We start from the raw sequence: 72,089 nt of genomic DNA, 5'->3' as shown, positions 1-72,089 counted from the left end.
GACAAACCTCTTTTATGTTCTTATGAAGCAGTTCAGGAAACAGAGTAAGAAGTGACTGTATGTACAACATCTCTACTTAGAATAAAAATGTACAGAAAGCATGCCCACAACATGAATAGAAAAATAAAATAAAAAGAAAACACTTTTCCAGCTTTACTAATAGTATATAAACATCTACTTCCATCCCTCTCATGTGATATTCTTAGCCAATCCACCCTAAAAACCTACTTTAAAGTAGTTATTGATATCATTGATTGATGCCTCTTGCATGTATTAAATGACACAACAAAATTAGAATCTATTGCTATAGATACATAGGAAAGAGATACAGAAATATTGACTATATTATTAGGTACCTTCAATAGTTTTCTAAGCTCCTTGATTGATAGATCTCCCCATTGCTTTGGTCCTAGAAATCACAAGAAACGTTAATGCAAACACAGCATTTCTTATAAAACTATTTATCTGTATTGAGTGGTAGTAACAAGAGAATCAAATCTGAACAATCTTCAGCACAATGGCTGAAACAAAATTTAATAGGAAAACAAAACAAGAGAACAATGTAATTTCAAGTTAAAATTGCGAAGTCAGTTTAAAAAAAAAAAACAAAAAACAACAAAAATCCCCGCCCCACTAGTCTAACAACAGTGAGCTAAAACCAAAGAGCATTAACAAACCATCCACTATGAAGCATGTAATGAAAAAGCACATTAGTTTGTTTCAGTAAATAAGTTTTATTTAGTTCATGCAGACTGCATGGAACTTGAGGATGTTTAGAGCCATACTAAAAAGTCTTTATGTACTGAAATCCATAATGACAGACCATGTGCCTAGAAGCTACTGAATTAAAACTGTAACCAAATCAAAGACTGAATACTACAGTGCTGTATGTATACGCAGTCTTCACTCTGCCCCCAGCTTTGGTGAGCACTCTGCATCCATTACAGTGAGCTTGAAGCTGTGGTAGCACTTCATGCCTACACTGTTCTCTACAAGAACTAACCTGTCTATTACATGTTATAATCCACAATTCAGTACGGACAAAACCTGCAGCGTTTCACCTCTCAGTAACCATGCTACTAAATTACAGGTTTTTCCCTCTCCTAAGTATTAGCCACTCTATAACAGATTAACAGTTATAACGAAACACTGCAACATATGACATGGCATAACATGATATAGATTTATGCTAAGTACATGAACATTCAGTGAAAAAGACACTACTTATCTGTTCTACCCTGACAACTGACACACTAGAAATGTTTAACTCAGAGCAGCCTTAAGAATACTAAGCAGAGCCGAAATTACAGAACCCAATCATGCCTATCAGCTTCCTGCTACTGCCTCTACTACTTTGTTCTAGCCTTCAGCATTTTGGTTCCGGCATTACAAGTCACTCAAATATTAACTGCTGTTTTCCTGTTGTCTAAAATAGAGCATGCAAGGACCTGAAAAAGTGCATGTAAAGCCATTCCTCCTGGTACTACTACACTCATAGCAAAGTTCACAGACAAAATGCAGTTCCTGAATGGACAAGAGCCAGAATTTGTTTGTAACTGCCAACAGCTACAGCAAACTTCATTATGTGTAAATGCACAGCATGTAAATATAATATTGAAGCTGAAAGAAGTTCTTACCATCAGGTGTGTCATAAGTGAGGGTTTCCATGGAAACAACGAAGTCATCCTCAAAAGGATAATTATACTAAATAAAAACATAATTAAATATTAGCATAAGACACTGAATCATAAAGTGAATTGAGTTGGAAGGGACATCAAAGATCATCTAGCTCCAATCCCACTGCCACAGGCAGGGACAATTAGATCAATCACCAGAGCAGGCTGCACAGGGCCCCATCCAAGTTGGCCTCAAACACCTAAAGGGATAGGGCATCCTCAACCTCTTTGAGCAATTTCATTCAGCACCTCACCACTCAAAGTTGGACATTTCCCCCTAATATCTAACCTAAATCTCCCTTCCTTTAGGTTAAAACCATTTCCCTTTGTCCTATCATTACCTACTCATGTAAAAAACTTGACTTCCCTCCTGTTTATAATCTCCCTTTAAATACTGGAAGGCCTCAATGAGATTTCCCCAGAGCCTTCTCTTCTCTAAGCTAAACAACTCCAGTTGTCTCAGCATTTCTTCATAGGAGAGATGCTTCAGCCCTCTGATCAGAGGCTGATCTGATCAGAGACCTTAGTGCTCTGGATTGTCTCCATCACCTCCAAATCTTTTTTGTGCTGGGGGTCCCAGGCCTGGACACAGTATTCCAGATGGGGCCTCACAAGGGCAAAGCAGGGGGTGAACAATCCCCTCCCTCTCCTTGCTGGCCACTGCTCTGCTGATGCAGCCCAGGATACTGTTGGCCTTTGGACTACAAGAGCACACTGCTGGCTCATATCCAGCTTTTCACCAATCGGGACCCCCAAGTCTTTCTCTGCAGGGCTGCTCTCAATGATTTCTTCTCCCCTAAATATAGGTAAATAATTAAAAACAATTTTAGATGGAATTTTAAACGTAGTTTACATAATTTTACATAATTTACATAATTTTGCTTCGACTGAAACTCTTGGTGTGTTGTTTTATTGGTGGAAGTTAGAAGCCAGCATCTGGAAACACTATTCCAAGAAAAAAAAAAAACACATTTTAACATGAGCCATTTAATTTCAAAATATAAGCCAGAAACGGGGAAAGCGGGGATTCAAAGAGTTCTTAAAGCGGAAAACGTTACAAGGAGTCGCCTGGAATTAGCTACCAAGCACAGATGTGCAGCTCACGACCTATGACAACATCCAGCCTAAGGCCAGGTGAAGACAGCGGGGCAGAAGCCGCCTCGACTTTAAGGCCAGCACCCAGCACCATCCCCAGAACGTGAACCAGAGCAGCTGCGTGACCGCTGACTGCTCGGCATAAACACACGCATGCCTGCACCCCGCATCTTTATCACAAAATGGCTGTGAGGTGAAGCCTCCTGAGGGAAGCTGTCAGAGTTCGCGAGAGCGCAGCGACGCCCACGAGGAACCCGCCGCCCCCCGCCGCCAGCAGCGCGACCCGTGGGGCCTCACCCACCGCCACCGCAACGCGGCCTGGCAGGCAGGCCGGCCGCCAGCCGGGACGCACACACCGCTCAGCTCGGTTCTCACCCGTTCCAAGATGCCGAGGATAGACGTCTGGAAGCGGGTTTTGCTCCGTCGCAACCACTCGTCCAGATCCAATGCCATGACGCGAAGCAGCGCAGCCCCTCACGCCCCGCTGCCGCCACCGACGGCCTCCGCCCCTCCCACACCGATTCAAACTGCGCGCGTCCCTCCCCGCTTCCTACCTTCTATTGGGTGCCGCTCACGTCAGTCCAGACACAGCAGCCATTCACAGTGCGCTGTGCACGACTCTTTTTCTCTCTGATTGGTTACTCGGGCAGTCAGTCCGTCCCAAAACCCTCCCATTAGACACGGGGCTCGCGCCGGGCCGGAAGCTGAGCGCTGCGAGAAAACGGCGTTCTACATAGAGGCAGTCCCGTAGCGCGAGCTGCCATTGGCCACGGCCAATTCCTTAGGCAGCTGTTTCCGCGTTGTTCCGAGCGCCGCTTGTTTATGGACGGATGGAATTCACTATCTTCTTGTGCCCGTAGTCAAATCTTGTACCCCTAACTGTAGAGATGCAATTATGGTGTTCAGGTGAGCAGGAGTGACCTCCATAAGCTTGTTGATAGTATTTCTATCACAGAATCTCACAGAATCACGGAATGGCCCGAGTTGGAAGGGACCTCAAGGATCATGAATCTCCAAGCCCCCTGCTATAGGTAGGACCACCAACCTCCACACTTAATACTAGACCAGGCTGCCCAGGCCCCCTTCTAACCTGGCCTCAAACCTAAAGGGATGGGGCATCCACAACCTCTCTGGGAAGCCTGTTCCAGCACCTCACCATTCATAGTAAAGAACTTCCCCCTGCACCTGCTCACACTAGCAAGTGTAGCTGGTAACTTCTAAGCTAGGCCAAACTATCACTTCACAGTGTGATGTGGTGAAGAGACAATTTTTAGAGTCATAGAACATCCTGAGTTGTTAAGGATTCACAGGGATCACAGAATTCATGGTTGGAACCATCAAGTTCTGACTTTGTGCCCTGGGCAGGACTGCCACCCAGCAGCTCAGGCTGCCCAGGGCTCATCCAACCTGGCCCTGAATGCCTGCAGGGATGGAGCATCCACGGCTGGTTCTGTACACTGGTTCCAACCAGTTCTGTACACTGCCCTGAGGAAGGTGCAGCACCCTGCATGCTTGGATCTACTGAACCTCATAAGGTTCAAATGGGCCACATTTGTAGCTTGTCCAGTTCCTTTTGGATGACATTCCCCTTCCTTTAACAACCACTTAGTTTGGTGAATGCCTGTACCCACTGCCCTGGGAGCCTGTTCCAGGGCCGGACCATCCTCTGGTGCAGAACCTGTTCCTAACCCCCAGCTGCCCCTCCCCTGACACAGCTCCAAGCCGTTCCCTTGGGCCCTGTTGCTGTCACACTGAGCAGAGCTCAGCGCTGCCCCTTCACTCCCCTCATGAGGGGCTGCAAGCCACCATGAGATGACCCCTCAGCTACTCTGCTCTGGTCTGAACTAACCCAGGGACCTCAGATGTTCCTCATATTTAAACATGTTAAGTGCCATTTCTTGTAAAAGAAGATTTTTTTGTTCAGCTGGCTTTTTTCAGGGCTTCCCAGGGCAGCAGTGCCTCGTTGTAAGGGAACAGTGCGGGTACGGGTTGTAGAGAAAGCCACACAGAATATTCACCTTTCTGCTTGATTCGGCAGCAACAGCCAGAGAACTGAATTCTGGAGAACTGGTTGCTAAATACCCACTGCAAATCCTGCCATTGCCAGCCTTTCTCCAGCCAGTCCATAGGGTCATGGCCCTTAGGTCACAGAGGAGGGCTTGTCATTGGCATCACTGAAAGTGTAAACTTCCCACCATTATGGAGTTGTTGGATGCCATCCCATTCCCGTTCAGTACTCTTCAAGCAGCCATTTATTTTCTATAAATAAAGATTAAAAATAAAAATGTGCTCTCAGCACATCAAGTGCCCTGGAACTGTCCTTTAAAAAAATGTTTGCCATTTTGCCAATGCAAAGACATAGATGCATTTTTCATAATGGCTTATAATCTACAGTTGATTTATATTTATCTACTTACTATTTGTGAGCTCCGTTGCAATAAGTTTCTTTTTGAAATGCCAGAACTACAGAAACATCAATTTTCTGCATTATTACTGTTTCATGGTGGAGAAGTTTCCACAGCTCACAAGTTCTGCAGTAGGGCTTTGCCCTTTTTCTGGAATCAGCAAGATGCAGTTTTTGTGTCATTGCTGCATGAAATTCTGTGCTCAGTGGTTAAACCATCTGTGTGGTGAGTAATCCAGTCACACTGATTGGGGGCAGCATGAAGAGAAAGGACAAGTATGGTGATTTGAAGCTAACAAGCAAGATTGTACCCCAACACTTACTACTATCACTCAGAATCATTCTGGAGATCACCTAACTATATTCTTTATTTGCCAGATATCCCCCTAGGGGTGGATTTGTTACTGTTCCCTTTGACTGAAGCTACGATTGGACTGTGTAAAAGTTTATATAAACTTTGTCAGATTTTTTTTAAAAAGCACCTACTAGGAATAAACTCAAATCTATGCATCTCAAATTAAGTTGCCAAAACCACAGTCCCAAGTCCTTCTAATCTTTCCTTCCCCCTGGGTAAAAGAGGAGTATTATTACTTTTACTGTCCTGGATACTGGAAAAGTAAATTCTACAATATTTCCAGCATAGTCATATATTTGGATAAGTCAGAATATTACTAGAAGTTTAAAAATAGACAGATAAGTCTCTCTCTCTCTCTCCATATATATGTATACTCAGGACAAACTTCATATGACACGTAGTAAATAAGAGCTCAAGTCTCCCTTAGCCTTTTGACCACTCTTGTGGCTCAAGTTCAGCCAACAATGCCAGGTCCCTTTCCCTTGTAAAGTTTTCCCAGGCACACTGCCCCCAGACATGGTCACATTGTGACCAAAGTGCAGGACTTGGCACTTGTTCTTAGTGAACTTCATTCCATTTGCCTCAGTCCAGTGATCCAGCCTGTCCAAATTCCACTGTAGGGCCTTCCTACTCTCAGACAGATTGATAGTTCCTCCCAGTTTCATTCAGTTCATTATTATCCATGTGGAAAAATAAAGCATATCTTAAAGTCATTGATTCTTCATTTTAGAGTCTAGGGTTGTGATGTCATTCATTGTGAGGTTTTGTGCTGCCATTGCCATGCGTTGATAATTAAAGGTTGAAATACAGTACATACAAAAGATGAGATTAATTAGTTTCTTCTGAAATTTTCTTGGGAGCCACTCATTTTAGAGTTCTTATGTCTTGTAATTTATTAATATGCAATTTTATATGAAAAATAGTAAAAATAGCCCCAATTTATTGAGGTAATTGCTAACCTAAGAAAATAGAGGAAGTTCTTTTTATTTCAGTTGCTGATAGAAGATCAATCAGCCAGTGTATCCAGATTCTTCCAGATAATTTCTTTGAATCCGTGTGACACAACATGAATGACAAAAACACTCAATGGCAAAGAACTTTTCTTTTTTTACCATTCAGGTCAGAAAATGTGAGTGGGCATTCAGCAGTTGAGTGCAAAAAGTTGTAACTAGTTTATTTGATAAGATGGTAGCAAAAAATGACCTTGAGAATCACAGCTGACAAATGTTAGGTAATGCTTTTGCCCAAAGGAGGTGTTTATACAGACTGCAAAGTAAGATAGTGTATTAAACTGCAAACAAGCAAAAGAAGGGACCAAACGAAAAGCAATAATGCTAAAACTTTGTGTGTTAAAACTTCTCTAAGAGATAGAGCAGCTGTCCAGGAAATGGAAAATGTTTTCTTAGTGCTCCTCTGTATTTTCTTATGTCTTCTGCTTGTTATGCCTTGCTTAATTACTGAGACTATAAATTAATAGGGACTACCCATTTGTCTTTCATTTACACAGCACTTGGCATAACACCATCCTTGTCTTAAGTTCTATTCCAGTAAGGATGCTAAACATATCGTTGCAAAATCATGAATATTGGGAAGTGGCTTGCAGTATACATTTGAGTGGGGGAGACTGGACTGTAAAGTTTTAATTGTGCTGTGCACCATGAGGAGGCATGGATCTGGAACAGTACTGGCAGAGACGTGAAAAGGTCCTGTCCTGCAGTCACAGTATGCACCCAGACTTCTGAGGCTTTGCTGTTATAAATAGGTTCTCACTCTTTCTCTGCTACAGGTAAAAGGCATGCTGATATCAGCAGGAAATTTCCTACAGTGTGAAGACTGCCAGCATCCATTTAATCTTATGATTAAATAAACATTGCTGTCCTTTTTATTTTTCTTGCTATAAAAGAGAATATTGCTGTTTAATATGTTGCAGAAAGCCAAGCATTTCATGAAAAAATATCTTTGGCCTCTGTGTAGTGCTAGAAGCTCATCCTGTTTTGTGTCCAAACTCAACCTCTTCTGCAATTCTATTGAGTAGGTCTGCACAGAAATGGTTGACAGATGATTTAACCTCAACTCCCCTTTAATTTGTTTGAATTATAGAAGAATAATTTGTAGGACTGTTTCAAATGTGCCATTGCTTACCCTGTGGTGCGCTGCCATATGTAATTGTTTTATTCATGGTGTTTACATCAGTGATATATATTTCTGAAGGACTGTATTCTCACTAGCTCATCAGTTAGCTCAGCTTCAAGCTGTATTTTATCCTTTTAATCTTTCTCTTTTATTTTAATAAATCAAAACATTTGTGCTAAGTGATCATTTTTACTATTCCGCTCTGAACTCTCTCCAGTCAGTCAGTATCTTTTGCTATTTAGGCATCTGGAGTAGTAAATCATTTTCTGAAAGCAACCTCTGAAGAACTACAGTAAAAGCGATTTACACATCTATTCTCTGTAAGCATTGATCTTTAGATACAGCCAGAGCAGCACACTGACTATTTAAAGGGTAAACTCTTCTCCCTCTAGTATATTTCTTTAGGATAACGTGCTGCTCTCTTTGTACAGGGAAGTATGAAGACATAAAATAACTGTTCTTTTCCAAAAAGCCTTGCAGAGCTCAGCTTGTGTGAAGTCAGTGAATGTAGTCAGGCATTCAGAGGCTGTGGAAAACCACAGAGTGGTGGAGCCAGGAATAGCTGTAGGCTTGGAAAAGAGCTGTCTGCCAGCATGAGAGGCAGTGTAAGCATCCTAGGAAATCACAGCGTACCTCTGTCTGCAGAAGGCAGGTGCAGTGCCCTGTGAGGAGCCATGTCTTACCTCCGAGAGAGCAGGGAAGGCAAACACAGTATTTTACGCCCCCTTACTCACAACTCTATCCAAAATAAACTCATGGCAATTGACTGTCAGAAAGCCATCAAAAAATCTTGCCCATTGAAACAAAAACCACTTTGCTGTGTTCCCACAGTACTGGGTGGAGGCTCCTCCAAAATGCATGCATGCCTGCTGGATGGGAAATGAAGATCTATGCCTGCCCTTGCTGTTTTGATCATTCTCTGAAGGCTGTATGCTGTCTTCTGTTGTTTGAGAATATGTTTATTTTTGTGGGGGAGTAATTTATTTGGCTTCAGCCTAATCACTCTGGGGCTTCTGGCTTTAGCAGCTTCTGACTATTTTCATCTCTTTCCTGATCTGCTGGGTCTGTCTGGGATGGAGTTCACTTTCCACATAGAAGCCTCTACGGTGCTGGATTCTGAGTTTGTGACTAAAACAGTGTTAGCAAGACATTAATAGTTTGGCTATGGTTAACAGTACTTGCACTGTGTCAAAGCTTTCTCTTTTTTTCCCCACTCTGCCCCTCTTACAAATGAGAGTAGGCTGGGGCAGGCAAGAAGCTGGGAGGAAATACAGAGGGACAGGTGGCCCAAATTGTCTGAAGGGATATTCTATGTTATATAACATGATATTCAGCAGTAAAAACTGAGGTAGAGGAAGAAGGTGAGGGCTTTTCCAGAGTAGCCATTGTTTTGAGACTAGTGGGGTATCTCTTTGCTTGTGGGAGGAAGAGAATTATTATTCTTGCTTAATAGTCAAAAAGCCTGAGTCAAAGAGCTAAGTGATTTGCCCATGGTTATGCATGTGACATTGGCAGATCAGTCAGTAGGCTGCAGGCACACCCTATTCTAGTCTAGCCAGTACAAGATACTGCTCGACAGTACTGACATCTAAATACTTGTAGGTAGTTCCTTTGAGTTCTTTCACACTCATCAGCATAGAAGTCTTTGGGTTTGTCTCCACTATGCCAGCCCTCCTGAAGAATGCACGACTATCTATCACATCCCTTTGAATCCTCCTTTGAAGGAAAGGAAATGACAGTTTTGCATGACCCAATTGGAACTGGCTTGCAGAGATGAATGATCACACTCAGATGCATTGAAGGTGATATCAGAACATTCTCATCTGTGGTAGAGGTCAGTAAAATACAACCAGCACGGCTACCTACCTTCTGCCCTGCATGAGCAGATTGAATTGTTTGAAAATGTTTGAACACAATACTCATTGTCATCAATGTCACTGTGTTGATCACATCAGCAGGAATGAAAAATAAAGACACATTTGCTGAAAACCAAATACTGGCAGTGTTTCAGAAACAGGCCAAGGGCCTATTGAAAAGAATATTGATTGAGCCAAGAAAACACCAAGCAGTTATAAAAGTTTAATCATATTCTCATTCAAGCCTGTCTTCAGTGCCAGGAATTAAAATTCTCACATCTCTCAAGGACGGAAGATGTATTTCCATAATGTTCTGTAAGTTTCATTGCTCTGCATCTGTACCAAACAGTAGAATTATTCACTGCAAATGATTTAGCTGAGACACATAGCCCTTTCGACTGTGAGCATACAAATTATGCATAAACAAGCTGTGATTTTTTTTTTTTTAATTTGTTTCTCATTTGCAATCATTCAACAAAGAACTGGGCAACCCAGTGTGAGCCAGCAAGGTATTTTTGGGCTGGTCAAAAATAAATATTTGGTCTGCATGATTCAACAACATATGCCTAATCACTTACCAGATGAAATTATTGCTGTTCCTCAGCTAGAAAAGATTAGTTTCACTAGAAAGAAGTGTCTGCATCCTTCTTAAAAAATTGCTCATAAACATTTATAGCTACCTGAGAGAATTACAGTGTACAGAGAGTGTAAGGTTGTTTTCAAAATGGCAAGTGCCATTGCAGTGCCTGGATACAGAGGCATTATGTGGTTTAAGAGCACAATGGGAGATATGAGCACAGCAGAGGCAGCAGCAGCTTAGCAGCTTCCCAACAGCTGAAGTTGTAACACTAGCAAGGAAGGTAGTGATGGACAGGGCATTGAAACTCCCTGTACAGATCTTGGAGCCCCTGAGCATACTGCTGTGTTGTAAAGGGTTTTGATGCAGTAGCTAAGCTAGGTACCTTCTGTCACCTGGCTGGCAGTGCTGAGTCTGATGCACCACCATGTTTGTTGGCCCCTTTGGCTGCCAGGGCACACTGCTGACTCAACTCAACTTGCTACCAGCTGGAACCCCCAGATCCCTTTCCATGGGGCTGCTCCCTTCCCAGTTTAATTATATCCATAAACTTACTTAATACACCTTTAAGTCCTGCATCCAAGCCATTGATGCAAACATTAAAGAGAATTGGCCCTAAAATGGAGCCCCAGGGGACCCCATTAGTCACAGGCTACCATCTTGAGGGCTACTATCTTTTTGTCTGACCTGTCAGCCAGCCCCTAACAGAGAGGGTCAGTCTGACCCTCTCTATTTACAAGTAACAAATCTAGGAAGGTATCTTTACTGGTTGGCCCCCTTACTACCTGCACCAGGAAGTTATTATCAAGGTCTTTTAGAAATTTCCTGGATCCACTTCTATTAGTTGTGTGGTGTTCCCAGTTAACATCTGACAAGTTGAAGTAACCTATAAGGACAAAAGTAGCTGATCTAGAGGTATCTCTTAGTTCCTTAAAGGATCATTAATCTGTGTTGACTCACAAAACAACAAGCAAGATCTGTACAGCCCAGCCCCTTCCTCACACACAGCCAAGAATGAACCAGGCACACAGCATCAAGGCACTTACTAAGCTGACATCTGCCTACAGGACACCACAAGTCATCAAGAGCAAACAAGGGGCTCATTTTACAAATGCGATGGTGTATTGGACCCCTGTATTAGGGAAGGCTCACTCTCCATCTAGCTTGATCTATGGTTCACACCATGAAGGAGTGGAGTGTATGGGAACTATTAAGCCACAGCCTGAACCACTGACTTATCATCTGGGGAAAGGACGGTCAGCCCTGGGAGCACAGGTGAAGGCAATTCAGCTGTGTGACTGGAAGGGGTGGAGACTGGCTGTGCCTCTCTTAGACCCCATATAATGGCTGACTGACACTGGAGAAGGCTCTCTGGTTGGAGATTCCTCCCTTGTGGAGTTTTTCCCCACAAGCCTAGATCCTCAGAGATGGGTGTGCATTCCTTTCCTGTTTGTCCTTTTGCCATTCCATTCCTGTATTGCCTTTCCACTGCACTAATCTTTCTGACTGTAACAGGGTTCTTTAAGAAACGTTCATGTTCACTCAGTCTCCTCTAACTTTGTGCTCTTTTCAGTATCACAGAAACATGTGGAGATAAATCTGTAGCCAAATACTAATCTCATAAACTCTGCAAATACTGACTAACACCATCTGTGGCAATTTTTACTGCAGATTATTCCAATATGTGAGGCACTGCTTTCAATCGGATAAGCAGAGCCCTGCCACAGAAATACTGTCACAAGGCTTCCTTGCATTGCGGCTCGTGCTTTCAGACGTGTCTGTTTCAGATATGTATGAAAAGATGCTTTATTATCTCTCGGTAGTAAACAGGAAAGTTCATTTTCTTAGGGTGCCTTGAACATCGATGCAAAACAGAAATCAAAATAAGTAGCAGGAGTAGCAGATCTATGAGGAAATAGTTTCTTCTAGCACAGTGCTAATCCCGAGATGCTGGAAAGTCATTTTTATCTGTTCCCTTCCTCCTGTCTCTTTGGGTCTGGCACTTTTTGGGACAAGAGGCAGAGCAGATGAATGGACACAAACCTGTTTTCTAGAACAGTGAAAAACCACCAGAAAATATCAAGTTAAGGTTTGTAATTGTGTTCTCCAGAGGCATTTACTAACACTGGCAGATTAGTAAATAGCTCTTTTTTTTTTTTTTTTTTTTTTCTTTTTTTTTTGGTGGAGCATTACACCCTTATTTTGTCCATTTATTCCTATCAACCTCATTTGACAGTAATTCTGATGCACCTCTAGAAGTGCTTCCTCTTTCCACTGGATGTCTTGGGAAAGTCAGTTCAAAACTTGGGACTCTCACCAGATTAAATACTTTGAAAAAAAAAGTGACTGATGATTGAAAACCTTGTTTTTTTTATGGGATTTGTTTTCCCTGTTCACTTTGTAGTCCTAGAGAAAAGCCTGAACTTCCTTGGTAAACAAGAAAAACTTTGTTTAGAATAGTAGGTAGGTGGTTCTGGCTGTAAACTATGATTTGTGTTTTGTGAGCTTTGATGTGTACTGTCAGAAGTTATTTCATTAATTAGAAGATCACTGAATTATTATGATTGTCAGCAGAAGCTAATTACTGTATAGCATTGCCATATAGGCTGAGCTGGTGAACAGGACAGAGGGAACATGGGCCTAATTAAAAGCTAGGTCAAGACCCTCTTTTGGTATAAGCACCTTTATTATGGTAAAGAAGCAAAGCAAGAACAAATAATAATTAAAAAAAACCTACTTATTTAATTACAAATGTTTGATTTCTTTTCCACTAAACATTAGCAGCTCTTTAAAGTGAATGTGCTATAAATTTGAGGGGTTTTGAAATCCTGCAGAATAGAAACAGACTGTCAGGAATTTGTAATTTAAATAAAGAGGAAATTCACCAATCCTTCCCATATCGTCTGCAACCATTACAGCTGTGTGCCAGAGGTACGCTGCCAATACACACGCACACAAAGAAGCCCCCAGACATAATTTTTATTGATTTGACTTGGAGACAGAGATGGAAGGAACAAGTGGACAAATGCTAAGACCAAAAAGTCATGCCTGAAGCTGAATAGCAGTTTAGTTTGTTTTGATACGCTCAAAACTATGTCAGTCCTTTCCATGAATATTTCATTGTTTTTATTTTAAACAGGAAGATGATCATGGTGCTAATATGTTCCTTCTTTCAAATTCTTCTCAGAGTATTTATTTCCTTGCAGGAAATACTGTGTTGCATAAAAGACCAATAAGATTCTGAATATATCAAGAGTTTAATATATTCTTTAGATGTTAGTGTGAAGAAATTCTGTTCAGATTTGCAGTCAATGGGATTGTCAACTTGCATGGGACTGCAAAGGGTCCATAAGTTCACATTCATTTATCATTCAAGTGTGCTTAGTGTTTTCCAAGAAAGGTAAAGTTTAAGAGATCTGTAATCACTACACATATTCAAAAAGCCAGAAAACTAGATCACATGGGATAGGTGAATGGAATACCAAATATTTTCTCCTTGGATCTGTTGCTCAGTCTCAGCTGTGAAAAGTAATGTTTATGTATCCTTGCCATCCAGAGGGTGTTCAGTGACCTGAGAGAAGGAATTAATGTTTCCTAAATAAACGGTTTCTCACAAAATGGAGAATTCTGTTCTGTGCTAAACAAATACACCTGTTGGCACACTGATAACTTGGACAACTAATTAACATGATTTGGAGAGGAGTGAAAAAAGATAAGCAGAAGACATCTTGAGTGGTTAATTGCCCTGGTATTTGAGAAATTAAGTGTAATTAGTACTTAATTAGAGCTTGGGTAGAAAAAACTGCAAATCATCACTGTTTCAGTTCCATATTTGTGATGTTACCATTCTGATTCTTTCTGAATCTCAGAAGGCAATTTTGGTTTGCACTTTTAGCAGGAGATTGGTATGTATGGGGCAGAATGCATGGCCTATTTTAGGTTCTTCTTTGAATGGTGCATTGATGGAAAAATTCTATTAGAGCAGCAAGGAATGCCGAATCTGAGATGAAATGCTATGTACCTTCTGTTTAAGGTTGCACTGAGCATAGTTTTACAGCCTTTTTCTCTTATCCTTTTTCTTACTTTGGTATTTGGCTTTTTCTCTATAGCATGGGTGTCCAACCTTTTGCCTTGCCTGGGCCATATGAATGAAGAGGAATTGTCTTGGCTTGCATATAAAATACATAAAGTAGTTTATATATGTAAGTAACAAAACTTCTTTGTAAAAATATATTTCTTATTAAAACATAAAAAAAGGGGACAACAAAAACATAAAACTGGTGGGATATTTGGCCTTGTTTTGTGAAGGCAGTGCACAGATAAGTTGAAACAGCACAGACAGCACAGACAAGCTGATTTTTCACCTTGAAGATGCCTGTTTAACTCATTTAAATGAATGATCAAATCCATCAAAAGTGCTAAATCTGTGAGCTATTTTTCATCTTCAAGTTCTGGCATAAGTTTTCCTTTTGATTCGAAAAATGAAATGTTACCATTGGCAATCACTGCATTTGAAATGTGTCTCATTCATGGATTACAATGAGATTGAATATGACAGGCCTGAGAGTTAGTATTTTGCTATCTTCTCCACAGTGTTCTGTTCCCTCTGTAGTTTGCACTAGGACTGTGTACAACTGACTTGTGAAAAATATTACTAAAAATCACATAATGGTAAAAGTTTATGAACTAACGATGCTGCATCATTAGTTGTCCCAAGCTGCATGTTGTCCATGGGCCACAGATTGGACATGCCTGCTCTAGAGTATGTTCTGTATGGGGCAGAGGTTATAACAGCTGACATCTCTTTCATGTCCTCCACCTTCTCTCCCTCTTCAGCTTTCCTCCTCTGCTTGTTTTTCACCCTGGTCTTTTTGGATGTTCTGTGCCTTCCTCTCTTCTGCTCTCCCTGCCTCTCCACTGGTCTGTGTGGGATGCAGTGGTGGCTCCATGTAGAGTTTTTGTGAGCAGTACTGCTTTAAATTAGAAAAGGAGTTCTGGCCTTATGAAAAGCAGTAGAACTTCATGATTTAACAACTCAAAAGCTAGTATTTCATTACAGTGCAACAATTCTGTACATAGCAGTCTTAAATTATTCTTTGTTTTCCTGCCTGTGGCAGGGGGGGTGAACTAGACGATCTTTGAGGTCCTTTTCAACCCAGGCCATTCTATGGCTGTCCCAGTCAGACCGTAGGAGTACAGGGGCTCTTGCTTGCTGCATGTATCAGCTTAATAGCATCTCTTTTCCTAATCCTTAAGACAGAAATTGTCAGCACTGGAGAACAAAGCAAGTGTTTACCAAAGCCTCATTATTAGTGTAGAAATGCCAGTGATGGAAACAGCATGGGCAGGGATTGGAGAAAAGTCTGTCTTCCAGCCAAACTCAAGTCAGCTACATTTTACCATGTTTAAAACCATGCACTTGAAGTGTTTTCTCCCACAGCTTTCTTACAAAGGCATGTAAAAAAGTATAACGCTACATTTTTTTTTTTTAATGTTTCACTGTTTTAGCTGAAGCTTTAAAAATCACATTTAAAAATTTCTCCTTAATTTCTTCAGCGGTTTCTGTTACACTGTGAGACTTTTAGAAATCGTTCCATAGATTCATAGATTCATAGATTCATAGAATCACCAAGGTTGGAAAAGACCTACAAGCCATGCTGTAGATCTTGAGCCAGTTTCATCAAGTAAGTGGATGTATGTCCTAGCACAAAGGGAACCTGAGGTTTGATCATTTTGCTGAATATTTAGCTGTTATGCTCTGTATGTTATGGCTAATCTTACATAAGGTCAAAAAAGTAAATGCAGCTATGACATCTTTCCCACAGCACAGCAAGCTTTCCTGCCACTTTGTCAGGGATGCTCAGCTATGGCCTAAGGTTTTGTCATGCCTGTTAATGCTTAAGCAATTTCGTAACTACAAGGCAATTTTCTCGTGGCTTTGAATTCCCAGATTCTCAGAAGAAAAAGTGCTTATTTTCTTTCCTAGCATATTGAGCTACCAGAAGAGAAAAGGAGATAATGTTAAGACAATTATGAGTTGTTTGAAGAAGGGGACTGTCACACTAATTGCCTTTCACTGTTTGGATGCAACTAAAAGAGCATAAAGTCAAAAGGATTTCTTAACAGTAAAAGAGATTATAATAGAAGAGAAACTACCAATTACCCTGTTGATTGGCTAAACTTGCCCAGCTGCACAGAGTGAATTTGAAACCTGTAATTCTTTTGAATGTGAGTATGGTCACAAAAAGTCATTCTCAGTGCACATCTATCCTAACTAACACCTAACCCCCTGTGATGATGATAGAGGCACCAGCTTCTCCAGACTCTCACAGCTGGCATCTGCATCAGTCTTGTTGATAAAGACACTTCCTGGAGAGCATATGCTGTGGTTTTTTTGTTTCTTTGTTTCTGTAGCGGTGTTCCCTTGGGGTGGGTTCTGGGTCTGGCCATGTTCAATATCACAGAATCACAGTATCACAGAACTGTAGGGGTTGGAAGGGACCTTCAGAGATCATCGAGTCCAACCCCCCTGCCAAAGCAGGTTCCCTACAGCAGGTCGCACAGGTAGGCATCCATCTTCATCAGCCACTTGGATGAAGGGATAGAGACCACCCTCTGCAAGCATGCTGATGATACCAAGCTGGGAGGAGTGACTAACACACCAGAAAACTGCAATTCAGTGAGACCTGGACAGGATGCACAATTAGGCAGAGAAGAACTTGATGAGGCTCAACAAAGGCAAGTGTACAGTCCTATGTCTGGGGAGGCTTAATGCATGCGTTAGTACTGGTTAGGGGCTAACCTGCTGGAAAGGAGCTCTGTGGAGAAGGGCCTGGGTGTCTTGGTGGATAACACATTGGCCATGAGCTAGTTGTATGTCCTTGTGGCCAAGAAGGCCAATAGTATCCTGGGATGCGTTAAAAGGAGCACTGCCAGCAGGTTGAGGGAGATTATCCTACCCCTCTACTCTGCCCTTGTGAGGCCACATCTGTATCCAGTTCTGGGCTCATCAGTTCAAAAAAGTCAGGGACTACTGTAGAGAGTCCAGCGGAAGGCAACAAAGCTTATGAGGAGCCTGGAACATCTCTCTGATGAGAAAATCCTGAGAAACCTGGGACTGTTTAGCCTGGAGAAGAGAAGACTGAGGGGTATTTTATCAATGATTGTAAATATCTAAAAGATGACAGTCAAGTGGATGGGACTAAGATCTTTTCACTAGTGCCCAGTGACAGAACAAGAATCTGGAACAGAAGTTGAGAAGCTCCATATGTATGTGAAGAAAAAATTATTTACTGTTAGGGTGACAGAGCACTGGCACAGGCCGCCCAGGGAGGCTGTGGAACCTGCTTCTCTGGAGATATTCAAAACCAAACTGGATGCTTCCTGTGTGACCTGCTAAGGGGAACTGCTTTAACATGGACTGTTGAACTAGATGGTCTCTAGAGCTTCCTTCCAACCCCAATGATTCTGTGATTTATCTTCAGCACCTGTGTATCAAATAATACTAAAGCAGCTAGTTGAACTTCATGTTAATTAAGTAATAAAAATTTAGATGGAATCTTACAAGGACCCTCAAATACATGTGGAGTTACTGTATGTGATTATTTTTTGAAATATGATATGCTATACTAAACAAAATACATTTTTCCTTAATTATACAGATTTCTTCTGAATTATTTTATATTGAAGTATGGAAGGTGAGAATGTCACATGCCCCTTTAAAATTTAGATTAAGAACAACAACAAAAGAATAAGAATTTCCTTGCAAATGATAATTTTAATACAAAACAACACTCTTCTTGAATTGGTAATTCACTTCATGTAATTACATTTACACACACACACAAAAAGGGTAAATTCAGATATTCTTTTAAAAATCCATTTATTAAAAAAAGAAAAAAAAAAGATCCAGCATACATAGACCATAGTCAGTTTCAAAGTCAGTAGTCATTAGTTTAAAAGCAAGAATCCAAAACAGAGCTGTTAACCATGCACTCAAATTGCTTATACTGGACAACTGTATTTAAAATATTTTGAAGCCTGTTTTGAAGAACACCACCCTCATAGAATCTAAATGTAAAAGAAGGATATTAAGAAAAGTGATTTTTTGAAGCCTACGTGTAAGAAAACTGATAATGACACTGAGATATTAACATGTCAACAATGAATAAATACAAGAACTTAAAGTTCACACCCACCAGAAATCTCATAGATCATTCTTCTTTTTTTTTTTTTTTTGAAAAAGATACACAAGATTCAAATGTCAGAATTATAATGTCAGAACTGTTTATAATGTCAAGTGATGCTTGCTGCATACTTTTAGTATATTTTATTGATCAAACTAGAACCTAAGATAATTGCAGATGATGGAGCATATTTCTTGTGCAAAGGGACATGGATTTGTAGTGAATTTAGATGGAAAGCTTTTTCATATGGAAATTTAGTAACTGTTTATTTCAACCTGCATCAATCCATGCACTAATTATTTTGTCTTAAGCTGATGATTCTGAGAGCGTTTCGTATTAGTGTCGTGGCACTGCCAGCCAAGAAGTACTTATAACTATAGTGATTTGATACATCTTGTTGCAAACTTGAGAAAGAGTCTATCCCAACAGAACCAGAACCGAACTAGAAATTTTCACTTTTTAGACAACCCATATAATTACATTTCAGAACACCGAATTACTCTTGTCTATTAAAAAGAAAGGTTGAGTTGTTTAAAACTGTTTACTAAGAAAATGAGGCATCTGTGATCATGCCATCTACAAATCTCTTCTCTACACTCCTAACAACTACAACTACCACATTCAGAGATGATTGCAACCCAGTTTGAAAGAAGGTAGAAGTCTCAAAGAGACTAAATGGCTAAAAGCTTTCGCCCAAGTATCTGGGCAGGACAGACATACCATAATTTGTACTCCCTGTCAAGGAAAGGCAGGAAGAATGCAGCTATTAAAGTCTGTTTGGCAGAAGCCAGCAGTCCCACCAGTATGAACTAGTCATGATACTTCTTACCTTTTGTCTCATGCTGCCATGGCAAAGAGCCCAGTGAAAATGAATTGTTTTGCAAAGAAAAACATATAAGAGAATGGACACAAATCTCTGGAAACCAGATGATGTTTGTTCCAGTGCCTAGAAAATCATTTGTTTTAACCATTCTTTGAAATTCTAATTTTACTCTACAAAGTAAACAAAATGTAATTCCAGTGCTTCTCTAAAGGTTAATTTGAAAGAACAGTAGCTGAACCTTGCCAAAAGCATTAAAGCATCACATTATTCTAATTTAAAGATGTAATAAAATCAAGAGGATGCACATCTCTGGAATACTGAGCTGACTGAGGTATTTCCCCAGGAATCTGCTCTTATTTTGAGCGCTGATTAGAGTAAATGTTAAGTTAATGCAAACTAGGCTTTATTTTTAATGGACCCAGATAGAAGCCAATCCTACCTATCACCACACTAAAATAGTAGGTTAATGAACCTACACTTGAAATAATAAATGTATTAAATTCCATGTCTTCCAGAAAGGCTGCTTTTTACAATATTGTCACTGTTTTATTGATTACCCTGAGGTGTTCATAGAAACCAAACAAATTATTTGTACTGCATCAAATATCTTTTCTGTTACACGTGGGCAAAAGTTTGTGTTCTGTAGATGCCAAGGTCATTAGTGAGAGACAGAATAAAGAAATGGAAAGATGTGGAATCAAGAGTGAAAATTACGAGGGAGAATTTTTCTTAGAGTTGGTGGGTCAGTACTGTCTGGGCTGGTTTTCACAACATCAAGCTCTCTGAATGTAAGAAATATTATCTTCCCTGAGTTGACGACACAGATGCGACATCCATCACTGAATCCTTCAGATGCTGTGCCGCCTGCCGTTCTGTATGACTTTGATTACATTGGAAAGGTCAAAACTTTTCGTAATCAATTCCATTAGATCTTCGTCTTTCTCCACACCAGTGATAAACTCTTCTAAAGTCAGTTCCCCTAAAAGGAAATCAGCTCTTTAGGAACCGAGGAATGTAACAATCATTCTCAGAGTAACACAAGGCCATTCAAGCTGAGTTGCATCCCTCAAAAATATATCTCTATTCTTCCCTGCTGGTATGCAAATACAGGAAGAATATTTTCTAATACATTCCGATTTTGCAAACTCCAGAATTCAGACTCACCTTCCTCTGCTAAAACAGATCAAAGACTGCTATTGCAGAAGTCTAAGCCAACTGTAGTGCTTAGACTGAATTTAGCTGCACAGACCTATTCTTACCAAGGTAACTGGAGTTTATCTTATAGGTGGCTTTACCAGAGACTAGGGAATGATTTGCTGAGGATTACAAGGCATGGCCTTTATGTTAACTATTAGGATTATCTAGAGCCAGGATAAGATGTAGTAAAAAATCTATTAAGTGGTTTGCTTAGAGAAATTATTCTAAGCAACTAAAATGGTCTTGTTTTTTTTAGATTTCTTTTAGAAAGTGATTTTTTGGGGGGTTCATGCTAGAATTGGGTAATACTTTGGAAGTTTCAAGGCAACTACAAAACCACAAAGGTCAGTCCAAGGCATGTGTCTGCTGGCAAGGTACACTTGAGCGTACACAGTTCTCCGTTAAGAAGTTATTCCAGTGATGCTGTTTTTCTCTGAGAGGGGAAACAGAGCTTGGTTTAACAGGAACACTGATTTTTCCCTCTGGGAATGTTTAAAGTTTTAATTCAAATCATAAAAATGAATGATTTCTTACTGAAATAATAAATTACAAGAGGCCAGAAGAAGAGAAAACAGCTGGATGACTTAGTGCCTGTTCAGTTATGTGGTACTGTCTGCATTGTAAGCAGGTTCGTATGCACACTATTACAGTGAAAGGACGCGTTCTGATGGAAGTCCTGGCACTTAGGCTGCAGCAAGAGGAGTATCTGCTATTTCAAAGTAACAATACCAGAATGCAATTGTATAAAGAGTACTGCAGTTACGGGTGAGAAGTTATGCTGGCATGCCCAGGCTCTCTGGGACTGTCTTAAGCCTCAGATTTCCTTCACATAATGAAAATAAATTGGAAAACCGTCAGGAGATTTGTTTTAGGAATTGCTCCCCGCAGCCATGAGATTATTTCTTGTATTTTAATGTGATGAAGGAGATCACAACTTATTTGTTGATTTACATTTTATTTTTATTTTATATAGATGTATATTTAATAAGCAGCTAAAAGATGATGGCATAGTTTAAGATAAAATTGGAAATTTTTGTCTTATTCCTCAGGTTGGTTTAATCCTGCTGCTTTGCAGCCATTTAAAAATAACTAGCTATGGAAAGCAGCTTGAAACAGGGGCATTATGAAGAGGATTCTGAATAATTCATGTTCTCACATCTCACTGCTAAAATGTAAGACACACAAATTACTTTTTCAGCTAATTGTCTAGCTCAGATACAACTATTACTTGCAGTGAACAAATATCAACACAGAGGCCAAAGTAAAAATAAACATAGTATTGAGGTTAGATTCTAGAATACGACTTTGTTGTTTGAAGTCTATTATTTGCCTTCACCCAAACAATGGTTCCAGTAGGTAGGCAAAAATGCTTTACCAATCATTCATATGCATCACAAGAGCATTATTCATGTTCTAATTATATATTGCAAACAGCTTTCTTAAAAAGAAACTTTAATACACAAAGTAAGACCTCCAAATAATGAACAACAATATAAAAACCTAAAATCCTGCCTGTTTCTGATCTTGCTCAGCAATGCTTTCCTGATGTTCCTAATTTGGTAACGATTTCAGTAGATTCCAGTTGAAGGAGGATTTTCATGGTTAGAAATAGGAGGGAACATATTCACGTGACACATCTTATGTTAAAAACAACTCCAAAGCAGTGAGTTAGATCTTTACTTTCAAACTGCAAGTCCAATTGGCTTAATCTAGCTCTCTTGAGAAGAAACAATAGCATGTGTCTTAGCATATGTTAACATTCAGATTCCAAAGAGACACCAAGTATGCTGTCCAAACTTTTGAACATGGCATGTGCAACCTTGCATCTTGGTTTTCTTCGTTTAGGCAAATTAAGACACACATTTAGGCAGATTTTTGATCACATTGGTTTTGCTGAGCAGCCAGAGGACTGGCATTTTGGATGAACAGTGCAAGACCTTCACGTTTTAGCTACTACTAGGCACAATTCCTGTGCTAAGTTAATAGAGGCAGTTGATTTACATTTCACTGTAAATTTGAGAGAATATACATTCAGATTTTCAGTTCTTCGGTTGTATGCTCAGCTCCCTTTCTGATCCTGCACTCCCTCATGGCAGGGTAAACACTGCCAATACCAAGAAAACCTAGATTCTTACCATCATTGTTCACATCTATCTTCTGAAATATCATGTTAGTGAATTCTTCAGCAGTCATGTTGGTCTGTCCATTAATAGCCTGGATAGCCTGGAGACAGAAATGCAGAAAGTTCTTTCAGACTTTTTTCCTTCAAGTCATGAAAACAATACACGGGCAACTGCAGTAATTGGAATGCAGCTCTTTAGTTCAACAGCCCTTCAAAAACACTAAATAAATTGCTATTTCAAGTAAATCTTCAGTAATGAGGATTGGAAATTTAATTAACATCACACAGCCTGAAGATTAGAGACTGCATTTACATATCTCTGAAGGTCTTCTGAAAGCGTGTGACACCTCTGTTGTTCAATGCACTTACTCAATCCACACCAGCACTTTTTTTTTTCACCCTAGAGAGATCTCTGTGTTCAGGGAGTGCCCTATGATCTGTGTGATTTAAATATAGTATTATTTTTCACAGCTGAAAGCACTTGATGAGAAAGCCAAAGTTTATCTTTTATTAAAACATGTTTAACTTACTAATCACTAATAAAGTTAGAGTGGCAATCCCAGAAGTTGGCAGAATTCAGTTGTCCTCCAAAGAAATTTAAAAAAGAAGTCTCTCCTCTACTTTTTCTATGGCAAAGGTATCCAAGAATAAAGATACAAATGAATACTGCAAAATTCTGTCCCATTCACTGAGGCAATCATTTTTGCATAATGTTGATTATTCTGGTCGATAAAATAGAAGCTTATATGTTAATAAACGGCAGTCCAGATGCAGCAAGCACATACTGACAGAGCCAAACACAAAATCAATATAATAATTATTTATTAAGTGACAGGGAAAATAGATAAAAATATATATGTAAACACGCATGTATGTTCTATAACGGACACACTATAGACATTTTTTAAAATTTTAAAATCATTTTGAGATGAACTGTACTGTATAGAACAAATACACCAGTCATTTCTTTTGGTATTCCTGATATTATTTTAGAAATCATCATGTTTAATTAAAACGTATGTTAAATGAGTTCAGCACTGATATGGAACTCCTGACCATCAATGTGTACTATACTTTGTATGGAGTCCCCAGAAATGGCAAGAATTTTACAAAAAATAGGTACATAATCTTGTTTGTATTACTCATTCATACTTCAGATACTCCTTGATATAAGTCTGACCCCAGTGCAGCCTTCATAAGGCTGTATCTCTGACAGTTAATTTTGTTGTAGCACTGAGAGTAAAGCAGTCATTCCTGATGTAGTTGAATCACTGACTACCATAGAACCCCTCTAAATAATAAAATAAATTAACTAGGCAGTTAAAAGAGCACTGACAGGGTGCAAGGTGGTCTGGGCAGAATTTTGATGGCTTATAATGATCTGCTGGTCCACAGTTCGTATAGCTGTAGGGACCAATGAAGTTTTAACTGGACTTCTTTGGTCTAAATTAGAGTCTCAGATCTGACATATCTTTTTGTATAAGCCTTTGTTTACTCATGCTTGGTATAAGCAAAGCTGTTAGCGGCTGTGAGCCTGCATTTTTATTTCTGTTTAGTGCCCATCTATTTTAATCTAACCTAAGCAGAATTACTTGTGTAGGTTTAAGTTCCTTAACTCCAGAAGAGAAGCAAACACCTGGAAGCTTGAACGGTTTTAAAACAAGTTAAGCAAAAAAAAAGAATCTTTACATTAAAATGATTTTAATTCTCTTTTCAGATAAAGCACAAGACAAAGGCAGTTGCATCAGTGCCTTCAAGTGAAAAATGGTTGAGAATATGTACACTAGAAAGATGACATTAAAAGAGAAGAAATCTGGGCTGTGCTGTGCAGACTCTCCTGCCCTTAGAACACTGTTCTTCATAAAGGGATGCATCAATTTCTTCTGTTTGGTCACATGGCTAATCTGGCTCTGGCTGCTTTTATTTGGGTCAGTAGCTCTTGAAAGTGCCTAGCCAGGCACCAGGAGTAAGACAGAATTTGGCAAAAGTAAGTTCCTTGTTTATTATCACTTTAAATAACTATTTAGATTTTATGTTCCCTGCAGCAGAACCTTGATCTTCATATTTGCAAGGAACCCTATAATACTTTTCAGATGAAAGCAGCTACTGAAGTGCAAAAGAGTCATTCACTGAACAAGTTGAAAAATATGGATAACATTTTACAGAAAAAAATTACCCTGCTTTGTTTTCATAGGCTTGAAATTGACCCATTTTTCTGCAAAAATTTCTACAATATTTGAATAAAAATGTCTGTTCACGATTTAATGACAAATTATTTTTTTTCCAATTTAATTTAAAAAGAAGAGTAATGGCATTTACAGTAAACAAATCTAAAAGCCTTTCAAAAAGAATTAAAACATGGAAATGTTTTGATGACACCTATATTGTTTCCCGCACGAAGTTCAATTGGAGAAGCCATTTTTCCACAACAAACTGGCACAAACCCTTGTAACCATCTGTTTTATTTGTTATGCTACTTCAATTCTACCCTGTCTCACGATACAGTTTATCAGAACAATGTTTTTACTGTTTCTACAGTTTTTCACTTTCACTAAAGCAGCATACAGCTGTAGACCTATGGTTTAAAGTAAAACACTACTGTTTACTTCAGTAAGCAAGAAGCTGGTAACTAGAGTGTCGCTAGCTAGAGCAATTTTGGCTTTACAACTAGTAAAATACAACACATGTGGAACCATCGTTTCAGAGACAACACGCTATGCCAGATGCAATTGCTATTGGTCATAATTTGCTTACCGCGAATATGCTCAACAGTTCTTTTTTGTCGATACATCCGTTTCCATCAGCATCATATAGCTTAAAATACCATTTCAATTTTTGGTCAATTTTTCCTCGTATAACCAGATTTATTGCCGCTATGAACTCCAAGAAGTCTATAAATCCATCCTAGGAGAGAAAAAAAAAAAAAACAAAAAAAACCTGTTTAACAATATTGGCTTTTTGCTCATTCTGGCATTCACAGAAACAGGTCATTGAATTCACTATAATACAAACTGATTTATAAAGCACCTTAGCATAGAAATTTCCCTTGGCATTTAGAAAGGATGAGCTCAACTGGAAGCACTATAGGAAGGAGTGTTAGCACAGGCAGTTTTGTTCTCCATGGAAAGCTGTGGGGGAAGCAAATCACAGCAGTTGTTTTTGACATTTTTGAGAAGAAGGAAAAACAGGTTTGTGGTAGACTTCCACATAAGAAAAAGGGGAGTCTTGGATATCCAACTTCATACTGTTGAGATGTTTTCTATGGAGCTGCTTGTGTTCACATGGGTACTGCAGAAATGTGGATGTTTTCCACTGCAACAGAGCTGCTCCAGGAGTTATTAATCTGAGAGATCATGCAATAAATATTGTATATGGTAAACAATAACCCAGCATGAGTGATAGATACTGTAGTTTATTCATATAAGCATCAGGTTTCTCTGACCGATAAATTTCACATGGGAAATAAAGCCTTCAAGTCATAAACAAGTTTCTGAATAGTGAGCATGGGGGGTAATCATAGGGAAGAAGCATTTCAGATTGATTTAATTCCATACATTTTGCTTCCTTCTCTGATGTTACTGAAGGAAACTTGTCAAGGATGGGACTCCATGGTCAAGTGGTCTACGCTACCGTGACGATTCCTCTGTTTCTGTAAAAATCTGGTGAGGGTGGAAGAAACAGTTGCTGAATTTGGAGACTACTAGCTCCAACTGCTTGCCATGTGGATATAAAAAGAATTAGCAGCTGGTAAATTTAATCTTGTGATCTTTATATTGGTCAGAATCCAACCACTTGGAAAACCTTGGAAAGACTGTCATCAGCTTTAGATGGCTTGTGGCTGAGAGATTGGATGAATATCCAGTAGGTTTAACATGTTACTTATTTTTATTGCCTTATATCAACACACATCTTGCCTTCTGAGGTTTTGCAATCAGCAGGCATTGGTCTGTCCTCTAGACTGCACGAAACTAAAAGAAAAGAAGCTTTGTAAAAGTGTGTTGTGGCCCATTGCCATGTAGTGCTTGTTTTGGTTTCTGTGCAAGGTGTTTTGGCACTGTAGTACTCAAGTTTCAAATACACCCGAGTCAATGTGTATGTAGATAGATATTGCACATGCATAACTTTTGCAGGCTGAACATTGCTTCACAGACTCTCTGCGCAGGTTCTGTCATTATTGCTGAATTTAATTTTAATTACAGCAAATTCACTAAAGACAAAGGTATTTCTCAACCACAGATTGCGTTAAAATGAAATTTAACAATACCCGCATGTAGTTTTCAAGCAAGTTTAAGTCCATCTCTTTGGTAAAGAGATGCTTTACCAAAAAAATGACACAGTATGTACCACAAACTTTATGTTTTTTTCTGGAACACAAAATTGGATTCCAATTTTGGAAATACTATTTCAAAGCAATACTGTATCAGATACTTTACTGAGGGCTCCTTCTACTTTACTGATTATACTTCCAACCCTGGATTTTATAGCTCTTCTAAGAATGTGATCACATTGCTGTCCCTTTATAGAATTTCATACTATTCAGTTAAATTACAGATTAATTTTAGGCTTGATAGATATTCATGGCCAGGCTCATTTTCTTTTTTTCTCCCTTACATTTCTTTTGAGTTTTGGAAAACAGTATTTTGTTTGTTTTCTTTTATGTCTTTCAATTCTCTGGGTCTGACCAAACCTAACAAATAAACAAACCAAAATACTTCTGAAATATATCTGAGACAACGTGGTTTTTAGAGAAGCCCCAGTCACATGGAGTTGTAGACATACAAAGACTGTGAACACCATGCTAACCTCAAAAACACCAGGAATAGAAATACTAAGAAGCCCAACTTTATCTGTACAGTATGGAACCAGAAGCACTGCACAGTGGCACTGATAAGAAATGTGCCATTTCTCCTTTATCCACAAAAAACGTACATGGTAGGTAGAAAAGAAAATACTTGCGTGATCTGAAAGCTGTAGAAATCTTGTTAGACATCCAGAGTTTTCTCAGATAAAAAGAAATATTATGCTTTTTATAGTAGCATACAGGAGCCTCCGAATAGTGCATTAAATAATGGAAAAATCATAACAGTAACCTATGAAGATCATCCTGTAGCTCTACGAGTACAATAAATAGTACAATAAATGTATTATGATGTTATTAAAAGAATACTGCAGTGCTGATTTACCCATCTGCTGCTCTGTAACAAATACACGTTTTCTATGTCCTCACATGTCTCTGGGCTCTCTAAAGCCTCATGCTGTCCAGTAGACATGCTAATGTATCTGTTGCTTATTAGGAAGTCACTCAATCTCTAGAAAAGGGCTACCATAAAAATAATAAATAATAATAAAAAGTTTAAAAGAATAAACAGAGCTGTTTATTAGTGGAAGATAAAAATACTTTACTTCTGTCTTTTATTGTGCTATTCCAAAAGGCTAATTCACAATATTTTTTTATTTAAAATAGTTAGTATTGGTGAAGCCTGCTGTTTTGCCATTTTAGGACACCAGGATGGAGGTGTGTGTGAGTTGATCGCCCCTTTGTACTTTGGTGGTAGTGTGTTGCCCTCAGTACCACAGGTGTCTGGAGTAATGGTGAATTCATACTCACTTCCCCACCTGCACACATGAAGACTGCTGGGTTAAACTCACAAGATATGCTCTCAGGATAAAGGTAAAGGAGTAAAATCTCCTTTCCAAAATAGGAGAAAACCTCCCAAAAGCAGTGCTGAGAAACAGGCTGGAGAGCCACCAAAAATGCCCCCTACACTTCTTTTATTTGCTCCTGAGTAAGACCTCCAGACTTACTCCTTGGCTTAGGAAAAATAACTAACTAAATTTTTAGTCTTTAACAGCTTGATCAAGTGAACTAGAAGGTTAAAGTCAGATCAGACCACATGACTATCGTGCACAGCAGTTCCTTTGGACGCTGTGTTTAAATTACTTAGATCTCATTGACAAGTGTTTTTGAAGTCCTTTGTAACAAGGTTTGATTCACAAAACAAGCCCAAAAGCAGACTCCTAAATTGGAAGGAGTATTTTTGGATTACATGACACAAATCCTCAGGCTCTGCTCTCCCTGCCCCCAGGCCCCATGTAGAAGTGCAGGCCCTGCCTGCAAAATGGCCATCCTGGGCTTGCCCTGCCCTATCCAGGAAAGCAATCTGGGCTAGCAACTCCCCAGCAGGACTCTGGCACATTCACCTCCAGCCCCTACAGGGATGAGTTCTCTCTCTCTTCTCAAACACTTTCCAAGACCTGGATAGCACTCTGCACCCTCTGAACAAGCCCATGCTTCCAAGATGAACCTCACACCTGAAGGACATGCCTTGGACACCAAGCCTTTGGATTTTCTAAGTTAATTACAGCCATCAACTGATGTCAAGCAGGCATTTATAAAACAGTGTGGTGGAGATTTCACTAATTATCATAGAATCACAGAATGAATTGTAGAATGGATTGTGTTGGAAGGGACCTCAAGGATCATCAAGTTCCAACACCCCTACCACAGGCAGGGCTGCCAGCTGCTAGATCATGTACTGTATCAGAGTGCTGACGGCCCCATCCAACCCATCCTTAAATAACTCCAGGGATGGGGAATCCACAGCCTCTCTGGACAGCCTATTCAGGAACCTCACCACTCTCACAGTAAAAAACTTCCTCATGAGATCTAATCTAAATCTCCCAACCTTTAGTTTAAAACCATTACTCCTTGTCCTACTGCTATCTACCCATATAAAAAGTTGATTTCCCTTCTGTTTGTAAGCTCCCGTTAAATTTTGGAAGGCCTCAATGAGGTCTTCTCTCAGCCTTCTCTTTTCCAGGCTGAACAGGCCCAGTTCCTTTAGACTGTCTTCATAGGAGAGGTGCTCCAGCCTTTGGATCATCTTCATGACCTCATCTGGACCCTCTCATAAAACCTATGCACCTATAGAACTCCTTCCTGTTGTTTTTAACATCCTTCACCAAGTCTATTTCTGTCTCCTTTGGCTTTCCTAATCCTATCTCGGCAAATCCGGACAGCATTCCAGTATTCTTCCCAAGTGACTTGCCCTTGCTTCTGTTGCCTGCACTGGCCCTTCTTTTCCCTCAGTTTGAACAGCAGATCCTTGCCTATCCATGCCAGTTTCCTGCCTCACCTGCCTGCTTTCTTATTCTGATTTAGAGCCCCTGTACTCTCAGAAAGGCATCCTTAAAACGTAGTCAGCTTTGTTCCACTCCTTTGTCTATAAGAACAACTTCCCGAGAGATTGCATCCAACAATTCCTTAAACAACTGGAAGTTTGCTCTTTGTCAGGCCCACGTTCCTCAAGATCATGAACTCAACAAGGGCATGGTCGCTGCAGCCCAGGCTGTCTCCAATCTTACTATCTTTAGCAATCTTCTCCGCATTGGTGAGCAAGTCCATCAACAGTTCACGTCTGGTCAGGCTGTCCAATACTTGAACTAGAAAGTTATCAACGAACTCCTGAAGTCTCCTGGATTGTTTACAGCTTGCCGCATTGTCTTGCCAGTGGATATATGGGTGATTGAAATCCCTCATCCCCCGACAGAATAAGAGTCTGTGAGCATGAAATTTCTTGTAGCTGATGCAGGAAGGCCTCATCAACAGGTTCATCTTGATCAGGTGGCCTGGAGTAGAGCCCAAACACCAGATGTCCCTTATTGGTCTCATCCCTAATTTTAACCCACATACTTTCTACCTGACTGTTTCTCAGAGGGAGCTCCTCACAGTCTATCCACACTTAAGCATAAAGGGCAACTCCCCCAGCTCTCCAATCTCACCATCCCTTCTAAAAGCTTATAGCCCTCAATGATGCTGTGCCAGTTATGTAAATCATCCCACCATGTTTCAGTGATTATACACAGCAGAATTTGTCCCTTTCATTTTGGAACACCTGTAGGCATGTAGGCATCAGGCTAATTTCAGAACAAGTTTCCACACAGGCAAAAATGACAGTCTGAGTGCCTTGATTCTGCTAGCAGAAGCTTCTGGCACTGCCCAACTCCTGATCAACCAAAGGCTGTTCAGAGATGTTAGGATCAGAGAAAGAGGACCAAAAGCAAGCAAGTAAAGCCTTAGGAGTCCAAGCTCAGTTCCCCAATATTGGTGAGGTTAGAAGATACGTGAGCTGGAGCTGGGAAAGTCTGGAGAAAAATATTCATGTTAAGAACTTACAACTAAATTGGTTTTAAGCAGAAGTTAGTCTAGATCAGGCTAATCACAATGATACAGCCCACATACTCAAAGGAATGGTGGCAAGGTCTGAGGATTTACCATCAAAAAACTGTTCTGTTTTTTTTTTTTTGTTTGTTTGTTTATTATGTGTTCTCTACGTGCTTGAGAATAACTGTTTTGAAAACCTAGCTAGAAAGTAGCAAATGAAAGGTGACATCTTCCTTTGTGCCGAACATATTAAGATTTACGTACAGCTAGACAAAGGCAAAATGGTGTAGAAAAATGGGGTGGTTCATTAGTTACGGGGTCTGCTAAGACTACAGTAATTTAATATTAGCTTTTTATGAGATGTTTTTTGTTCAGAATGTTGGCTTATGTACAATTGAGTCTGCTGACTTTTATTCAGTCAGGACAGCCTGCAAAGGAAAAGCAGGACAGTAAAAGAATGGCAGCCTTATGCAACAAGAATTAGTACTCAAACCCTGTAAGACTGAAAAGGCCATTATGCTTTGATTCCTAGAATAGTGTTGCTAATCTTCACAGATCCTTAAAAAAAAAACTCTCACAGCTTCAAATTATTTGAATGCAGATTAAAAATAATTGACTTGGAAACTGTGAATACACAGCCAATGCAAAACAGTCCAGTTACTCAAGGGTGGGCTAGAACAGCCAGATCTGGGCATTTTGGCTGTGTAGCTCTTGAACATCGATTTCTGGTAGCGTTGATGCAGCCCTACTGAGATTGCTGCTGAGTTAGCCAGCCATCTCTTGTGCCATACAATAGTTACACATACAGAAAAGCATGGTTTCTATTCCTGTAAAACTCTTACTAATTGTAAATTCATCATCTTACTTAAGAGTACTGAGGACTCATATAATAACATACAAAACAAATTGGGGTCTTTTTTCAATTTTGCCACTGAAAAATCTCTAAACTGCACAGAACTCAACCCAACAGCAGGAAAATAGCTCAACAGACTTCATCTGGATTAGCAAGAATGCAAATATAGACTGTTCAGGTATTTCAAGCCCAGGGTTTAGAATGTTAAGCCACCTACCCTCCCCACGCCTTATACTATTACCCTCCCTCCCGTCTTAGACTATTACTTAAGCCTGATAATGCAGAGGGAAGCACTTAAGTATATATTGGCACAGGTCAAAGAGCAGATTACAACAGCTCAGAATAAATTGGGTGAAATTTATAGCTAATCCCGTATGCTCCTCCATTTCATAGTATTTCTCCATTCTCAGAAAAGTAAAGGCGGATTCATTTTGCTCCATTTAATCTTCCCCAATTTCAACATGTCCCTGAGTCTGATGTCGGAGTTTGGGGCCTGAAGAGGACTCTAGATCTCTGCTAGGCTATGGCTGGAATCATCAGATTCCTAAGTAAACAAAGCTAACATATGTCACAGTGACAGAGGGGAAACTCTTGACATGCAAAGGCTGTTAGGTAAGGATGAAGAAAGAAGCAGGAAATTAGGAGGGGCAAATCATTACGCGGTTTTGTGATAGGTGCATACTCTCTGTTACATAAAGAGGCCAGGCTATATTGACCAAACTGTTATGCAAAGTTCTGCCTTGTCCAGATGAAGACGACCATTTTCTAAGCTTGGTGGCTTAGAAAACACCAGGCTTTCAGGATTGCTGGCAAAATTTGCAGAAATCCAAAATGCTAAGGTGACCAACAATTACATATTTTTTAAATCTCTCCTTCCCCCTCCATCTGCCCAACCCCTTGCAATCACTTACTATTTTCTTTCAAGGTTATTGAGCAAGGAGGGAGACAAGGATGTCACCAAGGCACGGGGCTGAGGCTTACAGCATGACAGAACAGTGTCTAGGAGAGCTGTGCAGAAGAAAATCTTGTGCTCAAATGATGTAGCCCTCTGCCATCATCTCTTGGATGATTCAGCTTTCTCCACCCCTCATGTTGAGCCTTTGCTCGTGCTTTTAGGAGCAACTTCCTCAATATATAACAAAGCTGTAGGTAAGACAGAGTAAACTAAAAAACACAACCATAATCACAAAGCCTTCTATTTTTCAGCAAATTTCTTGCTGACAGTTCAAGCAAACTTTTCTTTTTTGACAAACCTATAGAAAAAGAACTCCAAGGACATAGATGCATTCTAGGGGCAAGGATGCTCTTTTTTTTAGTGGCAAAGTCGCACTCTTTGGCAAATAATCACAGGTGCTCCTGCATCACATTTTAGGAATTAAAGTCTCAAAGGTTGTATGCAAGAAGAAGGTACATTTAGTGTCACTAATTGGGTTTGTAACCAGGTTGGTTAAAACAGATCATCTGATTTCTGTTGCACTTTTTCTGCAATTCTTATTCCCAAAGCTCAGATCACTGACATTGTTTTCACCAACAAATATGTTAATCACAACTGCGCATACTTTCAGGCTTAAGCAATGCTTAAACAATAAAGGGGAAAAAGAACAAAATGTAAACTAGGAGTAGCCTTCATTTTCTCTACTCATAAATAATAAGGCAATAAATAGAAATAAATGACGGCTGTCCTTTTGAAAAAAACTTAATATTTCTTAAAAAAAAAAAACACATAGAGATTAATGAACTCTTTCCCATTAAAATTACTGTTCTCTTTATCTATATAATAACAAACAGTGTTTAAAAGTAATTATGATTAAGTGTGCAAAGTTAATCTTCATTGCCTGCTCATATAACGTGACAAAATTACAGTGTTAGCTGGTAATGGTAGTAATATACTCAGTAATGACTGTAGAGTACATTCTAATTTGTTTATACTTAAATGAAAATTTCAGAGAAGCCCTACATACATTGTTACAGAAGCGTAATTGCTTCAGTTTTGTGCATGACTTTGGTCACTGAGTAGCTGCAGAGAAGACAGCTCTAAACCTTTCCTTATAACTTCCTTTTGTAAAGGACCTACTGGCTGGGCTGACTTAACCCATGAATCTCAGGTGCTCCAATGGGAACTGGACGCTGACCTCATTTTAAGATTCCACTTAAAGAACCAGCTTTTCCATGGTTGATGGTGCAGTGCCTTTGCCAGGAAATTACTCTGACCTAAAACTTTTAGACCAGAACTCATACCAACAAATCTTCGTTTAAGAATTCAAAAATAATGACATTAAGCAAGGGGCAGTTCTACTAATAGTGATAAAATAGTCTTTAAGCTGGTAATGTCACACTATCACAGCATAAGTTAGTACTATTACAGCAGTAAGTCCTGTGACAAAGCACTAGAAAACAAAATTAGGGTTGCAAAATTGTACCAAAGATCGTCTGAAAGTTCTTAGAAAGTGAAAGAATACTACAGCTTTTTCACAATCAATATAAAACTGGATTTTAAAAAAATTCTAGAGGTAGTTAAGAAGTAGAACAAAGACATTCTTTAAGACAGACTATAAATGAGTAGTGTTTAGTGGAACCAGACTAAATAGTTATAGAGCATTGTTTCTATTCTATGAATTTTTTTTAATAAGGGTATAGTATCTTTAAATGGCACTTAAGCACAGTGACAAAAATAATATAACTGCACTACTTTGAACACAGCAAACTATAATCTCATACTTACTTACAGTAATCAGACTAGTTGCTTTATGTTTGAAATAAACTTATGCAACATTACTCCAAGATTAAGGCATAGCAAACTGTCCTGCTTTATTGGCTTTGTTGCTTTCATTGCACTGTGTCCAAAACTAATGTGAAAAGGATATCTACACTTACATGCCAACTCCAAAAAGCTAAAATATTTCAAGAAGAGCTGCAGACTTTGAAGTAAGTGCTGTAGACACGTTGCTTCTGACAGAAAGACTATTTCTTGCTAATATACATCTCTGTTCTTATTTTAATCTAGCCCTTTGTTTAGAAGCTGATTAACTGATTGACACACAGGTTTTATTGCAGACTCTACAATGTGACAGCTATGATTGTCATGAAAAGTGTTTTTTAAAGTATTTCCTGTTGTGCAAACTTAATTAGAGGCAATTGTGAGAATGAAGAAGGATTCAAAATCAGAAAAAGCAAGAAACATATTACCCTGAACAAAGTGATAGCACTATCCATGTGTGCAAGGGCAACACAAGAATCTTAAGCAGAAAAAATAAATAGCATGAAATGTAGTGTGTCTTGCCAAGAACAGTACCAGCCTATATGCCTATATGGCTCTTGACCACTTGCTGTAGTGTGTAATGCATTTGTTGCTGCTGCAGCCTTACATCTTTGGTTAAGCTGGTTGGTTAGAGTAAAGTAGGACAAAAGTATTTGCCCTGAGAGTTTTTTCAGCCTGAAGAGATCCCTAAAATTATGCATGCAGCTGAACTTAAATTTGTGCAAATATTTGAAGACTTAGAATTAAAAAAAAAAAAAAAAGTCTGAGAAAATATTCCTATGGTTATCATCCATTGCCAACTATCACATCTAATGTGAATCAACTTTGGTAATGTCTCCAGAGATGAGGATGCAACAGTGTAGGCAAATCCTTGGTTACCCCAGGAACATTTAGATGAAGACAGTGCAGGAAATGAAGATCAACTGGAAAACAAAGTTTTAAGCAAAGGAGAGTTGGCAAAAATACCCTGAGTAATTCTAATTAAATTCATTGGGGATGGGAACAGTTAATGTGTAGGTTTCAGGTAGTGTTTGAAGTATTGCTCACCAGCAACTCTTTATGAGTTTCTTATGCTTTCACAGGAACATGGAAGGCAGCTGTTGTGTAGTCATATGTAACCCTTGCATAGTTGGGTCATGTTAAAAAAAAAAAACAACATTTTCATATCAGTGAAAATATTTTTCTGTTTCTTATTATGATTAGGAATTGGGAAAAGCGGAGAAACAAAATAACCCAAAGTCATTTAGTTATATTAATCACCAAAACATATATGAAAAATATTAAATATTTCTTTGTATGTTTTTCTGAGAATATGAGCTGCACTTCTTCTTTCACACAGAATTTCATGTTCAAATTACTTGCATTTCCTTCTGCTATGATATCCAAGAATAGAAACTTGCCTAATCCAATTCATGCCAACATAGCCCAAGAAGATAACATCTATTTATAGTTAGACCACAAATTCAGACAATGAAAAGTCTACCTGAAAATCACTGAAAATCAAAATAATAAAGGCACAGAAGTACAGTAGGGAAGGAGCTAGGATGAGAAAATGAGAAATAGCAATCTGCCTCCCAACACTTGTCAGCACTGTGCAAAGTAGAAGGGGTGAAAAAAAACTTTTCTTCTTTGGAGGAAAATAAAAAGGTTTTATATTTAGTTTTCATTGCTACATACATCATTTGACACATAACTAAGTTCCACTGAAGTAACACATTTTTGCATTCCTTATTATCTGTTCTACATCAAATAATCTGCTCTCAGACAGAGGGCTTGAATTTTGGATGGCCCTTTGCGGAGCCAGGAGCTGGACTCCATGATCCTTATGGATCCCTTTCCACCCAGGATATTCAATGATTTGATGATTTCTTTTTGCAAAGGAACAAGATAATTTATGCCAAAATAAGCAACAAGAGAACTAACATAGCAGCATCCCATTTTCTGTATATTGTTTCGTATAATAAATGGCTGTATAAATGTCCTTCACAGGTTACAAGAACCCAATCAATCAATTCTTGCAATGTTTGATCATTAAATTTAGAAGTTCCACATCTTTCTTCAAATTATAAGAAGTGGATGACAATGCTCTGTTCTTTTTTTATTTAAAGTGAGAAGGCTGTTTAGAATAAGTTTTAAGTAGTACCAGTGATGACTACAGATTTTACTCCATAATTCTGGTCAAGAGAAAGTAACACTTTCACTGAAATATCAATATAGCAGACAATTCTTTTCTAGGCATATTTTCTTCTTTAACACTGATGTAACATCATTTTGAATTATACAGAAATCTCTGAAATCTGTTATATATTCTCACAGAAAACCAAGTATACAGCAATATATTTGCCAACTACTTAAGTACTTTAAATAAGCATAACTGTTTCCTCTCTAAAATTCATCACTAGGCTACATAAACCAGGACTGCCTGACAGTTATGCCTGAACTGAGATGCAGAGAGAGTAAAATAAGCACTTTAGCTTATTTTTATTTGCTACTTGTCTTTGGTTGTAGATTTTTCAATTTTTTTACAAATAGCTTGAGAATGAAGACCGTGATCATTTTTTCCATAAATGGCATAATTAACTATGTCATTTAAAAATGAACTTTTTTTGCACTTACATTTTAAAGAAAACATTATTTTGGAAGACTTCCATTGGTAAGCTGTGACAAAAGATAAACTCACCATTTATTATACTGCCAATGCCGTGATATAAATAATGCTTACAAGTATTAACATATGAGCTGTGAAAAAACAACTACTGTGCTACCGCAATACAATTTTCCTGTTTACTGGCAACTTTTTGTTTAAATGAAAATCCTAAAAAGGAGAAAGATGTCTGTAACACACCAAAACTTGAAAGGACTAAGGCTAGCAAGGAGGTGAAATGCAATGCAAAAATGCAAACTTTATTTTTTTCCACACAAATCTCACTGGCTTCCTACGAGACTAATATTCCACACTTTGCTTGCTAGAAGTTTCAAACTGAGCATATAGGAAACAGATAAGAATGCCTATGGACTTTTTAAGAGCATTTGACCATCATATTCACAATGGAATACCCCAAGCATGGATGACCCCAACTTATCTCAAGAAGCATTAGGCTGCTATAATTAGAATTGTAGATTAACCTCAGGCCTAACACTTTAACAGCTTTCTGAGGAGATTCCTATTTGTATGAAAACAGAAGCCTGAAATAGAAGTGAGAAATAAATATTTTCTCCTGACAACGTAGGACTTGATTAAATGACTTAAGTTTTCCAAAATGAGTTTCTTTAAAGCAGGCCACAGATGATATAATAGCTTCAGCAACAGAAGTCATGACTGTTTTAAATCATAAAAGCTCCACTTGCAAACCATGATATTGTCTGGCCACAAAAAGTTAGACAAAGGAAAAAAACAGGTCATGTATCTATAAATGTCAGGCGAAATATGAGAGAAAGTTCAAGTTTGCCTAGCTAAACAGCTCTGATATATAGAAGGAAAGAAAAAGGAACATATTTATATCAAGAAACTTTATATACTCCAGTGCTCACTGTGATAACAACCCCTATATTAGAAAAAAAACAACCAGACAAGAGTGAAAAGCACAGGAAATCAAATTTTGAATACAAACTTGAGAAATTTCTGTAGTTCTGAGTGAAACTGAATGTGGGCAAAAGCCCAAATAATCAAATTATTTCTGAATCCATATGTATTGTTCATGCAACTATTCACATGCATTAACTTCGGTGGTTTGCAGATGAAAAATTATCATCTGTTTAATACTGTGCAGTGTCTAAATGTTCTACATAATATTGTAGAAAGTTAATGACCCCTTATTTGTAGAATTGTAGTTGCTATTCAAGAGACCCCAGTGCAATACTGCCAGTAAGCTTTCCATTGACCACTCACTCTTCACATATCTGTTCTTAACTAAAAGCACTTTTCAAGATGAAAGCTTATTTTTCCACCAGAATCCTCTATAGATGAAAAAAGCTGTATAAAAGGTAAAGGACAAAAAGTGAATATGTGGAATGAGAAGATCCACTTATTTTACTTTATCAATAAAGCATTCCTTTCTCCTGCTCTAAGAGGCTGCTTTATTTCCAGCTTCTCCACATAAAAACCATCGTAGACATATACTTGAAAAGTATTTGATTGATATTTGTTATGTCTAAAACTATGCCTTAAAAATAGTGGTTATCAGTCTTGAAAAAAAGAGTACTGTTATAATATTAGAAAAAAAAATCAGAAATTCAGGCTGTAATAGAAAGGCAATCATTATACTTGCACAGAAATAAAAATACAGCAAATCTGTTGGCATGGGCTCAGGTTATAATTCCTACATCTCTAACTCCTAGCATTACAGAACAGAAACAGAGGGGAAAAAAAAAAAAAAAAAGTAGCAGAAAATACTCTCTTGTATTGGCTGTACAGCCATACTCTGTCTCACAAGGACATATTTCTGAAAAGTGCAAAGGTTAGTAATTCAATGGGTAGCAAAGCAATTTTTCTGAGATACTGAATTCCTGGCCAGTATCCTATTTTTCCATCCTTTCCCCATGACTTATCTTGTTTCAGCGGATGAAGATGAGGATAAAGACAGTGACAGGTAAAGTTTAGAAAGACGTAACAAGAACGTTCCCAGTAAAAGAGGCAAGTTCCTCACGCAGATGAAGCAGTTGAGATCTTTCAGGACAGAGATCCAAGAAGCTATGTTAAAAAGACAGCATGTCCTGCAGCTAACAGTCCCAGCATGGCTCCTCCTGCCTCCTTCTGCCATGCGATATGTACTGTCTTTTTATGTTTAAAACACATTTATTAAGTACCTGTTTGCATCTGCTCGCTAATTCTTATGGGAAAAGTTACTTCACTGTCTGGCAGCCTTACTGCTTCATGTATGAGTGATGAGTGTCGGCAGAGCAGGGTGACAAAACTCTGAAACACCATACAAAGAACTGACCATTAGCAGGGTGTTGCCATTTTGTGTCCAGCCATTGCCCTGGCAACTAAATGTGAGCAAATTCTCCCTCTGAAACCCACATTTATTTCACTCTTCACACTTCTACATCAATCCAGAATCTTAAGGTCTGAAAAATCTGCAGAGCATATGTTGGTAGATACACTGCAGCACTGTGGTGAGAACCTACCAGCATAAAGCAATCCTCAAGACAGACCAAAAAATGCCCCACACTTGTCTGCCAGTCAGGCAGTTTATGATATCTTTTACCTTCTTCCTTCACAACCACATAGTCTAAGGTCACCTACACCTCATGAAAGGTGCTACAACAAATACTAGATGGACAGAGTTTTGACATTGCCTGTTCCCTAACAGGCAGCTACATTAGGGAGAGCAAACTGCAATCACAAGCACTTATTGCAGTAGCTGGAAGAGTAAATTGGAATTATAGCCAAGAGAATTAGCTTTACCTCTTCATTCAGTCTATCAAGTCTTGTAATTTGCACGCTGTGTATTATCTCCTTATCTTAATTACATTTTCCTCTTTGCCATACACTCAATACAGTACTTCGGGCAAATTTGTTTTTCTGTGATGCGCTTCACTGGCTAAGTAGAGATCATATTTTCCCTTTTCTCTAATATTGTTGTGAAAAAGGAGTTCATTAACTTTGTATTTGATCGTATGAATATTTTTATATACTCATATACAAGCATTGGATAAGCGGCGGATAGAAGAATCACCAGTGAACCTCAAATTACATCCCATCTTTAGAATTGCTTCTTGACATTTTTAAAGCGTTCCTGGAAAAGTACTAGCAAGAGTTCTACTCAAAGCCCACAAAGGACGGTCCCACCTCTTGGCCTCTGGTGCACCACAGCAGCAACCCTGTCCACAAAAGCAGTTTTTTGAACAGAGCACAAAGAAAAGCCTGAAGGCTACAACTCACAAGCAATGGTTTACGATTAAAAAAGAAAAAGAAGATTTACCTGGTTCAGATCAAAGATATCAAACACTCGTTTAATGTATAGATCTCCCTGTGGATCCAGCCCTTGCAGATCAAGGAGTTTCTTGAATTCATGCAGGCTAAGTTGCCCAGATGGGCACTCTCTCATAAATTTGCTGTAATAATGGTGCATCTCTGGGATAGGGCCATCACCTGGTAAAGATTCATTGGCACCCATATTATTATGCAGATGTCTCTTTTACTCTATTGACAATTGTGTCCCCAGGTTCAGAGTCTTGCACATCACCAGAACTCAGGCAAGTAACTGCATTTAAAGGGCCGGAGTAAACCTCTTACAGCTAAGCTTCTCTTTTTATTTAGTGACTCTTTGAACCCATGTGAGATTACCTTTAATGCCTGGTCCTAAACAAGATGGGATTTCATAATGTGGTTAAAGTAGAAGTTTAGATGACCAGACTCAAATAATGGTTCGTGAAAATCCAAACTCCCACTAACTACAAATATACACATTAGAAAAATTGGGAGATTCTCAAAGTGGTTGGCTAAGAACAATTAGCAACACATAAAAGTCTAATCCTGGACTAGCTGCAAGAAATAGTTATAATTTATTCCATAAATAAGGATGAAAAAGTTGAGACACCAAGTGGGCAGCTCACTGTTACATCTTCACTGTAGGAACATTAAAAGCCTTTCTAAACACAATCTTTTGGACTCTTCCTTGAAGCACTTCTTACCATGGATATGGCTAGTGATTTCTTGCACCTGTGTGCAATTGCACCATATTTGCTCCATCAAAGCATGATCTCCAAGTAAAATATAATTTTCTGGTCATCAGCATAGTGATAGATCTTGAACAAAAGAGGAATATTTTTCGTGAATTTCTTCAATAAGAATCAGCTCAATCTGCTGATTAACTAAAAGGTCCCTCGTTGTAGGTCTGTGCTGTAGTCCTGCTTTTTGTTTTATAGCTTTCTGTACAGCTTTTTACAGGAACTGAATTATTTCTTCCTCTGTAAGATCAGGGAAGGGACTGGGTATCAATAATACTTCTCTACTGATTAGCTTCTATATAGGGAGATGAGCAGCTCAGGGGCATTACTAGAGCTACAAATAGTAGTGTAAAACTATAGGATGTTAGAGACATAGGAACAAGGCACTCCCACTCATTCTTTTCATTTGCAATCACATGGTGAAGTTAAAGAGCACAGTCCTGTGAGATGCTGAAAAACAGCAACGCCCCTCCAACCGAAAGAGGCCAGAGAGCAATCAATATTTCATGGGACTGGGCCTATTTTTAAAGAGATTCCACTCGATCTTCGTGGGTCTTGCTAAAGCTCTCTCCACAGGAACACTGTGAAGTTCAATATCATATACTATATAGTGAGGTATATGTGTAAGAAAGCTGCACACTCCTCAAAAGTGCTCAAGAACTTATGAAGACTGAGCAGGAAGACAAACATTGTCCTGACTTCAGCTAAAGTTGGTTCAGTAGGCAGAGCATATACAACCAACTAGGTGGTGGCAATGCAGTCCTTTCACCAGAGACCAGCTCTGATTCCTAGAGCTTCTTCACGATGCCAGTGATGGATTGTGGGGATGCATCCAGGTAAGCATGTGTCTGCTGAGTTTGTGGGGCCAGAGGGTGCAGGGAAGGGCCCCAGACTGAATGAACACTAATAAGGGAGAGCAGGAGAGTCCATACAGGACTTAGACCATATATTGGAGCTGGAGTCTCTGAGCTGAGGCAAAAAAAGGAGGGGGGCAAAATACGATCCCATCCATGCCACAAAAAAGGTCTTCTCTGCAGAAGGAAGAGCATCCTAGCTTACATCATAGCTTATATCCACTGCCTGTCTGCAGATGAGTGTAAGGTGGGGCAGTGGTGAGGAAGAAAAAGGAAGCAAGGACAAGAGAGGTGAAGGGAAATAAGCAGACAAACCTTTTGGTTATGCACAGTGACAAAAATCTCATTTTTTCTTCCTCAGTCATCATAACCTGCACTTAAAGCAGTAGCCAACCACTGTGTCAAACACCACAGAAAGACAGAACCAGGGATCTGATTTAGGCTGCTAACTTCATGAAATGAGATTAGTTAAACACTGTCCTTCTCCTTACATCTCTTCTCTCATTCAATGGCAGCTTTCTTCACATCAATGGCATCTCTTCACGTCACCTTCTCCAAAACCTGGATCCCACTTAGGCAAACAGAACTTGGGAGCTGCCCACATCAGTTGATCCCTCTCCACTCCCTCCCATATTTCTCACCCTTCCACACCAAAACAAGTCTAAGGAAAACATATCCATGATGTCTGAGGCACGTGAGAAAGACTTCTGCATTGACTTAAAGATAGGGCCTTAGAAGTCAGACTTTTGTCAGATTTTGCACTTTCTCATAAAAAGCGTGTAAGGAAATGTTACTTTAAAATCATTCCAAGTTTACTTTAATACTTGTTTTCAGGATTACCTGTTTTCATTTAATAACAATAACTAAAATATTTGTAAAAGACAGCAAAAATGCCTGAAGAAAGAGAGATCTGATTTATAGTTCACTCTCACAGCATCCTTCACCCCGAGTGAGGGACTGGAGCAGTATATAATAGCTAATATTACACCTGACAAAAAAAAAAAAAAAAAAAAGAAAAAAAAAGTGAGTTTTATGGGGCACAAAAAGGCAAAAATTTATAGCCTGCTGCATAGTTTGACAGCACTTAATAAACTCACAAAGTGTGTGCTGAGATAGTAGAAGTTCTACAGAAATTGCCTATTCCTGAAGCCAATGGCAATGGAACATTTCTACTTTTATAAACAAAGAAAAAAAGAAAAGAAAAAAGAAAAAGGAAAAATGTCATAACAACAAGGAATTGAACTGAAGAAACTAATATAGCAAAGCCATCTCAAAAGCACTAAAACAATGGGTATAGAGTCCACCATGTATATGTATATATGAGGGAAGCCCAGTGAAGCAATTTCAAATAAGCAATCTGTGTCAAAATGAACTGATGCTAAATTACAAAAATAAAATTTCAATATCTATTAAAATCTACACTGGAGATGGCAAGAAGCTTTCTGGAGCTTGTACAATGTTTTACGATTTAAGAAAGAAGTACATACCAGTAAGAGGGAGACCATGCATTTGCACTGAAAATGACAGTCCTATAATAAAGATTACTGGTTCCAGAACAGACTGCTGCAAAGCTGAAAGAACACAAGGCACACAGAAAATACACTCTGTAGGTAAAGCAAAATTGTCTCTGTAGGCAAATATGATACAACAAAATAAAAATAGATTCATGAATCCTGCTCTGAAAATTGTATTAAATCTCATCAGTTTTGAAAGGGATGATGCTATTTGATTTCTTTACAAATTATTAAAAAAAAAAAAAAAAAAAGTAGCTCCTTTGACATAGGTTAAAAATAGTGGTTGCTCCTCTTTTTTCTTCTTCTCTTCACAACAGGGTGATCAGGAACAACCTTGATAAGAAAAATGGCAGAAAAACAATAAAGACATTCTTTCTCACTTGGGTATTACGAAAGTGGTGGCGATTGCAATTGTAAAGATCTAAATCCTTGTGTTGTGAAACAAGGTCACACATCTTCAGACTGTGATATATTCAACTGAATACTACCTATATGAAGTGTAAGACAAAAAATGACAGCCGTTAGTGCTTGAAGTAGCAATTACCAAGCATTAAATGCACTTGAATAAAAATCACATTGTTATCTTAAAGTTGTGTCACCTTTGCCTATTCACTTTTTCGTCTTCTTGATTTTTTAATCCATTCAGGCTCTTACCAATGCTTTTCCTTCCTCAACAATTCTTACCTGCCATTTGTTCTGAAAAGTGCCATTTCTCTCTCCCGCATGATATGGCTTTGCTGCTGGACTTTGCCTCTCTTTTTCTTCTTGCATTCCTTTTCCTCCTTGTGCTTTGCTGCTATCAGATGATGTTGTACTGTTACTGAGAGCCTACAGACACCTGCAGCTGCTGTTTATCGTCACAATGCATCTGTCACTGCTTGTTTTGGCTGTAAAGGGGAGCTACCTACAAAGCACCACGGAAAGCCACATTGCAAAATTTCTCATATCCCTGTCTAGCCGTCTGAGTTAGGAGCATATTTCCCTTTTTCCATCCTGTCACCTTCCACCATCACTGCCATCTCCGCACATGCATATAGCTACTTCTCATCCCTTGCTCACCTCCTTAAACAAGAAAGCTTTGCTGGTGAAGCAGGTTTCTAGCAGGACATAAGCTCCAATCTCTCTTTCAGGAAGGAGAGGATTCGCTAAATTCCTGCTAACTCTGGCATCAGGAGCAGGAAAAGAAGGGTTTTCACTGTTTCCTATGGTTTCAAACCATGGTATGTGCATCAAAGCATGTAGAGATAGGTGTAGTCACTTGATTATTCTTTAAATGAAAACACCAATCAAGCAGCAGTACAACTTTGTCAATTAATGAAGTTCATTCTATGCCTTCTATTATATGCCTACATACAATGAATTTCTTGGGATTGTGTTTAAAACAGAAGGCAGTGACCATTTAAAAGTACATCTACAGAAGCCTTTTGTGTTTGATCCCTTTGTATACTACTATTACAATATCTACGGTTATTCCTGACATGGAGATTGTAAGAATAGCACAATGATACATGTGCAGCTGATGAGATAAGCAATTGTGCTTACTTTGTGTGTAGTCTAGCCTAGGCTTTTTTTGTCATTAAATTACGCACTTAAGAGATACAATTCTGCTGATCTGGTTAGCTACACACTACAGCACACCAAGGTCTATAAATAATCAGCAGACCATGCATAATGATATAACATCTTATACTTAGTGCAGAACCATTTGTAGTGCAGCTGTTTTCATTTGAAAGATAAGAGGTTACATCAGGCTGGTAGCCAGACACTAGCAGGATTCCCAAGGGCACCATTTTTCAGGCCAGTTGTCTTTAAAGTGACTTGGATACAGGATTTTGAGTGGTCCTGTGTGGGGCCAAGAGTTGGACTCAACTATTCTCATGGGTGCTTTCATCTCAGGATATTCTATGATTCTACTCTGGCACTTTATGTAGACTTCCAATTTGCACTTAACACAATAAGAGGCCCCTTATGAAGCTGTTTATTTTCATTAAAGTTTCTAGTTGCCAATAGAGGTATCCTTGTAAGGTAGATCTGCATACAGGTTCAGGAAGAGTTTCTTTTTGAGTCTACTGCAAATTTAATGATTTTCCTGAACTGGCAAGAGCTTAGAATCATAGAATCACAAGGTTGGAAATGACCTACAAGATCATCTAGTCCAACTGTCTCCTCATCACCATTGCCACCACAAGCACTAACCCACATCACGCAGCACGTCATCCAGATGCCTCTTGAACACTGCCAGGGGCGACGACTCCACCACCTCCCTGGGCAGCCATTCCAGTGCCTGACCACTCTCTGAGAGAAGAAGTTCTTCCTTATGTCTAATCTAAACCTCCTCTGATACAACTTGTGGCCATTACCCCTTGGCCGCAAGTTGTATCAGAGGAGGTTTAGATTAGACACAAGGAAGAACTTGGGCTTGGGCTGTGCCTTGTTGCGAGGGCATCAAGGAACTGCTATTAGGACTGGTAAGCTCTGATTGAAGATAGAAAAGCAGTGTGAACTGTCCTGATTCCAAATGGAAGAAACAAAAAGATCCCACAAATCCCTCAAACAGTCATATGGTGATAATCTGAGGAAAACCAATCAAATACTTGATATTGGAAAAAAATTAAATTAAATTTAATATCAGTTTCCAATTACCCGTAACTGCCATTAGTTTATTAAAAAAAAATCATTTTCAATTTAGGTTAATAAATTCTTCTTTCAGGAGTTCCAAAAATTTTTGTATTAAGGGTTATATATCTGAATTAACTCCAACCCCAATTATATTTTGATGCCACAGGCTGTTTTCATAAAGGATTTTGGCTTAGACAAATTGATTTTTTCCGGTTAATAATGCTACATATAGCTCTTTAAACAACTCTAAATCATTGCTGCTTCTTTTTATCTGCCTACGCAGCACAGCTATTTGGAAGAACTTCATCTATTAAAGCATCCTTAATTTTCTTCCCCCACCAGCAAAAAAAAAAAAAAAAGAAAAGAAAAAAAAAAAAGAAAAAAAAAGAAAAGAAAAAATCCACTGAGTTAAGCATTTCAGAAGAGAGAAAATACAGCCAATAGAAAGAGACATCAGTAAACATTTAATTAAAAGGAGAGGTTGTCTTCTCTAATTAGGTACCGTTGCTTTGATCAGAGATGCTCTCCTTGTTGTCTTAAGCCTTACCCAAGCCTAGCAGGCACCGAGCAGCTTGCATCTCCTAGTGGCTGCAGTTAGCAATGCAGTAGTTTGTTACTACTGCTAAAAAGCAGTTGCAAATTAGTGATGAGCGCTCCCTGTCCAAGTGCTCTCCTAAGCCTGGGGGAAAAGTGAGCTCTGTAGCGTGAGACCCTAACATGCCATTCCTGTTCTCTTCTTTTTCCTCTTACTGCAGCTTGGGAATCTACCACATTTATTCCCACATGGTTTGGCTTTTTTTTTTTGTTCTGGTGTCAGTTCTGTTTCTGGTGAAGAATGAGTCTGTCACTAAGATTTTAACTATATTTTCAATACTTCTTCTCTGCAACCTGCATTTCTGTTTCACAAGGGTTTGAATTAATACACTAAGAAGAGATTAGACATTATTTACTCTTTCCACTCTTCAAACAGTTATTTATCTCTCTTTAAATGTGTACCTTGTTTTTGTTCTTTTCATATACATATTAAATATATATATATTTAACTGTTTTCATATTTCCCCTCCTAGAAGACTGGTATCAACTTCTTTTATTCTTGTCTAATCCTATTTTTTATTCTACTTTATTTCACCACACATCTCGATTCTTTCAATGTCTCTTCCACAAGAAATAACATCATCTTGGAAATTCTGATTTATGGAATTATTCAAGTTTATCTTCCTCCCTTGATCAGACTTGCACGTTCCTTCTTGGTTATTTGTTTGTTTCTTTGTTTTTTCCCCAGGAAATAAATATTCCATACTATTGTTCCACAAACTTTCCAAATGAGAATAAAAACAGATAATAATAGGTAATAGAATAAAGAAAAAAAATAAGATTCACTGTAATGATCCAAATATGCAGCTGAATAAGCCTGATGAGATTTCGCTTTGGAAACAGTGGGGAAAATAATTTTTTAAAAGAAGAATGAAAAAGAAATATTCACACAACATTTCAACAGTGAAATTGGGGAATTTGATGCTTTCAAGACTCTAGGCCAGTCCTACTTGCAAGGAATCAAATATTATTTGGTAGATTTTTGAAGAGCTCTTCTCTTAAATAACCTCAGTGACATAAGAAAGAATCCAACAAATCAAGTTTTCTCCATTTAAGCAGTGTTTCAGAGCTACTGGAAATTAATGAGAAAAAGAATCCTGGTTATCTGTCTCTTCTTATTTGTTATCACTAGGCCAAAGTCTTCTACTGTGCATACTAATATCTGCATTTCATGATGAAAATAGTCCAAGAAAGTTTCTTACCTGGTCCATGTAAAAAATGTGAAACACTTGCTCAAGATATCAGTTTGTCCGAAGGTTTGTATCACAGAAACCATGTGTTGTCTTAAATTCATGGAGAGCAAGTTATTCAGAAGGTCAGTCGTTCATAAAGCTCTTGAACCACTGACTGTTTTCTGTTGCTGCAAAATCATCAGCTGATTCTTTGGCACCTGTAACATCGTCCACTCTTCTTCTTAATCCACACCACACTGCGAATACTTGCACAATGCTCCTGTGTGCCCTGGCTTGCTGCCAGCTAGAACTGAACCACAATCTAGGAGCTGCAAAACTACCGTAAACCTCTCAAAGATCCCTGCAGATCTAGATTAGATAAAAATAGAAACTCATAGGATTATCCGCTGTGATCTGTCTGAACCAGACAGATTTGTCAATAAGCATATACTTCTCCCTTGCCAGAGCTACCTTGACACCTCAGTGAGTTAGTTCTCAGGGCTCAACTTGCATCTGTCTTGAAGACATGAGATTTTTGCTTGTGTTGTGTACAAACCTGCTTCAGGTTTCCAGCCTTGGTACTCTTGCAAAGCTTTCAATACTTTGCACTAAAAATGCTCTGGCTGTGATAACTTTTGAATGCTTCACAAGCAGCTAAATGGTGCTGCCATGTGCTTTGTTTGGATGGCTTCTCCTTCAGCCCTTTGGAAAACAAGGAGAAAAACAAATCCTGCAAAATACTAATAATATATATTGGGACTGTAGTGTATGCTAGAACGTGTTCATCCAGCTGAAAGACCATACAGAACATACTGGAAGATAGCAATGGCATTAGAAACAAATGTTCTGAAAATCTCTTACAAGAGATATCAGGTTATTTCAGTAAGAGAAGTGGTGAAATTCACACATGAGAATGAAAGTACATAAATCAGTGCTAGTGAAATTTAGGAGAGGAACATTTTAATTGAAAGCAGACTCTTCATGACTCTCCAATTAAAGTACGTGCTTTGAATTTGACTTAGATCCTATCTAACCCAAGAATGAGTTAAATACTTATCACATCATCTTGAGGTAAAAAGAACTAGGAATATGCCCTTATATATCTATAAAATCCTGAAACAGCAGAAATAACAGAAGTGTAATCAAATTGCTTCATTTGCATAATGCATTTAACACTCATGTTCTGTTCACACAATCTCAGATAATGCAGTGATATAAACTAGAGTATTTAAAGCATGTATCAGAAAGTGGAAGTTACCTCCAGCAATTTCGGGTTCAGAGAGAAGTTTGCAGTACACTGATGTCCATTATTTGCTTGGAATCTCAGTTCTTAAATGCCAAACACATACAGAAAGATATTAGATTGCAAATTTGTTTTTGCATTAAATAACATCAAAGATCTGGCAAGTGATTTTTGCCATCATGGCAATGAACAAAATCTGGTCCTCTGGCAGAAGAAAAAGTAACATATAGATTTTAGAAGAAACAAACAAACCATCCCTGCAGTTTGCAACTTTGAAGTATAATTGCATCACAGTAGGCAAGACAGTCTGAACAATAACGAATAACTTTTGGCATTTCTAAATGCTATGACACTTGAGAATTTTGATTTATAAGAAATTTCTTTCACAAACTGACAAAATACATACTTCTTTATTCTATTAAGAAGTAAACAGTTTCTGCTGACCAAATGAGGTAGGCTGATTTTCCACTGAAGAGGAGGGCAGAGAGCCTTGGTTCTCCTAAGGTGCAAAGAGCTGAGTCATTTTGTAATAAGATCCTTTGGCTCAGCAAGGAAGGGAGTCTTAAGCTGGATTTTTGCATTAAGACCAGAATCCAGAAGACAAATGCATTTTGACTGTATAGCACATAAGTCATACTCCTGTTAGGGAAGCATCAATATGGTCAGAATGATCAAAAACAGCATGAGGATACCATTTCTGAGAAAGCTCACTGCAAACCATAAAAATCCCCTATGAATTACTCTTCACGTGGCTGGTATGCCAGCAGGTCACTGTTTCATATAAATTGGCTGAAGATTGTAGAATGACTTCACAGGAAACATTCATTACATCAGATATCACATCAAACGAAACAAATCCAGTGTGAATTCCAGAAGAGAAGCTCATGAAATGCTGGCACATGGATAGAAAGCTCCTCATAGAAACATAGAATTACCCAAGCTAGAAGGGCCCCACCAAGATTACCCAGTTCAACTCTGGGCTCCACCCAGCACCAACCAAAATCCAAACTCGGTCTGAAAGCAGTGTCCAAATCTCCCTCGAACTCCAGCACTTGGGACCATGCCCACCGCCCTCTGGTGCAGGCCGTGTCCCTAACCCCCCATCGCTGTCACGCAGAGCAGAGCTCAGCACTGCCGTTCCGCTCCCTGTGAGGAGCTGCAGCCGCCATCAGGTCTCCCCTCAGCTCCTCTGCTCTGCTCTGAACACACCCAGAGACCTCAGCTATTCCTCATACACTTTGCCCTCCGGACCCTTCTCCACTTTTGCAGCCCTTTTTGTCTTTCTCACATTGTGGCACCCAATGCTACACCCAGTGCTGGGAGTGAGGCAGTACAGCACAGAACACAGCAGGACAACCCTTTCCTTTGCCTAGCTGGCAGCGCTGGGCTTGATGCACTCCAGGGGGATTTTACCCTTATATAAAGGGTTTCCATTGAGATGCTCACAAGACTTTACGTAAGAGAAGACTAAGACTAAGTTGCAGCTCATCTAGATGTCACGTGCATCTGAATCTTTTGTAGCTATACTGTTGGAAAACACTGGAGTTCAGTTAATGCATTTCCTTAAGCTACTACATTACATAAATGGATTGCTTAAGGAGAAAAATTTGACAGCCTTTTATCTGGGAGTAGATGTCACACTTTTAGTAACATTCCCGACTGCAAAAAGATAAAGATGGCACAGTCTCAGGTATACGGCTATTGTAAATGTGTGCTGACAACCCTGCCTTCTGAGAAACCTTTCCTTGCCTTTCTGCTGCAACAGCTCAGTTAAGAAAACATACAATAAAATCTATGCCTCAGATTACAGTAGCTAATGGCAGACTGTTAAAACATCTTGCAGAACTGGAAATGAAGATCAGATCTTTAGCTGGAGCTTATTATTAAATAATGAAGTTAAGAGCTTAGCATATGCAGTTTTATAGGGGATTTTATGAAGCTCTAAAGGCCAAATTGTTGTTTAATTTCATCAAAATGGGGGGAAGACTTCCAAATAGATAAAATATTGAAACATCTTTTTCTGTCTAACATGGAACATTAATTAAACAAGCTCTTCTGGGAACAGCAAAAAAAAGCCTACATTTATGTAGATTCTGTCTACTCCTGCTATATCTCTTAACCCTGGTGCATCAGCTCCACTCTGTATTTTCACCAGGCAAAAGAAAATAACTGCCTGATTATTTTTCCTGCCAGCTGCTGCTATGAACAATGAATAAAAGCAGAATTCTGTATGAGTAGGGCAATTACTGTGGGTTGACCCTGCTACCCAGCTGCCAATTTTAAAACAACTTTAGGATGGAATTTGTTGAAATTTCTACTCTTTGAAATTTCATTGAAGTATGCCAAGTGAGTAAAAAGCTATAGATTGACAAGAATGGGGGATTAGAGACTGCTAGATGGGAACAGGTAACAATAAAACTTCAATGTGTGTATAATGTGACAAGTTTAAGGAACTTAACATTCACCAGTTAACTTGAGCAATCTACTCCTTGGGTGCTAAGCTACTTGGATGGTAAAGGAAATTCTGTGATCCATAATTGTAAAAAACAACCAATCAATTAAAAGACATCCCTATTTTTAAAAAGCTGTCCCCTTCATAGATTGGAGTCTGTCTCCTTCTTTCTTATAACACCTCTATGGATACTGAAAGGCTGCTACTAGGTCTCCCCATAGCCTTCTCTTCTCCAGGCTGAGCAGCCCAGCTCTCTCAGCCTGCTGTCAAAGGGAAGGTGTTCCATCCCTTGGATTGGTTTTCTGGCCTTCCTCTGGAAATGGGCTTGTCGTTATACTGAGTGGCTAGCTGCTTTGGCCAAAATACTTGTTTCTTATGGAATCACCCTAGACATGGAAAGTTATTCTCCATAACTATAATTTGTTGGATTTCAATACTTGAAGTATGTAAAAAAACAACAATCATCCTTTATAATTACATTCTCAATACCATGAGTATTATAAACAAGTGAAGAAAACTGTTACAGTTTCAATCATATTTAGTAATTCAAGGGCTACAAATATTCAGAGAAACTGAATGAAATGAGGTGGTAAAGAGCAACTGTACCTTTAAGTTTTGTGACCTAACTTACTGCCTGTACTGGTTTCACCATTTACTGAGTAGAATGGGTATTTTCAAAGATAAGGGCCAATGTCAACAGAGGTGACAAGTTCTTATGAGCATATCTGTTGGAGCAAAACTATTCCAAAAGATGCTTTCTTCTTCTCACCATCTCTCACTCAGTTTTTCCACACCAAGAGGCCAGTTTCCTGATGCCTCTAGTTGGTCTTGCACTGGTATGCTATCTTCTTCACAGAAATCTGATTTGAAGAACTGTTTATTTCACATTCTGGTTTTCTGAAAAGTAACTGAAGGTCAGGGCTCAATTTTCTGATACAATAATGCTTTTACTTATTTATGTAGTAATCAGTTTTCACACCATAATGGGCTCATCCTTTCTTTCAGCTGGAAGCTGACTTTGATTGTTGTTTTACTATTGACAATTCAGCCTAAATGTAATTTTAGTCAAGGACAAACACTTCTGTAGGGGTTACAGATGACTCTCCACTTCTTTTGTAGTATTTAATAAAGTGACACTTTGGCTCAGAAAGGAATAACAAGGCACAGTTTTCCGTATGGGTCTCATGGCTAGAAGGAATCCAATGAACTTTGAGTTGGAAGAACAAATTATGACAGCACAACCAACAGCTGCTAGAAGCCCTTGGGTTCACTTGGGATGTTAAAATTGGGAAGAGGGATTAAAACTAGACAAATGTGTCTTTGGAAAAGGTAAATAGACTGATACCAGTCTAAGCCATTATAAGGTGCTCAAAAAGAGCATAGAAACATTTTATCTGGTGATGGAAGAAACCCCATTGCATCTCTGTTGCACATTCTTAAAGCAGTAACACTGAGTGATCCAGTCTAAGACCTAGTGCTCTAAAAATATTTTTCAAGTAAACTAATGTAAATAAACTCCAAATTACAGAAATACATGTAAAACAATAAAAATCCATCTTTCAATGGTGAGAAATTATTCAGCACATAATAACACATATGCTATTTCCAAAATATACTTGTATAGAATCATAGAATCACCAAGGTTGGAAAAGACCTAAAAGATCATCCAGTCCAACCGTTCACCTGTTCCCAATAGCTCCAACTAAACCATGTCCCTCAACACAACATCCAGCCTTTCCTTGAACACCCCCAGGCTCGGTGACTCCACCACCTCCCGGGGCAGTCCATTCCAGTGCCTGACCACCCTTTCTGAAAAGTAATACTTCCTAAAGTACTTGGAACAAAGCATTCAAAATTATCTGCCAGACATTCACATTTATTTGTCAGTAGTTTTCCATTGAATCTTCTGATTGACTTCCATTACCTCTGAATAGCCAGCACTACCAGCACTGTAAGACACACTGCTGAATGCATCAAGTGGTACAGCATAAGAAAATCGTGAAATTAAAAATGAATTCTTACCTGATTCATGTCAAAGGTGTGAAATACTTGTTCAACGTAGCTGTTAGCTTCTGGACTAAGTCCATGCAGATCCAAGACGTGCTTAAATTCATGCAAACAAAGTTGCCCAGATGGGCACTCCTTCATAAATTTTGTATACCAGTGGTGAATTTCCATGGCATTAATGTCATCGGCTGACCCAGAAGCACCCATAGCATCAAACATACCAAGTAACCTTTTTCAGTATTTATTCATCCAAACGTTCACTCTTGCTTCCCAACAACAATCATTCAAACACCAGCTCTGAATCTGAGAGCTACTTTAAACCTCTTACAGAGTGCTACCAATATAGACTAAGTAAATATAGCACCCTAGCAAGATTACCAGCGCCCAGTTTCAGAGCACCATGGTTTTATTAGCTGATCACAGTCTTTGTGCACAGTCAGTCTGCAGAGCCTCGGGAGGACATGAGGACACATTATGCTGTTGGAAACTGTAGTGCTTAAGCTATGTGACGTGCCTAACATCAAGTAAGCAACACAGAGGGATTTTGAGAGTAGATAAAGAACTCTTAACAGTAACTTGTTCTAGTTTCTATCAAGACTCCACATCTAGTAACCTAAAGATTGTATGGGTTGCACTCAGTTTCTCTTCTCATTCTTCCTTTTCCTGGGATAAGAGCACAAATGACCATATACTGAGTATACTAGAGGACAACAGTGTTGACCAAGTCCTGCTGTGAGATCTGATAATGCATCTGTAAGAGCTGAAAGGTCTTTATGTAATAGAAAGCATATAAATTATGCTGTGGTGATTTTCAAATACTACCCGTAAGTAAAGCTTCCCCAGATAGTTCTTCTATTCTTATTACAATATTTGGATAATATTTTGGGTACTTTTTGGACAGCTGTCTTATAGCAACTGACTTTTCATTTTTAACACTACAGTATATACCTCAGACCAAATATAAGTTTTTACCTTAAATGCCAAAACTGTAAGATAATTTGACTTGGATAACCTGAAGAAACTGAAAGTTCTTGTACGCTAAGCATAAAAATCATGCCATCTTCTTCAGGAAGCTGTTCTACAAGCTCTGAATCTTGCCTAAGCCGCTGTTGTCTTAAAAATATCTCCCCCACTGCCACTGCTCCAGACAAAAGCCTGTCATAAAGTTGAATACTACTAAAATTAATGGAGATAACATTATTTAAACTTTACATTGCCTGGTCTCATAAGCACTGGTTTGTATAAAAAAGCAGACTGATAGAGTAGAGATGGAGAAAGGTGACCTGCAGTAGAGGGAGCGTAAGGCTGCTTTTTTTGCAAAGAGATATGCTTGCAGGAGAACACAGCCCAGCTCCCCATGAAGTTATGTGTGGCTGCATGAGCTCAATTTTCATTGGGGAAAAGAGTCAGGCTGGCGTAGCTGTGAACAGCCAACCCAACAGTTACTAGAGGCAAATCTTTAACAAATTTGATTTCAAAACTGCTAAGAAATTAAATGCTACTTTGGTCAGGCCACCAAACCCAGTTTTCAGGCAACACAAGGGACAAGCTGTGGCATACTGGTTGGGTGGCATGATTGAACTTGGGCCAAGCTGCCTCTGTATGTTTTGAGGAAAACAAAGTTAAGAGTAGTCTGCATGCCTTCATACACGCTCACTTGGTCATCTGGTATACTGAGTTCTGTTTAAGACTTTATGCAAATAAAGATTTGAGATACACTAATGTAAGATAAAATGGCAAAGAAAAGGTAGCTTGAAGTAGCAGCCTTCAATCTTTTCTCTGTCATCAAACCTAAGATTTCCATAAACTGAAAATGCCAACACAGAATTTTTCAAGTGCATACCTACTAAATTTCTTATGCAACAAAAAGAAGCATTTTAAAGCTCAAATATAATTCAGACTTCCATTTCTGCAAAAATAACAGGCACATGAATTTTTTTCCTCCCAATATAAGGCTTGAATAAAAGATTCTACAGTCATTCTTGTACATTTTCATTTTGAAACACAATTCTAAAAACTGACAGCATAAATGTAAGTATCAAACTAAACCAACTCAGTCCTTGAAAACATATGGCATGGAAGAATCTACTAAATCTGTTGTGTTTGTTCTTACAGAACCAAAAGTTAAAATGACAGAAAATTCACATTTTAAGTAACTCTTCAAAATAATTATCAAGCTCTGCTAAATAAGGTATTTGAGAAATAAGAAAAAGAATGAAATATTGAACTTTAACATTTAATAAAATAAGCATCTGAACAAACAAGGCATGCTTATTAGCAAAGGACATAATTTAAAAAAGGAATAAAACAAAATGGCCAGAAAACTAGAAACAGCAGTGCAATAGTCCAGGAAAAAAAACCAAAAAACATGCGATAAGAATTGAATGCAAGTAGGAGAAGATGGTTTCAAAAGAGTTCTTGTAGGCCATGTTGTGTTGGAATAGCTTTACTGGTGATTTATAGTGATTATGTACATACAGAATAGAAGGGTTATGTTGGCAACGTTTTTTAGCAATTTAATACTATCCTTGTTTCCACACTGAGGAAAACAGACTTCTCTAGTTAAAACACAATTTTCTCAGACTCATTCTACTTGTGCACAGCCAGGTTATTGTACTTCCCTCACATGTACAACCCAACAAGCAAAGTCCAGAAGTGTAATGATGCAGAATTCTGAGGTAGGTCCTGTAGACCTATAGGTATATGTAATAGAGAGAAAAGCAATCAGAAGAAGTAAGGAAACACAGGAGCAAAAACACTGACAGAACTGTATAACCTTACAAGAAAGGACGGAAAAAAATGAATTGGATGCCATAAAAGAAGTACACAGCCTGGAAAAGAAAAAGCTGAGCTTATACGTATCAGGTTGAAAATCAGAATTTAATTCCCAAGGTCTCCTCATTTGAAAGACCTTAACATCAACAGTTGCGCACTGAAAGCAACTACTGGAGTAGTGCTTGTATCAAATATGTCCCATATGCTTAGCTTTCCCTGAACACAGCTGGAGAAAAAAAAAACAAAACAGGTCAACTGTAACCTCTCAGCACCGTGCCAGAGTACACCCTGCACTTAGACCTTCATGATGTATTGGAGAGATTCAAGATTACTAATACCATTTATAAAATAAATGCCGTTGCATCTCTGATAAAGTGCCTCGTTAATCTTGAGTTTTTTATGCATGATGCAATGAAATATAGGAGAAAATACAATGAAGCATTTGAAAACTAAAATTGCAGACAGTGAAACACATGACATCATGACAGACATCATGAGATCTCTCATAGAGAAGCTTCAAGAAAGTAAACTCTAACCCCATTATAATCCTCATAGAAAATTTTCAGTAAATCTCTCAAAGAGTTTATATATATATATATATATATATATATATATATATGCATCCCCAATTTCTGCAATTCACAGGAACAAGAAACTTGCACTTGAAGGATGTAGAAAAACAGAGTCATTTCGAATTTTTTAGCAGATACCATTGCTACAGTGACAACAAACTTACCTGTAACCAAAAAACCTGCAGGTCACTGAACTGAAATATCTTATTTTCCTTTGAGCTTAATGCAGCCTATCTAGAATTATTTGAAAAATTCTTGAAAAAAAAATTGGCAAAGGATCACTCTCAAAAGCCCAAACGTTTGCACAATTCTACTGTGGAACAAAGTATAACAATTTCACTTGCCACAAAATGCTATGGGTTCAAATGGCAATTAGACAACTACGTGAAAGAAAAGTCCATAGAACCCATTTATTGACTTTGTTATAGGACTGAGCAGCCATGGGCTTCAAGAAACAGGGTGACTGAGGAGAATCTGTTCATCAGGAATATCCTCCTGGTCATTGCCAGAAGTACTTCTGAGCTGACTAGCAAGTACAGCTATTTTTATATTCTAGACATGGACCAGAAAACATTTAATTGCTTTATCTTTACCCAGCTGGTGTTCAGGCTGAAGGAATGAGGAGCAATGATTTTGGAAAAAAAAATAACATGTTTCTGAAGAAGGTTCTATCCTAGATGGATGTCTGGCTGCAAGATAGGCAATCCCAGCTTATTTCTAATTTGTATGTTTATCATAAAAGCATTGGTGTCAGTTATTTTTTTCCTTATAGCTTTCATTTTTATCTTCCCATCATTTTTTTTCAGTGTGCTCCTATGTGAAATTACACAATTCTGAATTTACACTAATAAGCGTGTAAATTTCTGACTTATTACTGTGCTAAGTCCTATGTCTGTTCTGTAAATGGCCAAAGCAAACCACATGGAGGAATTTGACTACTATCAAAGACATACATACCGAGACAAAACTGAGTGTCACTGATACCAGCTAGAAAGAGAACAAAATCAGAAGAGTTGTGACAGTACAGACCAAAAAGATGACTAGATAGCAATTAACCTATAATTATTTTACTTATATGTAATTATTTTATTAGCTAGTTATCAGTGTAAACATTAATAGATACCTCTTGAAATTAATTTTGTAAACTGTCTCTAAATGGTTTGTGAGATTACTCAACTAATATTCTAATTCTACTAAAGCCCTTTACATAAAGAACTAAGGTGACATCATTATCCTTCTGGAACTCTTATACAACACTGATACGACTTTATCTTTAAAAAAAAACAACACAACAAAACAACAAAACACAACAATGCAGAAAACAACTAAACTCATCCAATTCCCATCACTTCATGGGCAAAAAAAAAGAGGCAGAACAAATAATAAACGTTATTAGTTTTTTAAAAGCACAGCAAATATTGTTTAATTAATGCCTTTAATTAATGCTTATAAAATGATTGTACGAATGAAAACTGAACATATGTAATATGCTCAATACCACTATCCCTGAGAACAAATCTTTCATTTAATAAATAAATCGTAACTTGATTTGACAGCACTAATTGCATTTAATCTGTCACTCTTTGCAGGGGCAGAGTCTGTGATTATCTAAACATCGAGATTAGTGCTCTGTGAGAAGGGATTCACAGCACACAAAACATCGTGTTCCTTCTGAGTGCTTGGGCACAGAGAGACTCAGTGGGAAACTGGAGCAGGATACCAGGGCAAGGTCCCCCAGGCTACAAATGATCCATGTCTACTTGTACACAGACATTCAACCAACTTTAGAAGCCCAGCACACACCACTTTTTTTTTTTTTTTTTTTTTTTTCCTTTGCTTACTAACTAGAAATATTTGAAATGGAATGCATTTACTCCGTGAAGGCAGTTGAGTAACTCTGCCATCTTTTCCCTCAGGCTACTAAGTATTTCTGAAACAACTGCTTTTGCAATTTACAGTTTTGCTGTGGTTTATGAACATACTCTGCTGTGCGGATGCTGCAAGTAAAGGACAACATTATTTTCACTTCTTTTTTTTTTTTTTTTTAACTGAATGAAATTCTTCAAAAGACACTGTTTTGTTTTGTATCCTGGCTGAAAGCAAACCTGTATACCTTATTTGAATGCAGGAGTTCAATGCAACCTTAGCAAGTTCCTCAGCAATACAAAACCGGCAGGTGCTCAAGAGTGGAGAGGCCTTGCAGAGGGATCTTGGTGAAACAATTATCAGTAGTGTGAACTTCAGCAAGGGTAAATACAATTGTTGCACCTGGGGTTGGGCAATGCTGTCCACCAACACAGACTAGGAGATGAATGGCCGTGGAGCAGCTTAGCAAAAAGGGACCTGGGGTGACAGCAGGTTCAACAAGGTCCACCAGTGTGGACCTGGCAGCCAAGAAGGCAAACTGCCTTTTAAGATTCATTAAGAACAGTACAGTCAGTCAAAAAAGGCAATTCTCCCACTGTATTTGGTATTGGTGCATACTCACCTTGAATATTGTGTTCTGGACTCCATAGTATAAAAAAAAAAAAAAAAAAAAAAGGTGTCAAGATACTTAAATTTGTCCAGAGGAGTGCAACAAAGCTTGTACTAGGGCTGGAAGGCATGTCTTGAGAAGAGAGGCTGCAGGCACTCAGGTTGCTCCATCTGGAGAAGAGAAGGTTGAGAAGTGACCTCACTGCCCTCTGCAGGGCCCTGAGGAGAGGATGCAGAGGGTGGTGCCTGGCTCTGCTTCTGGGAACTGATGGCAGGGTGGGAATGGCACAGAGCATAGCCAGGGGAGGTCAGATAGGCACTGGGTGCCCTAGAGAGGTGGTTGATGTCCCACATTTGTCAGTGTTCAAGATGCATTTGGATGATGCCCTCATTAATGTCTTTTAACTTTTGGTTATCCTTGAAGTGGTCAGGCAGTTATACTCAATGATCTTTGTAGATTCCTTTCAACTGAACTACTCTGTTCTATTCTAAATTAAATTTCTACTGAGAACTACTTAAAATATACATTCAAATGCGGAGAATTGTTAAATGGCAACCCATCATGGCTAATAATCCATATCAAAGGAAGGAACATCTAGTAACATACATCCATGTTTCATGTATTGTCAACAGCAGAATGGACTCAGGTGATTACAAGAACTAACTTTATAACCTATCCAAAAAATTTTCTCAGAATTTGTGCCAGTCAAATGTCAGATTTTTCATTATTGTGTCAGACTGAAAAGGCTGGGAAGTTTTGTTTTCTTGTCTCTTTTTGTCTGAAGGATCCCAGATAGTTGAAAATAAGACCTCTTAATAGGATAGGACAAAGAAAATAAAGAAGAAATTGATACAATTTTATCTTACAATCAGCATTTGGCATTACACCCCGAGAGTCAATTCAGGAAAGTAAAAACAGCATGAAATTTAATTTAAAGGAAAGACATGAGAAAATATTTTGGCATTTTATATTTTATATTTCTCTAGAGGAATTTCATCACCACTGTGCTATTCAGCAATAAATGTGCTGCAAAGTTGTCTCACATCATTACAATCTTAAAGTTAGTTCCCAACCGTTGCAATCCTCAACAAATTTTAAGATATGAAAAAGTACCAGAAAGTACAGCATTTATTCAAGTGTTTTTTGTTTATTTTTTTCCCCACTGTATTGACAAAGAGAACTCCTCTGCATTTCACTCTGAAAAATGGATGGAAATACATATCTGAAAATCTACATTTCACTGAGAAGTTGCACACTGTGAGCGGGAAAGCACAACTTTGGTGCTTTTAGAAAAGGAATGTAAGTGCATAATCAATGCATGCAATTAAAATAAAGACAGGAAATCTGGTAGCATTCAGAAAGTAAAGATTAATGTTTCCAGACAAAATTGCTGATGCATTACAGATTTCTACTTTTCATTTTTTAAACTATATTCATCATCATGTAATATGTCAGCATATTAGTGTTGACTGTTAAGAGAAAACCACTGGCACTCTGATCTCTGAAAAACTGGATTCAGGCTTGCAATACAAATTTGAAAAGAAAGAAGGGAAACATGGATTTAATTTCATGAAAAGTACTGAAGTGGAGGTCACATTTTCAGTTTGTGAAATCAAGTAGGTTCCTCTGAACCATGGTGTATAGGTGGAAATAAAGACCTCAGATGATTTTCAACCTAAAAGATGTCATTTTTAGAAATTCCCTTAATAATTTGGAACTTCTATTTTCTTAGAGACTATCGATATCTACTGAAGTGATACAAGCTTACAGGAAGACACAGGATGTCAGTAAAAAATTCTCCTGTATTACAAATCATACATTCAAGACATAACAGCAAGTATTAAAATGTTACCAAACTATTTTCCACGCAAATACATGATAGAAAGGGGGAGAAATTTCTGTCTCTTCTAAGTTCATTTACTTATTAAATCACACCTCATCCTTGTAAAACATACCACAATGAAACATATAGATTATTTCTGTCAGAAAGTGCTGCTTGCATGAGCCTGGAAAACCAAATTTTAATAGAATAACCTTTGTTCTCTGAAAGTTTATATAAAGCATCACGCTGACCTAGTTCATCTAAGACAGAAGGCAGAGCTCCTGAAGCTTAAGTTTTACTCAAAGATTGCCACAGTATTTTATGGCAATAACCAAAAGTTAAAGCTGAGCTTAGGTTTTCTGATTAGGCATAACCCTTTGTCTCCTCCACATAATTTAAGAATACTCTGGAGTATTATATGTACTTATGTTATTAAATTCAAGAATATAAATCAAAGAATGCTCTATTCCTTCTCAATTAGCATCCACAAAGAATAATTATACATATACAATACCACATCATCTTGGAATGTTAGTTAATTGCATATAGTATTTTTATTTTACCTGTACATAGCATAATTCTGACTTATTTAATGGTTTGGGAGAAATGATAAATAAATAATGGTTATTCATATAAATAAGGAAAAAGGATTAGATTCAGGAGAGAAATACTGTATGTGCACGAAGAGAGTCGAGAGAAATTTGTAAAAGAAACAACAGCCAAACAGGAAACAGAGAAGAAAGACAGAAAAGGAGAAAGCAGTATTATCAAACACCAATTAATTCAGGAGGATATAGAAGCCTAGAAGAGCAATCTAATTCTTTACAATCATCTGGAGAATAACTGCATTTTCACAGCTGAGTTATCCTCCTATGCCTTAAAGGGGATATTGAAGTATTTAAAAATAATTATTCTGTAGTACTGGAGAAAAAAATGCCAGGGCAACTCATAAACCTGCCCTCGGATAGTAGTATAAACTTCCCTGGCGCTGCAAGACAGTATAGTACAAAACATAAAAAGGTCCCACAAAACAAATCTCTGTGCCTTGATAGGCAAGCAATTTGAACTTTGCATGAAGATACCTCATCATTAACTTTCACCTTAAAGCTACTTGGAAGCTGTTCCCTCTCTAAATTGAATTAGCAATATTTAGAAGCCAGAAAAAAGCAGCTTACAAATGGGCAGACTGAACTGCAGCTTCCCTGAATGGTCCTGCAGTGGTGTCTTCTGAGTTCATCACAGATCTGTGAAGTTTTAGAAGGTGGGCAAATATTTGTCCACAGGAAAACACAGCAACTGGGCACAAAGCACACGTAATCTTAACTAGTAAAACTAATCAAGCTGAGTACATATCCACCAAACTAGGATTACCAGGAGATATTTCAAAGGCATATATTTACTGGGGGAGAGAGCTCACAGCCAGCTGCTCTCTCACTGCCTGTCCTCAACAGGATGGGGACAAAATAAGATGAAACAGCTCATGTGTCTAGACAACCACAGAGAGATCACTTACCAGTTATTGCCACAAACAAAACAAAACTCACTTGTTGAAAATTAATATAATTTACTGCCAATTAGAATGAAATAGGATGTTGAGAACAAAGACAGAACCAAAGAAAAATGTCTTCCCCTATCACTCGTTTTCCCAGATTCAACTTCAAGTCTTTCATTGATTCCCCACTCCTCCTCCTCCTGCTCCACAAAGCACAGGAGGAACGTTGCAGGCAAAAAATCATAGAATCATTAAGGTTGGAAAAGACCTCTATGATCACCCAGCCCAACCACCAACCCATTGCCACCACGCCCACTAACCATGTCCCTCGGTGCCACAAACACACAGTTCTTGAACACCTCCAGGAATGGTGATTCCACCACCTCTTTGGGCAGCCTGTGCCACTGCCTCACGGCTCTTTCTGAGAAGAATGCTTTCCTAATATCCAACCTGAACCTCCCCTAGCACAACTTAAGGCCATTCCCTCTCATTCTATTGCTAGTTACTTGGGGGAAGAGGCTGACACCACAATGACTCCTCTTTGCAGCTGCTTCCTCTTCACACTTTCCCCTGCCCCACTGGCAGTCCTCTCAGTGGGTTGCAGTCCCTCAAGAGAAACGTGCACCAGTGTGGGTTCCCCATGGGCTACTTCTCCTTTAGGGCATGTCCACCTTCTCTACCATGAGCCATAAAGTGGAAAAGGAGAGGAGGCTGCAGGGAAACAACTGCTATACTATGCTGTCCTCCTTAAGCTGCAGTGGAACTTCTCTGTCAGCTGGGGCATCTCTTTCCCCTCAAACTTCTTTGACATTTGTGTTCACAGGACAGTTTCTCACATTTCTGTCCTCGTTGTTACTTGGTGTCTGCACTCCCTTCCTCAGGCTGACCATGAGGTCTGCATGACCTAGTCATGCCCTATGGAGGGGAAAGCTTTAACTTCTTTTAGCTCAGTAAGGAAAAAAAAAACAAAACCAAACTTATGGAGGAAGACTGAAATCCTGCATGCAAACTGCATTTGAAAGACTTCGGTGCATGCCATTCCATTCCAAAAGCTAGCAGAAAATTTACTTAGCGGGCAGTTTCCAATTTAGTACAATGTTAAGTAGCAGAAATGTCTCAATTTTATGAGAATTATTTCTGTTTTTCAGCCAGCTGTATAAGATGACACTAAACCATCTGGCAGCAATCGTGTATAATTTTCTGTGTTTAAAATTAAAAAGCTAGACCAAAGGCCAACTCTTTCAGTGCTATTCAGTGTGTCTTCACCTTGTGCCTGTGCTATCTAGTGCCATCAATGTGTCTTCCACACAGCGCCAACAAGACAGAATTTTTTTTTTTTTTTTAAATTAAATTTACATTCCTGGTAGAAGGCCACATTTTAGTAAAATGCTTCCTTGTATGTCAATTAAGAAGCTGCAGAGCTGCAGTAAAAATATGCTGGGATCAGAAACAGCACATACAGATACCTGATTTAGTCACTTAATATCTCAGTTTCCTCCCAGTCTGTTTACTCTGTCTTTGGAAGAGGTATAGAAGAAAGATCTTCCCCTAGGCAATGTACAGCATATATACTCATATAACTAGCTGCATGCATGGTAGCTGGGAGCTCACTATGTAGAGCAGAGGAGCAACAGGATAAAGATTTGAGGAAAGAAACAGTAGAGGAGGAAAGAAGTGGATGTTTCAGAAAGAATACCCATACTGCCTAGCTTACATTGCTTAATAACTGTTCTTGTATTATTAGATGCCCTAGGATTAATGCAAGTCGAGTTATGGATACTATTCAATAAATGAAGTGCACCCAGATCACAGACAGATGCTTATAACATCTGGCAACAGTACTACAAGCTTATGTGCTTGCATATTCAGTTATTGTGCAACTTAACTCACAGAATAAGTGAAGCTAGTTTCTAACAAACTTAATTTAATTTGCAAAAAATTCTGACTGTAAAGGCTGGCACTGATGGCATTTCAGATGCCTGTTCTGATATCAAGACAGATATACTTTCCCACATAAAGTGTTGAAAGGCTGAGTTTAATGCGTTTCTCCATGACGACAAAAAAGTCACCTTAAGAAACTACTGGTACTGCTGGCAATTTTATTGGACAATTACCCAGTTTTAGAAACATGATAGCGTTAAAGCTGTGGTGTCATTTTTATAACACGTTTGAAGAAACTGTTTAATGCATGAACTAAAACCAGGCAGTTCAGTTATAGCACTATTCATAAACTTTTCCAAACTGTATCTGCTGAACCAAATAATAACAAAGAAGCACATAGTAGCAGTTTTTCCTCTGTTCAAGTTATTAAAAGCTTTTTGAGTGATTTCAAGATTTCTTTAATTTCGGAATTATTCTTCTCTCAGAAATTGACAGCACCTCTATTCACTCAAAAAGAAATATCACCTTTCTGCTAACAGATAGCTTCTTCATGGCTCCACATCTTCACTTCACACGCTGTTTGTTCTTGAATAAGAAACCTGATTAAGTTTTGCCTGTCTAATCCTATGCTTTATCAGGTAGCTGTTCCTGAAGAGCAGAAAATTACTCTGGGAGTATGTTCACTTTAAGTTTGACCAAATGCCTCACAGTTTCAATGATTAAAGTAAGAGGCATATTTCCATACTCCCGTAACTCTGTCAATTGCTTAGCACATTACTTTTTTTTTTTTTTTTCTTCAGGAGACAATTGGTCTAAAAAATATTTTCAGAATTTGGCATATAACTGTGCCTTTTACTGCAGCCTCAGAAGCCGATCCACAAGTAACTCAGTTTTACGCTCTGTGTAGAACACAGGGCATGATGAACCAAATCTAAAATGCAGTAAAAGGTGAAAAAGTACTTGTCAAGAGAGTTTACATAGAACTACAGCTACAGTGCATCTAGTTTTAATTCAAAGTGTAAAGGTGCAGAGATGCTTTCAAATGCTCATTCTTCCTTCAAATCATCATCTGCCAAAAATCTTTAGGTACTCAGTTTATGCAGTTTCCTGACTGCCAAGTTCAGTGCTAAACCTAAGATTTCCTCCCTCATCCAAGGTACGTACAGCTTGGCTCTTTATTCAATTCACTGTCCAGAAGAAGGAGCACTCTTTTGGAAAACAGCCCTGAACACCTGCAGGATGCAGCTATGAGTGGCTACACAGAGAGACGGAAGTGGTAGTAAGAGATGAAAATCCTTGCTTCACCCTGCTAAATCCAGCATTACACTTCAGTGCTGTGACAAGAAAGGAGGCAAATACCTGCCAGTTTCATCCTGCTGAAGTGCTGAAACCAGGATTAGTTATGTAATGTCATAAAATGGGAATTGAACTTGTGAAGGAAGAAATCTCTCAATTCTCCGCCTTATTAAAATGACTGCTTATGCAGCTGAATAGCATTTCCCCATTCCCACATTTTCAACATATACTGTAAACTGCAGAAATTAATACACCACTCAGCAACAGGCCAGCATACTATATAAAGATAAATGATTGAACTACTGCAGAAAATATATTTGTCCTGATACCACCTTATTCTGATATAGCAATATTTTGATACCCACGTTAATCTTACTGATGGTTTTTTTTTTCCATTTATCTTACCTCTGTATGGCAGGTATCTACAAGTTTTTAAACTCCTTCATCCAACAAAGCCAAGACAGTTGGCTGGATGTTACACTGCATGCAACCATCCTGACAAGCCCAGGGTTAGCATCCAACAGCTCCAGCCTCGAGAGTCTTACAACAATAAATTTATAAGAGCAGATGTGGCTCCATGCTTTGCAAGACTACATGTTGTGTTTGGCATGCTGGAGTTAAACAACTACAGTACTTACAGCAACATGAAGTAGGAATTATATTGGTCTAACTGCACGCTAAAAAGCACAACTGAAGCTAAGTTAACATGTTTAAGTGATCTGAAATCTTGAGCAAGTCCTTACCTTTACTATATTGGGAGAACTGTTTGCAGCAGAGAGTCTTGAAAGAAAAAATCGTAACTGTTCATGTAATAAGTAATTAATCACTAGTTTTAAAGTTTATTTCTCAAAATAATGGAAACTGTTTTCAACAAGAATGTCAGATTGACTGTATTATCCATATATTAATGAATAAAATAACAGGAAATAAAGAGAAATGTAAATAAGTCACTCATTTCCAGAAAAAAAAAAAAAAAAATATCAACCAAAAACAAACCCCAAACCAAAAAACAAACAAACAAAAAAAGCATGAAAAAGCATTTACCAGCAGTTTTTAAAAATTGTCTTAGTTTCAGCTGGGATGGAATTGTTTTCTTCAGAGTGTTTTGTATGATGCTGTGCTTTGAGAAAAACCGTTGTAGACAACACACTGATGTTTATAGTTGCTGCTAAGCAGCACTGTACAGAACCAAGGCCACTCTCAGTGAAGGGCCCAAGGAGTTGGGAGGGAACAGGATTAGGACAGCCAACTTAGACTGGCCAAAGGGATATTCCATACCATAGGACATCATGAGGAAGGAATTTTAAAGAGGAGTTCATCTCGCTCTCTTCCACTTCTTGGGGGGCACTAGCTGGGCATCAGTTGGCAGCTGGTCAGAAATTGTGCATCACTTCTTATATACATTCATATATATAAAGATATATATATTCATCACCATGATCCTTTTCCTTTTCTCTATCTTAGTAAATACTTTTATGTCAACCCATGATCTATTTTTTTTTTCCTGATTCTCTTCCCCATCCCACTGGAAAGGGGAGGAGTGAGCAAATTACTGTGTGGTGTTGAGCCACTGGCCAGGTTAAACCACAAGAAGAATCAAGTAGAGTTATGATTTAAATATTTAAAAGAGTAGTTCCAATGGGTATAGTAAGCAAAGTTTAATAAATAAGACTTAGTTTTAAGCTCACACTCAAATTGAGGAAAAGGCTGCTAGCAAGCAAGCATTTCTATTTCTCTTAGTGAAAGGAGAGGCTGCTGCACTAACAAATGGATCTTGATCAGCTTATGAACAGAAATGAATGACATAGATGATTGTGGGATGAGGAGGTGGGAAATAATTTCTCAGCAGGATATTTCTGATCATGTAGTCCTCAGATAATACTAATACTCTAATTTTACGTTTCGTAAATTAAATGTCATACTGAAGATGCTCCCAATTTACCAGCGTGCCTGGTGATAGAAATGAGTGCCTAGTCTTAAACAGCTCTGGAAATCAGTTCGTTGGTTTTTTGTTTGTTTTTTTCCTAGTCTGTATATAAGGTCAATTAAGTACATTTAGTAGTTATGAAATTACCAAAAATAGAACATAAATCCAAGACATCAGACATCATTCTCCAGTGAAATGTCATCACTGAAACCTGAGGGTATCATTATCCCCAGCTCTGTCTCTCTCTCTTTTATACAGCACAGTCCACACTATGCAAAACAGGTTATGTTTTGTGCCAATAGCTGCAGGTCTTCCAAGTACCAACATGTCTGGCAAGTTGCTTCCTGTTTCATCTGCAGCATCATACCCATCAAGCAAATACGTGTTTCTGCATCATAATCATGAGGCTGTAAGACTTGACCAAGAACATCAGCTAAATTATGTGAAATTGTTATGTAAAAATAACTTTTAAACATGCCTGCCTTCAGTAACAGTAGTCACAATTAAAAATATATATATTAGCAACTACACAGGAGTGTCATTTTGCTCTCCATAGAGTGCAAGCAGAACAAAAGGCTCTTCAGCATGATATTTCTTTCGGGTGAAAAAACTTCTAATAGGCAGATGAAATTCAGATTGGTTCATTGCTGTTCCACATGAAATACTTGCAAAATAAGGTTTGAGTCCTGCTATGTAAATAGTTTTGTCAAAAAACTCACTCAAAAGCAATAAGATCTCATGAATGCAGATTGAAGCTCAGAAGAGCATTTTTCTCCCTGTTATCAAGTAAGGCCATCTCTTAACTCTCTTCACACCAAAGTCTTCAGTCTTAACTTACAGCATTTAATCTGAAATTTATAAAATGTCACTTAGAATAAATTTTTCTATGTTTTAAACTACACATCTCATATTGACATGGATATAACTAAGAGGAGTTAAATACTGTTCGTTCATCAAGTTCAATTTGGGTCCTACTTTTCTTTTATTTTCACCTACTTTTCTTTTGTTTTCACCAGAAGAAATTCCACAGATGCTAATGGGTCCAGGAGGGAGCAGCTAAGCTATAAACATTACCTTCTAGTTGTTTGCAACTTCAGTCCAAAAGTTTCATGCACTAGCTCATCATTATTGAAACATAAAACAGATTATGAAACAGTCTTTATCTTGACCCACACATTTTTCTCCTTAGCTCTTCCAATTCTCTTTTCCATCTCATGGGAAGTGAGTGTGGGGGTGTGAGGGATTGGTTAGTGGATACTCAGTTACTTACCAAAGTTTAACCCACCACAATATAGAAAACAAATATATGCATGCACATAAGGCATTTAACCAGAACTGGTGAAAAAGAGTGAACTTACTGAGAGGTGTTTATCTTAATTATCTCAAATATGTTCATTTCCTGAGAATGACTAAATAACTTTTGTATGCATATATGTAGGTGCTTAAAAGAAGTGGTTGAGCAGAAGAATCCTCTTAAGAATGGCTGATAGAGCTGAAAGAGCAAAAAGATCCTAACCCCCCATCCGACAACCCACAGCAGCAGCTGGCCAACCTCTCTGCCCTTCTACATGGAAAGTCCAACAAGAAGAAGCAGGAGCAAAACTGATCTTGCAGAGAAAACAGATAGATACAGGCTCTAGATTGAAGACAGAAACTGAATTCACTGTTTGACTAGAGGTATAGGTTCACACTATCCTACAATTTCCTGTCATTTATGTATGGCCCATAACTGCTTCAACTGCCCTGTTTTATTGCCTACTGAAAAGTGAGTGGGTAATTTCACACTAGCTTTTGGACATTAGGTTTATCATACTGAGCTTAATCTTAGAGTATGCTTTGAGAACTGTCATAAATTTTAGAAGTGGGATTTGTAATAGAGCCAGTCACAGTTCTTTTTATTACTGAGGAGATAGGAATTGCCATCTGAAAATAGTAGAGGATTTTCACAGACTGACTGGGATTGATTTTCTTCCATTCATGTGCACTGTCTCTTATCAGCACGGATACCCTGGAAAGATGTTTCTATGATAGATTCGTATGCATTACTGCAATGTACTTTGCAATAAAATCAGGCTAATTGTCACTTACGATCAAATCAGACCAGCCACAAAAAGCTAATCTCAGGTTTAGAAATGCAGAAGCAAGGCATGGAGAGTCAGGAAAGATTAGCACACAGAAGGAGACGGACAAGCTTCTAAGTTAAAGCAGGCACCAAAACAAGCAAAAATATAGAAGAGAACAAACCAGTGAGTCCCTGAAGTCCAGATTGATGTTGTTGTCTGTAGCATTTGAGAAAAACAGCAGAAGGAACAGCAAGCTTAAGTACTCTTGTTTGACTTGTGGCTATAGTAAGTTCTCATGACTGTTTAGATGAACCTTAGCAATGCCTTTTCCCTGACGTATGTTGACAGAGCAAATGACAAGGCCCACAGGTGACTGAAGAGATGAAAAAAGGAAGTGACATCATGCATCCCAAGGAAAGTATTGATCAAGACAGATGTAACCTACTCCAGTTCTTAGCATCACAATCCTACAAAGAGAAAGCAATACTGTAGCAATTCTTGTCACCATTCAGACATCATGAGAAGTGTTAAAAATAATGAACTATCTGTCTGAACACATAAAAGTGAGCATGGTGTAAAGCACAGTTATCAGACATTTCAGCTAGACCCGAAGCAGGAATAATGTCTATTCTATGAACCATCCATCAAGCCTATCCTACATTGTTTCATTTGACAGAGTAAATAGCTGAATTTCAGTATATGTAGAATTGCAGATACCTAGCAACTTGAGAGGAACCTTGAGAGGCTAGTTTTTATATACAAAGAGATTGAGTATAGTAGTAATGAAAATTACTGCCTTCTTCTATTCCTTCATGTCTTGAAACATAAGAGAAAGACTGTGTGCAGACAGTTAAGCTAAGAAGGTGGGGTTAAAGATGAACAAAAACAGGTTGCAGACTTCCAGCTTTGGGGCAAGAGAAGCTACTAAGGAACACAAAGCATTTAAATCTTATGTTCATTTTATAGCATGGAACAGCGTAATTAAAAAGTAATTACATGTACATGAAGTAGCAGTGATCAGCTCATCTAATTTTTCACTGACAGTCTGGAAGTGGACTGTTAGCTGTGATCATCTAGCTGTTCTTTGAGCAAGTTATAAGAGTCAGAAATATGTATGTTTAAAACATATAGAATCATAAAACATCTTGGGTTGGAAGGGCCCCATGAGGATCATCAAATCCAACACCCAGCTCCACAGAGAACCATCCAAAATCCAAACCCTTGTGCTCAGGCACAGTATAAGCTTTAGACCTGAGCTGCTGTATGCATTTGTTCTGACCTTAGAGATCACTTGTTCTGATGTGGGTTGCTCCACTCCTTTGAGATCCAGATCTTCCTGGACACACTGAAAATGGCCTCATTCCAGCTCATCATATGGAAGGGGAGAGAGAATACCCTGACATCTTCCTCCATGTGATAACTTAACCATAGCATCAGCCTCTGAAAAAATTCTGTTCCATAGAGAAATGTTACAGCAGGGTCCAAAGAATCTTGTTTCTACAAAACCCAGGCAAATCCAAACACAGGATCCCTTTGCACTTCAGTAGGGTTTGGACTGGGTCCTTAAACAGGAGCAGTTCAATGCAATAAGCAATAAGGCAACAGACTAGATGTCCTTATTTAAGCTGTAAGCACATTTTAAATGATTTGCAAGAACATTGTTGCTTTAGCTTAACCATGAAAACATTTACAGTAATTTCCTGCACACCAATATTGATCAGAACAGCCTGTAGACCAGGCCCTTATTTCCTTTAAAAATGTATAAGTATGCTTACAAGAATGGCACTGTAGCTCAGGCATTCCTTGTATCAAACTGCCTAAGCACTGAGACTTTTCAGAAGGATCCAACGAAAACACTGAAAGACAAACCTCAAATATTTGAGATATACAGGTAGTTAGAGAACTTGATTAGTACATTCAAGTTGGAAACATGGCGAGCTGAAAGAAAGTCAGGTTAATTGCAATGTCAGTTCTACCCATCCTCTCCAAACTTGCTTTGATCTCCAAGTCAAATATTTCAAACAGCAAATCAAACTCAACTCTTTCTCTGTAGGAATTAGTTCAATTATGAATTTCAGAGATTGAGAACTTGGACTTTTTACACTGCAGACCATCAAGCAGCTTTTTAAAGTCTGCCTCATAACAACTACATCTACTGAGCAAGGAGCATGCAGAGCACTGCGATTGCTTTCCTCTCCTGTCTGGTTCCAGACTTCATGTGGGAAGCAATGGGGTGCCTGGGATGGGAGACTTCAGGAGAATATGTACTTGCCCTGTCTCTTGCAGCTTATAAAACTCTCTCCCTTTCCTAGCTCTGCCAAAAAGAGATAGCATTTAAACTATATACGCTTTATCATATCTGTAGGTGCCTGGTACCTCCACATGTATCCACATCAATCTGCACAGTAAGTTTCTACAGCTACGGCTAAAAAAAAACCCCACGCTGTTCTAGAGAAAAA

At 38.6% G+C, this 72,089-nt stretch overlaps 2 protein-coding genes across 2 annotated transcripts in view; both read right to left on the bottom strand.

Annotated features, from left to right (window-relative positions):
• Positions 1–3,267, bottom strand: part of LOC122177909 (Holliday junction recognition protein) — a 16,379-nt gene extending 13,112 nt beyond the window's left edge. The window contains exons 1-3 of the mRNA XM_042867716.1: positions 3,147–3,267; positions 1,638–1,704; positions 357–409 (exon numbers count right to left, since the gene is read on the bottom strand). Coding sequence (XP_042723650.1) covers positions 357–409; positions 1,638–1,704; positions 3,147–3,224 — 198 coding nt within the window. The 5' untranslated portion in view covers positions 3,225–3,267. The remainder of the gene's footprint in view (positions 1–356; positions 410–1,637; positions 1,705–3,146) is intronic.
• A 16,686-nt stretch (positions 3,268–19,953) lies between these two features.
• Positions 19,954–53,533, bottom strand: GUCA1C (guanylate cyclase activator 1C). Its single transcript, XM_042868428.1, has 4 exons — positions 53,342–53,533; positions 25,179–25,328; positions 22,438–22,525; positions 19,954–20,084 (listed from the first exon to the last, which is right to left on the bottom strand). Exons 1-4 carry the CDS (start codon positions 53,531–53,533, stop codon positions 19,954–19,956), a joined length of 561 nt encoding a protein of 186 aa, XP_042724362.1.
• Between the last annotated feature and the right edge of the window lie 18,556 nt (positions 53,534–72,089).

Source organism: Lagopus leucura, unplaced genomic scaffold (assembly GCF_019238085.1).
Source record: "Lagopus leucura isolate 7727_CA_CO unplaced genomic scaffold, USGS_WTPT01 Super-Scaffold_100001, whole genome shotgun sequence".
Classification (NCBI taxonomy): Eukaryota; Metazoa; Chordata; class Aves; order Galliformes; family Phasianidae; genus Lagopus; species Lagopus leucura.
The sequence above is the reverse complement of the archived record's forward strand: the minus strand, read 5'-3'. Positions and strand labels throughout refer to the sequence as shown.

Excerpts from the sequence above, each read along its gene's own strand:
- GUCA1C (XM_042868428.1), bottom strand. The coding sequence starts at position 53,533 with ATGGGTGCTTCTGGGTCAGCCGATGACATTAATGCCATGGAAATTCAC. Across the intron at positions 22,526-25,178 it reads AACTGTTGAGCATATTCGCG|GCTATCCAGGCTATTAATGG; the intron begins GTAAGCAAATTA and ends TTCTGTCTCCAG. Across the intron at positions 20,085-22,437 it reads GATAGATGTGAACAATGATG|GGGAACTGACTTTAGAAGAG; the intron begins GTAAGAATCTAG and ends ATTTCCTTTTAG.